General features: G+C 42.6%; 2 protein-coding genes across 2 annotated transcripts; one reads left to right on the forward strand and one right to left on the reverse strand.

Annotated features, from left to right (window-relative positions):
* Positions 1-6969: 6969 nt before the first annotated feature.
* On the reverse strand, positions 6970-47804 carry LOC133378986 (vomeronasal type-2 receptor 26-like). Its single transcript, XM_061613599.1, has 6 exons — positions 47769-47804; positions 27075-27314; positions 19995-20801; positions 18247-18474; positions 10561-10687; positions 6970-7880 (listed from the first exon to the last, which is right to left on the reverse strand). The coding sequence occupies exons 1-6, from the start codon at positions 47802-47804 to the stop codon at positions 6970-6972; spliced, it is 2349 nt and encodes a 782-aa protein (XP_061469583.1).
* Positions 47805-48710: 906 nt separating this feature from the next.
* LOC133381673 (regulator of G-protein signaling 10-like) lies at positions 48711-49412 on the forward strand. The gene is made up of 2 exons (XM_061621046.1): positions 48711-49057; positions 49096-49412. The coding sequence occupies exons 1-2, from the start codon at positions 48749-48751 to the stop codon at positions 49243-49245; spliced, it is 459 nt and encodes a 152-aa protein (XP_061477030.1). The 5' UTR covers positions 48711-48748; the 3' UTR covers positions 49246-49412.
* Positions 49413-57159: the final 7747 nt, after the last annotated feature.

Below are 57159 nucleotides of genomic sequence, written 5' to 3' on the forward strand. Positions count from 1 at the left end.
GGCTTAACAGTCAATCCCTCTTCCCAGGGAATTCTCTCCCTGTTTTGGCAATGCCCAAGCCAAATTTAAAAATCCCTAAAATGCTCATTTGTGGTATTATGGAAACACAGGATTGAGGAAATTGGTAACAGAAGCAGGCTTTGTTATCTAATTGAAAATGGAGCTTTCTTGTGTTTGTTTGCTGACTTTCAAAGCAAGCCTCTGTGGATTCAACAGAGGAACAAACTGGGGCTGACAGTTACAGAAATCCCCTAGTAGTTGTTTCCATACATTTCATCATGGCACATTACAACATTACTTCTCCAGCAACACAGTAAGAAGGATAAGTCCTATCCCACCCCACTAAGTGATCAGCAGCACAGTAGAGGCTAACAAAAGCCTGGGTAGATATAAACGTCGTATCCTGGAGCCTAGAAACTGACGATGATGGTGCCAGGTCCATCTCCCTGGGAACAGGATCCCACAAATGGGGAGGGGGCCACCAACGAAAAAGCCCATTCTCATGTAGCCACACTCTGCGCTTCCCTCAGATAAGGCACATAGTCATCAGCCTCAGGGCCAAATCAGGTTCACAATTCAAGTGGGGAGAAATCAGCCATCTCAGAATCTTTAAGATGATATTTCTTAAGGAAGACACACCTGGACACAGTCAGCTGAGAACACATTAGCATACTGCCAAGGACCACACAGATCTCAAGCTCCCATATCCTTAAAAAGGCTCAATCGAATGAGGGACCAATTATTCCCATCTTGGTTATCTTCCCCTCAGGGAATCCTTTGAACCCCCAGCTTCTCCAACACTCCTTCTCAGTTGTTCAGAAACATCATCGCCCAAGACCTCCAACATTTCTTTTATCAGGACTGAGTTCCATGACTTAGTACTATGTTACTGTAAATCACGTTCCCTGAAGAAAACAACATTTTACTGTAAAAATGAAAAACAAATTCAAAAGGACAACACAACCACCAGCATAGACAAAAATACTACAACAATGCCTATGTGGTCAGAAATCAGGTTTCCATGGAGCTCTCTCCTGTCCCACACACCATGCAGCAAAAAGGTACTTGTGGGGATGAGGGTAAAATCCCCCACATCCCACCACCCTGAAAGTACCTGCTATGGGAGACTCAGGAATGGTTGGATCCAGAAGCATCGTTTAGTGAAGCAAAGCACTTTTTTAAATGTATGCTTGGGAAGGGCAAGTACCCGTTAGAGGTGACACAAAACTGCTGCAAACAATGGCACTCTCATGTTGTATCCTCCCACCGTGGCCCTAAAATCTACACTCAACACATAACGTGTGAGCCGGCCCTGAGGCCATGCAGCATCTTCTAATCCACCTTCAAGTCATTTGTTCTTTTTTAAAAAATATATTTTTAGCAAACTGCAGATCACAACACCACATCTTGACATTCCTACCTAAGATACTGTAGATACGAATTATAAATAACACATTTTAAAAGCAATTCAGTAAATGAGTTTCCAGGTGTTTCAGAACATATACGGGGCCGCTGACAGGGGGATACAAGAGGTACAGACAGAGCTTGGAAAAGTTACTTTTTTGAACTACAACTCCCATCAGCCTCAGCCAGCATGGCCACTGGATTGGGCTGATGGGAGCTGTAGTTCAAAAAAGTAACTTTTCCAAGCGCTGGGTACAGATGTATGGGGCCCCAAGCCAGGAAGGGTCCCAGACTCTTAGATTTCATTCAAAAATAGAGTACCATCAATTGGACGTCTACAGAGAAAGTTAGAAAGCAAAAAGTGGGGGCAACTGGGGTATGGTTCCTGAGATGCATGCATGGAAGAGAAGCCTTGTTGCTGCTTGGTGAGGCTGCCTGTAGTGATCCACAGCCTGAAGCAGAGGTGGTGGCTGTCTTCATGGGAGCATCCCTGCAATGAAACAACTTAAAAGGCAGGCTGTGCCCAAATGGTGGACCAATCTTAGTGGGTCAACTCCAATGGCACAACACTAAAGGGGAGTGTTTACACTGGGTTGAGAGCCCATGATGACTGTGAGAATAACACCCCTCTAGGTGAAAGCAAAGTTGGAAATTCTGCAAATTCTGTTGAATTATGGAGTTACTTTCTTTAAAAAAAAAAAAGTTTTTGCCACACCAAAAGATGACTCGTGACACCAAACGTGGAATAATGTTATATTTATTTTTTAAAATGTAACTTTTTTTGAACTTTCAACCAATTAAACTAAATCAACCAAATTGAACCTTATTCGGGCAGGTGAGGCCAAAACCTATCTGGTAGGGAGATTTCCCTCCAGACTCCTGGGCATGTCAGTCAGCCTCTGGCTGTGCCTCCCCAGCAAAAGATGGAGATCAGCTTCTCCTTCCTTGCTTGTAGAACCAAGGGTGTACATCCAACCTGCACAAACTGGCCCCGCCGTACTGGCATTCACCCTGATGCACAAATTAGGCTCATGAGGACACGCCCCAGATCCCCACCAGGCATCAAGCACTGGCAGTTCCCTAGAGGGTGCCCTTAACCCAAGAATGCCTCAGTAACCAGCTGTTTACCTGCCAGATTCCATGCCAGCCCACACAAGCTAACCACACCCTTCCAAAAGCCAATTGAATTAACTCCATGGAGTAGACAAAATGAAAGGGAGTCTGCAATCAGAATTCTCCCCCCCAAAAAATTGGTAGTCAGCCCCACATAGTGACTAGCAATGCCCATACTGACGAGGGAGGGTGAGCACCACAAGGCCAAAGACGCAAGTTTGAGGGATGAACTGGCTTATAAACCAGCTCATCCATCCTCTCAATAGGCCACTCAGCCTACATGTGCTATCCCCCACCACCCTTCAGGAACAAGTCCCGAATCATCTTGAAAAGGGGTGGGGTGGAGGCAGGAACGATATTAAACAATTTTGGTTTTAATATGGTTTTAAGGATGTTTTATTGTAATATATTTTATGATGTTTTAGAGTGTTTTTAGTACTTTTGTTTGCCGCCCTGGGCTCCTACTGGGAGGAAGGATGGGATATAAATCTAATAAATAAATAAATAAATAAATAAAGTTTAGGGATATCTCAAGAAAAATAATGGGACCAACAGCGGAAGGATTTTTATACTTTTTATTCTTTATACATTCATTTCATACATACAAGTAATAATAATAATAATAATATTTAATTTGTGTGTCGCCTATCTGGCAGATAGCCACTCTAGGCGACGTACATTAAAATGAGATAAAATACAATCATATCAAATGCAGTCACATTAGTCTCAATAAATAAAATACTGGACAGTCATCAATGCATTTATAAAATATTTACATTTGCAGCATGTAATAGATGACAAAATCATGGAGATTAACCCATCCCAAGGATCTCAAGGGCCTGTTGAAATAGCCACGTCTTCAGGGCCTTGCGGAATACATCCAGGGACGGGGCGTGTCGAAGATCAAACGGGAGGGAGTTCCAGAGAGTGGGGGCCACCACAGAAAAAGCCCTCTCCCTAGTACCCACCAACCTAGCTGTTTTGGTTGGTGGGATTGAGAGAAGGCCTTGCGTGGCTGATCTGGTCGGGCGGCATAATTGGTGGTGGTGGAGGCGCTCTTTCAGGTAAAATGGGCCGAAACCGTACAGGGTTTTAAAGGTTAATACCAACACCTTGAATCGGGCCCGGAAAACAACCGGCAGCCAGTGTAGATCAAATAACACTGGCGTAATGTGATCACGGCGGCGGCTGTTGGTAAGTAAGCGCGCCGCTGCATTCTGTATAAGTTGCAATTTCCAGGTCATTTTCAAGGGTAACCCCACGTAGAGCGCATTACAGTAGTCCAATCGAGAGGTGACCAGGGCATGTACCACGAGTGGGAGCTGTTGAACAGGGAGGTAGGGTTGCAGCCTACGTATAAGATGTAATTGATACCTGTCCGGCTCACAGCCGAAATCTGAGCCTCCATGGACAGCTTGGAATCAAGAATGACCCCGAGGCTGCGGACCTGGTCCTGTAGGGGCAACCTCACCCTGCCAAACACCAGGTCACCATCTCCCAACCCTCCCTTATCTCCCACAAGTAGTACCTCGGTCTTATCAGGGTTCAGTTTCAGCCTGTTCCTACCCATCCATCCACTCACGGATTCCAGGCACTTGGATACGGTCTCCACAGCCCTCTCCGGTGAAGATTTAAATGAGAGATAGAGCTGAGTGTCATCCGCATATTGGTGGCACTGCAGCCCAAATCTCCTGATGATCGCTCCCAGCGGCTTTACATAGATGTTAAATAGCATGGGAGAGAGGATAGAACCCTGTGGCACACCACAATTGAGAGGCCAAGGGTCTGAAACCTCATCATCCAATGCTACCTGTTGACGCCTATCGGAGAGAAAGGAATGGGACCACCGTAAAACTGTGCCTCCCAATCCCAAACTCTCCAGGGGATCTAAAAGGATACCGTGGTCAACGGTATCAAAAGCCACTGAGAGATCCAGGAGGACAAGGAAGGTGAATTCTCCCCTATCCAATGCCCTCCTCATATCATCTACCAGAGCGACCAAGGCTGTTTCAGTTCCATGTCCAGTCCTGAAACCCGACTGGTATGGATCTAGATAATCCGTTTCATCCAAGTGTGTCTGCAACTGATTTGCCACCACTCGCTCAATGACCTTGCCCAAGAATGGTAAATTCGAAATTGGGTGAAAGTTGTTTAAAATTTGGGGATCCAAGGAGGACTTCTTTAAGATGGGTTTTATAATAGCCTCCTTGAGGGCTAGTGGCATAACACCCTCTTGCAAAGATGTATTAACCATTGCCTTGATCCCCTTGCCCAGTCTCTCTTTGCAGCTCATAAGGAGGCACGACGGGCAAGGATCAAGTAGACAAGTGGTAGGCCTTACAGATGAGAGCACCTTGTCCACATCCTCAGATGGAAGAGGCCGAAATCGCTCCCAATTGACCAGTTTGCAACTGGCCAACTCTAGCTCACTCACTGTATCCACGGCGCACGGAATCGAGCTCCTCAGGTGCTCGATTTTATCAGCAAAGTGCTTTGCCAATTTGTCACAGGAGGCCTTGGACTGTTCCAAGGGTTCCTGAGCAACTGGACCGACCAGGCTTTGGACCACCTGGAACAACCTCCTGGGACAGCACTCTGCTGATGCAATAGAGGCAGAAAAGAATTCCCTCTTTGCTGCCCTTACTGCCACCTGGTAGGCAGCTATTGCTGCTCTAACCTGTGTCCGAGCATCTTCGGAGCGCGACTTCCGCCACTGGCGCTCTAGTCGTCTCACCTCCTGTCTCAAAGTACGCAACCGTGGTGTGTACCATGGTGCTACCTGAGTTCTTTTCAGGGGGAGAGGACGTTTCGGAGCCACTCGGTCTAACGCCCCGGCGATCCTCTCATTCCACTCCGTCACCAGGGCTTCGACCGGGCGACCTTCAGCAGGTTCCAATTCCCCAAGCGCCGTCAGGAAACCATCTGGATCCATCAGGCGCCTGGGGCGGACCATTCTAATAGGACCTTTACCCCTGCGGAGGGCATGTGGCATTGAGAGATCCATCTTTACCAGATAGTGGTCTGACCATGACATGGGGGTAAAAGAAATAACCCCTAACTTCAGCACACTACCCTCCCCCCCTGGGACAAATACAAGGTCAAGAGTATGACCGGCTACATGGGTGGGCTCACTATTACTAAGGCGCAGTTCCCAGGAAGCCATGGTTTCCAGGAAATCCCGAGGGGCTCCGATGAGAGTGGTCTCGGCATGTATGTTAAAGTCACCCAGAACTAACAGCTCCGGGGACAACATTCGCACATCCGAGATCACCTCCAGCACCTCGGCCAGGGAGTCTGCTGTGCAGTGGGGTGGGCGGTACACGAGCAGGATCCCTAAACTGCCCTTCGAGCCCAACCTCCAGTACATACAGTCAACAAAGTTAGTCCCACGAAGGGGAGGTCTGGCAAAGATCAACGACTCTCGATAAATAACTGCCACTCCCCATGTATCTGGCTTCAGCCAGTAAATTAGGATCATATAGGTCAGGGTCAAACTCCTGACTGGTTACAAGAACATAATGGAGCTCCCAGTTCTCTTATTTATTACAGCTCAATATTATATATTAGGTTTATACATCACTATACATTTCAGTATACAGGTAACATATCTTATAAAAGTATAAGGTTCTATTACTTGATACTTATGCAAGTTACATTGCAAACAAGTTACATTTTCCTGTTAGTATATTTCAGCACAGTTCTATGTCTTATCTGGACAGAAATGGAATGATCTAGCCCTTGTAGAAGGCAAGCCTTGGTCCTCCAGCTAGCAGCATAGCAGTATGTTGGATCAGTCAGGAAGACTGATGCTGAATGCAGGAACTCCTCTCCCTTTTAGAATAATTTCTCAAAGCTGTGACCTTGGTCCATAGCTGTGCTCTTCCCAGAGACAGAAAACGCCTTGCCTCACTGCCTGCCAGGCACAGCAAATGGGGCGTTATCATAATTAGTTGGTTTTACTTGAAACAGCGGTTGTCCACACCATATAAGGAGCTTCCTCCTCTGGCTGCTATGTGTTCGCAGGCAGCTGCAGCTGGAAGCTATGTGCCATTATCAGTACACTGGCTGACTGGCAAGAACTAGACAAAAGAAGGGGGAGCAGAAAACCTTTCCCCTTTTTGACCTCTTTAAAGCTATAAGGAGGTCTGCATATCTGGACATATAATATTCTAAACATTAGGATTAATATATATATTGTGAAGGCTCTTAGATGGGAAATACATATCATAAACATGGGGCCTGCCCACAACAGCTTGGAACACGGCAGTTTTTTGTATGCGACTATTTCATTAGTTTAGTTTAAGCTAAACTTCTGCCTTCATTTTCATCATTGGTAATATAGGCAAAGTGAAGAGAGATTTCTATGTATGAAGTGATATTCCCAAGACAAATATGTGGATTTTCATTGCTGCTGTGATGGACATATTTACTCAAAATTGAGTATTTTAAAAATCAGAAACTGTCTTTAGTTTTTGTTGTCAGATGTTCCTTTGTATTAAGATCAGGCTTCAGTATAATAATGTAGCACTTGGGAATGAAGATGCAGCCCAGAAGGCCAGCACTGGAGGCCAAGATGGAGAAGACCTGCACGGCTACCATGTATTTCCCCTTCGTGCTCAGGTAGGTGGGCACAAAGGACACCCAAACACTGCAGAAGACCATCATGCTGAAGGTGATCAGCTTGGCTTCATTGAAGGCCCCAGGCAGCTTCCTGGCTAGGAAAGCCACTGTGAAGCAGATGGCAGCCAGGAAGCCCATGTAGCCTAGGGCAACATAAAACATGGCAACAGACCCTTCATTGCATTGAAGGATAATCTTTCCAGGTTGGGAATGCATGTCAGAATCTGGGAATGGGGGGGAAATCCCCAACCAGATAGTGCAAATAAGAACTTGGACACTGGAGCAGGAAATGACAATGGAGTTTGCCAGACTCTTTCCCAGCCATTTCCTCACCCTGTTCCCTGGCTTTGTGGCCAGGAAGGCCAGCACCACAGTGATGGTTTTTGCCAGCACAGAAGAGATGGCAACTGAGAAGATGATGCTGAAGGCTGTTTGTTGGAGAAGGCAGGCTGCTTTCCTTGGATGGCCAATGAAGAGGAAGGAGGACAAAAAGGAAAGCAGGAGGAAGACAAGGAGGATGTAGGAGAGGTCCCGGTTGTTGGCTTTGACTATGGGAGTTTCTAGGAATTTAATGAAGATTCCTAACACAATGCCTGTGGTCAATGACAAGAAGAGGGCCAAGCAAGCCAGGAGGATCCCTAAATATTCTTTATAGGACAGGAAGCTGATCATCTTGGGGACACATTGGTCTCGGTCCTTGTTTGGATGCTGATCTTCTGGACATTTGGTGCAATATTCTGCATCTGAAAAGAAGAGGAGAGGCTTCAGCTTATATGTATAATATTCTGTGTTCTATTACATTCCATAAAAGAGATGTTTGGGAGTTGAAGCTTATACTCCAGAGGAACCAGAGTGGAAGCAGGTGTATATTTTTAAACATTAATCTGTCCCAATCACATAAGTTCAAGGTTCTAGTTTTGGTGTACAAAGCCCTATATAGCTTGGGACCAGGGTATCTGAAAGACAGTCTTACCCCATATATAACCAGTCGATCACTGCACTCTGCAGGAGAAGACCTCCTGCAGATACCATCTTATCAGGAGGTCCATTCTGTACAACATAGGTAATGGGCCTTTAGTGTGGCAGCACCTACCCTGTGGAACTCCCTACCCTTAAATATTAGACAAGTGTCATCTCTGTTTTCTTTTCAATGCCTATTGAAGATCTTCCTCTTTCAAGAAGCCTTTTAAGTTGAGACATTATCCCACTCTGCCTCTGTGTTGGAATTACCTTTTAATTTATTTTTAAACCTTTAAAAAAAATAATATGTTTAACCTTTTTAAAGTCTTCAAAGCTTTTTTAAAAACTATTTTTAAATTTGTTTTGTTTTACTGTATTTTAAAGTCTGTTTTTATGATGTTTTAAAGTGTTTTTAGTGCTTTCGTTTGCCTCCCTGAGCTCCTGCTGGGACGAAGGGCAAGATATAACAATGAAGAACCAGAAATTTTAGAATGCGAGGAGAAAGCTGCTCTTAAAATACTTGGAAGAAACAAATCACCAGGAATAGATGGCATAACAATAGAGTTGCTACAAGCTACTGAGACTGAATATGTCCAAATTTTGACAAAAATCTGTCAAGATATATGGAAAACTAAACAATGGCCCACAGACTGGAAGCATTCCATATACATCCCAATTCCAAAGAAAGGGGATCACAGGGAATGAAGTAATTATCTAACTATTGCCTTAATATCCAATGCAAGTAAAGTAATGCTCAAGATTCTACCACAAAGGCTGTTACCATATATGGAGCGAGAAATGCCAGACATCCAAGCTGGATTTAGAAAGGGAAGAGGCACCAGAGATCATATTGCAAACATACATTGGATATTGGAATGGACTAAGGAATTTCAGAAGAAAATCACCCTGTGCTTTATAGATTACAGCAAATATTTTGACTGTGTAGATCATGAAAAACTATGGAATGCTTTAAAAGAGTGCCACAGCATCTGATTGTTCTGGTGTGAGACAGGGGTGTATTTTATCACCCTATTTATTTAATCTATATGCAGAACATATCATACAGAAAGTAGGATTGGACCAAGAAGAAGGAGGTGTGAAAATTGAAGGGAGAAATATCAATAATTTAAGATATGCAGATGATACCATACTACTAGCAGAAATCAGTAATGATTTGACACGAATGCTGGTGAAAGTCAAAGAGGAAAGCACAAAAGCAGGACTACAGCTGAACGTCAAAAAGACTAAAGTAATGACAACAGAAGATTTATGTAACTTTAAAGTTGACAATGAGGACACTGAACTTGGCAAGGACATACCTTGGCACAGTCATTAACCAAACTGGAGACAATAGTCAAGAAAGCAGAAGAAGGCTAGGACTGGGGAGGGCAGCTGTGAGAGAACTAGGAAAGGTCCTCAAATGCAAAGATGTATCACTGAACACTAAAGTCAGGATCATTCAGACCATGGTATTTTCTGATCTCTATTTATGGATGTGAAAGTTGGACAGTGAAAAAAGCAGATAAGAGAAAAATAAACTCATTTGAAACGTGGTGTTGGAGGAGAGCTTTGCAGATACCATGGACTGCAAAAAAGACCAATAATTGGGTGTTAGAACAAATTAAACCAGAACTATCACTAGAAGCTAAAATGATGAAACTGAGGTTATCATACTTTGGACACATCATGAGAAGACATGATTCACTAGAAAAGACAATAATGCTGGGAAAAACAGAAGGGAGTAGAAAAAGAGGAAGGCCAAACAAGAGATGGATTGATTCCATCAAGGAAGCCACAGACCTGAACTTACAAGATCTGAACAGAGTGGTTCATGACAGATGCTCTTGGAGGTCACTGATTCACAGGGTCACCATAAGCCGTAATCGACTTGAAGGCACATAAGAACAATCATATATATATTCAAAGATTGGTGAAATGCTGGGAAATTACTGCAAAGTCTACAATAGCTTCACTGGTCTTTGCTGCTTCAAAAATAAATGGATGCACAGATATCCCTGTGCTGAAACTGAGAACTCAGCCTTTACAATGGAAAGAGAATCAATGAATAAGCATCCCTGATGCTCTTGGAGGTCGCTGATTCATAGGGTCGCCATAAGTCATAGTTGACTTGGAGGGATATAACAACAGCAACAAATAAATAAAATAAATAAAATATAAAGCAGAGTATGTGGATGCTGTGATTAAAACCAAAGAAAGGGTGTATGGTATGGGCCACATACGTCAAACCCTCTCCCTGCTTTGATTCTTGCAGTTTCTGTTGCAAGCTCATCCCTGACAACTGACTGTATTCAATTCATTATGGATTTTAAGAACGAATGTATCCACATTCAAAAACGTCTTTAGAATCATCACAGAAAACGTTTCTGAGTTTCTGAGTTTCTGAAAAAGTTTTGCCGTATTTATTTTCTTCTAAGGAATTCCCTCATCCCTGGAGTTACACACCTTCCTGAGTGGAGATGGTCCCTTCTGCACACGGAGCACAAGCATAGCAGCAAACTGGCTCCCCTTCTTTAGCCTTCTTGGCATATCCAGGGCGACAGCTTTTGGTACACCTGGAGCGAGGCACAATCTAACAATAAACACAAGGTTCAACAATGTAAGCAATGTCTTTCCCAGGAGGATCCCTCCGCCTGTGTAGCTCTGAGACGGGCTCCCGTCTTAGATGAAACTTTTTCAGCTATAATTCAGTCAGAAGGGTCTTTTCTGACTGGGGATAATTTCTTCCGGATAAGGAAGAAATGTGAGATTTCCCACATAGCTTTGTCGTGACTGTGGGAGTCTGGAATTCGTCAGAATTGTCTGCGAAAGAAAGGCTTCCAGCTGCTCAGACGGAGCGAGGATTTCTATGCTAGCTCAGCTGAATAAGTGACCCGTTTTTTTTCTTTAAAGAACAACGGACCAGCAGGCAAACATCCTCCTGTCTATGCTTATCATTTTCTTATCTATACAGCTAAAGAGATTTGTCAAAGTAACAGCAATTAAGATAACCTAGGTGAGTTACGACTTTCCTTCTTTACTCACGGAACTAAGGGGGAAGAAAACAAAAATAGCCTATCTTTCTTTTATTGCAAAAAGCTGATATGGAAAATAGCATTTTAAAGATTACAACGGATGAGGGATTTCTGATTGGAAGAGATAAGAAAAATCTTTTTGATTTATAAGACTTTTGTGTAATATATGCATGGGACTATTTTTCCTGATCTACTTTTTTTTTTTACGAATCTGCTCATTCTCTCTGCTACTAGTTATTTGGACGCTGTGAACTAAAGCTGTTTTTGCACTTCTGGGCATATAAGAGATAAGGACTGTCTAGCATGTGACGTCAGTTGGTTGGAAAGATTAACTCCTTTGTAACTGGATAAAGAAATAAAATGCTCTTTGCTTGGGACATTGAACATTGAAGGAGTTTTGTTCCTTTGGCTTTAAGAATGACAATTAAGAAGATTATGGATGTACAAGAAGGGACTTTATTTTTAGACATGTTTCAGAAAATAATGAATGAGATTAAGTCAATAAAACAAGAACTGAGAAATAATAGACAAGCGTGGAAAATTGAATTTCACGAAATGAGACAGGAGCTGAAAGAAATTCAGGATTCTATGAGAAAGGAGAATAAAGATAGATCTGGAAAACCAAAAAAAGATGAAAGAGAAACTAAAGGCAAGGTTCAAACTTTGGAGATTGGATTAAATATGGACATGAAAAAAGATTTGGATTTCCTGGCTCTGACGGATCCTGGAGACAAATATTATAGTTTGGAATTCAGCGCTGTCCCTGAAGGAATTGAAGAGATTGGAGATAAAGATATTATCGGTTCAAAAAATTTCCTGGACTGGAAAGATTTGATGGAATTTGAAATGGAGAAAGTTAACAGAATTAATCCCTGTTTTGTGTCAATGGAAAAATCTTCAAGAGATGTACTAGTGTATCATGTGGAAAAGAGGAACAGGGATGCGGCTTTGCAGCAATACTTCAGTGATATGTTTGGAATTCATGGCAAGAAAATATCTGTGATGGAGGAAATTCCTATCAGACTTTTATTATATGACTATGACAGCAAGATTTTTGGATGCGTGGAGATGGAAGATGGAAGATGGACCTAATACGGATAAAGACAGAACAGCGATTTGAAATTACTGGACTTAGTAGACTTGATGAGTTGGATTAATTGACATGTTTATTTAGGAAAAAAAATTGATTGATATATATCTCAAGGATTGGAAACTTCTCTTTGACTTTTTGTGGAAGATTAAAATGATATGATGTTAATGAGATTTGAAACCAATTAAGATAACCGCTGGAGGAAGGTGATTTTATAATCTATTAAGAGATAGGTTTGTTATATATTATAGATTTATAGCTGAACTATGACAAATCGGAAGTCAATATTTTTATATTTTTTTTCTCTTCTTTTCTTTTTTTATTGTATTAGATATTGATTTGTGGTTTTTTTGTATTGTTTTGGTTTTGAAAATCTGAATAAAAATTAATTGAAAAAAATATAATTGTACATGTGTTGCTGGAGGGTGTATAGCTAGATTCTGCGAGTTTACATAAGATAGAAAACAGAACCATATGTCAATAAAGTCATCTTCATTGGAAAAAAAAAACACAATGTAAGCAATGTTTGTGTCTATGGAAATGATTCGTAGAGTTGGAAAAGGCCCAGTGGGATCTCTTGTTCCAGGGATCCCAAGTTACTCCAGGTCCATTTTTCACAGAATCACTTTTGATGCAGAAAGGCATGGCAGGGAGACCTCTTTGGCATGTGTAAATGAGTTAACATCAGGGTAGGAAGTACAGGGAAGACTGGAAACCTGATGCCACAAGCTAGGAAAGGAGAGTCTTTTTAACAAGGGGGGGGACAAAGAGGATGTATTGACATTGGATGAGTGATCAATGACTTTTTGGTTCAAATATCAGGAAACGCAGAGCTGTATGTAGCATGCATTATTTCACAGGTTTCAAGCTGATAATGAAACCCACCTGGGATGCACATTTGTGACATAACGTGGCCCAGCAAACTGGTGTTTTAAAGCAGGTGTTTTCTGCAACACGTTCTTAGTAACGTTGATTTAGTGGTGGGTATATTCTGCTTTAGCTTGTTCTGGGATTCTTCCCCAATGCTACCTATTTATTGCTCTCCGGAGGGTAAGAACGGATGGATCTGTCAAATGCGGTTCTCTCCGTTTCTCATTTTTCCGTTCTGAAATTTGGTTCTCCACATTTCTGCAGCAATTTGTGAATTTTTGTTTTATCCTCATGAAAATCTTCAGCATTTTAGTGTGAATTTCTCCTAATGAATACATCTTCGTATACAGTTTTGCCTAATGTACACATTTTTTGCAAGAAAATTCTTCTAATACAATGCATTTTTGTATGGTATTTTCACTAATATATTCTTCTTTATGCACACTTTGCCCATATGTATGCATTTTTGTAACTGCACCACAACATTTAGAAAAGTGTGGATTTCAAAGGATTACTGTGTTTCTGTTCTCAGATTGTTTCAGAAAGTGCAAATTTGATAAATGTGGCTTAAATGCAAACTGAAATAAATTTCATCCCTACCAGAGGGGCTATAGTGCAAAAATAGTCAGACAAAACTAAACCAGAATATTTGTGGTATAAGAGGTTATGGGATTTCAAAAGGAAATTAAGGGATATGCACTAATTGGAAATGAAGGAGTGTGATTACCCTAAAACCTTTGCAGGTGTAAACAGTATTGAAAAAGGGAGCTCATATGACCATCCTGATGAATGCACAATAAAAAGGATGCCTGGAGGAGCCACGGATTGATGGATTGACCATTATCATCTTTTTTCCAGTGGTGAATGGGTTTTTCTCATCTGGCCAAGAGAATGTTGCCCTGACACCATTGTCAGCCTGCTGTCACAATTTTTCAAAGCACTTTAAGGACAAAATCACTCAGATTTGGATAGAGTTGGATACCACAGTTAGAGCAAATCCAAAGGAGTTGTCCGGAGCATACTCTGATCCATCTCTACTATCTCTATCAGTTTTTATTATTTCAGCATGAGGATATGAACAAGCTACCTGAAGAAGTGCGGCTGACCACCTGCCCCCTTGACCCTTGCCCATATTAGCTTCGTAGAGCTAGCTGAAGGGAGTTGACTGGGTGGGTCCAGGCAGTGATCATTGCTTCACTGGAGAAGGGGCAAGTACCATTCATCCTGACGAAGATGGTAGTGTGGATCTATCTATCTATAGGATGGCAAAATGATAACAGATGACAAAGAAAAGGCAAAAGTGCTCAATTCCTACTTTGGCTCAGTCTTCTCCCAAAAAAGGGTCTATGACCCTCCCGGGATACATGAAGTAGAAGGGGCAGGATTGGAGCTTGAGATTGATAGACAAATGGTCAAGGAATAACTAATCACTTTGAATGAGTTCAAATCTCCAGGGCCTGATAAACTGCATCCTAGAGTATTGAAGGAACTGGCTGAAGAACTCTCAGAACTGCTGTCTATTATCTTTTTGAAATCATGGAGGACTGGTGAAGTGCCAGATGACTGGAGGAGAGCTAATGTTGTCCCTATCTTCAAATAGGGTAAGAAGGAGGAATCGGGGAACTACAGACCAGTCAGCCTAACATCAATCCCTGGAAAAATTCTGGAGCAGATTATAAAGCAGTCAATCTGTAAGCACCTTGAAAGCAATGCAGTGATTACTAGGAGCCAACATGGATTTATGAAGAACAAATCCTGCCAAACTAATCGTATCTCATTTTTTGACTGGGTAACCTCCTTTGTAGACTGTGGGGATGCTGTGGACATAATATATCTCAACTTCAGCAAAGCTTTTGACAAAGTGCCCCACAATATTCTGATTAGCAAGCTAGCTAAATGTGGGCTGGATGAAACAACTATCAGATGGATCCACAGTTGGTTCCAGAATCATACTCAAAGAGTGCTTATCAATGGTTCCTTCTCAAACTGGGCAGAAGTAACGAGTGGGGTACCACAGGGCTCGGTCCTGGGCCCAGTGCTATTCAACATTTTTATTAACAACTTGGATGAGGAGGTACAAAGCATGCTTATCAAATTTGCAGATGATACAAAGTTGGGGGGCATAGCCAATACCTTGGAAGACAGAAAGAAAATTCAAAGGGACCTTGATGGGCTGGAGCATTGGGCTGAAAACAACAGAATGAAATTCAACAGGGATAAATGCAAAGTTCTACACTCAGGAAAAAGAAACCAAATGCACAGTTATAAGATGGGGGATACTTGGCTCAGCAGTACGACATGTGAGAAGGATCTTGGAATTGTTGTTGATCACAAGCTGAATATGAGCCAACAGTGTGAAGTGGCTGAAAAAATGGCAAATGCTATATTAGGCTGCATTAACAGAAGTATAGTTTCCAGATCGTGTGAAGTACTAGTTCCCCTCTTTTCAACACTGGTTAGGCCTCATCTTGAATACTATGTCCAGTTCTGGTCTCCGCACTTCAAGAAGAATGCAGACAAACTGGAACAGGTTCAGAGGAGGGCAACAAGGATGATCAGGGGACTGGAAACAAAGCCCTATGAGGAGAGACTGAAAGAACTGGGCATATTTAGCCTGGAGAAGAGAAGACTGAGGGGAGATATGATAGCACTCTTTAAGTACATGAAAGGTTGTCACATAGAGGAGGGCTGGAATCTCTTCTTGATTGTCCCGGAGTGCAGGACACGGAATAATGGGCTCAAGTTGCAGGAAGCAACTGGACATCAGGAAAAACTTCCTAACTGTTAGAGCCATTGGACAATGGAACCAATGACCTAGAGAGGTAGTGGGCTCTCCGACACTGGAGTCATTCAAGAGGCAGCTGGACAGCCATTTGTCGGGAATGCTTTGATTTGGATTCCTGCATTGAGTAGGGGGTTGGACTCGATGGCTTTATAGGCCCCTTCCAACTCTACTATTCTATGATTCTATGATCACCCACTGGTGAATGGTCCCCTTGTTGGGCAAGGTGCTTGAAAAGGTGGTGGCACTCCAGCTTCAGGCATACTTGGAAGAAACTGATTACTTGCATCCATTCCTATCTGGCTTCAGGCCCATTCATGGCACTAAAACTGCCTTGGTCAGCTGGTTGATGCCATTTGTTGGGAGAGAGGTAGGGGGAGTACAACCTTCCTTGTTCTCCTGCATCTCTCAGTGGCTTTCAATAGTGTTGACCATGGTATCCTTCTGGAGTGTCTCAGAGAGGTGAGAGCTGGAGGAACTGAATTTCAGTGGTTCCGTTTCTACCTCTAGAATTGTTTCCAGAAAATAGTTATGGGAGGCTACTGTTCAATATCATGGGAGTTCTCCTGTGGTGTCTCTCAAGGTTGCATCTCTCCCCCAATGCTACTTACCATCTATATGAAACTACTGGAAGCTGTCACAAGCAGATATGGAGTGACCCCAATAAGCCGATGACACCCTGCTCTGTCTCTCTGTTCCATCTGAACTGGGAAAGGCAATTGAGATGTTAGAGCAGTCATTGGAGTCGGTGATGGGGTGTATGTGGGCCAATAAATTAAACCTGAATCCTGAAAAGGCAGAGATGTTATGTGTCCCAGGTTCTTGAGTCTGAGAGGTAGGGAGACAACTTCTCCTCGGTGGAGTTGCATGTCCCTGGAAGGAGTAGCTCTGTAAATTGGGGGTGCTCCTGGATCCAACATTGTGGCTAGGAGTGCCTTTTTCTTGCTGTGGCTAGTTCACTAGCTATGGCCTCTTTTGGACAGCTATGTCCTAACCACAGTATTCCACGATCTGGTAACTCCTTCCCTACAGACTACCTCTTCAGCTTCAGATGCTCTCAGAAACAGCAGACGGGGGCATCTTGGGTAGTTTATCTGCCCTAATAAGCTTGGGGAGCGGCCCAGAAGAGGGCCTTCTCTGTGGCAGCCCCTAAGTTGTGGAATTTCCTCCCCACAGAGGTGTATCTGCCACCTTCATTATACAGCTTTCACTGTATGCTGAAGACGCACCTCTTCGCTCTGGAACAACTTCAGCTAGTGCATGGGGATTAATCCCCTGTCCTCCCCCTGCACACGACCCACACCATCTCCAAATACACTCAATACAGCTGCACACTTTAAGGACCCACTATAGTTGTAATTGTGTCCCACCCTCGGACCTTGTGGTGAAGGGTTGTTGTTGTTGTTGTTGTTGGTAGTAGTAGTAGTAGTAGCTTTGAATGCAGAAGTCTCATTTGTTCAATTATTTGGGATAAGATTTTACAATCCCAGCTATGTTGAATGGTAAATTAAAATGATAGGCAACCACTTCAGATCGAAGCCAAATAAGGCTCATGTTCAAAAGCAGCAGCACCATCCAATCAACACTAAAACAGCTGTCCACGGGCCCTGGAGAACAGTAAAGGCAGCACTGCTGGGTTGGGCTGGTTAAGGGCCTTTAGAGATGTTGGTGCCCTTGGCCCATGGCCAACCATCTTGACTGTGAGCGCTGCAAAACCCTCTCCCTGTTTGCTGGCCTCTTTCCACCTGAGAGGGAGGGGCTCTTGCTGGCTTAATCTTAAACAGCTGCTACTCCCTGCAGATGCCAGAGGCCTTTTGACTGGTGGGTGTTCTTCAGGGGCTTCTGTTTGGGTCAAAATTTGATCCTGGAGGTCAGTTATTTTTTGCTGTTATTGGGATTATGTTTTGCCTTATATTGTTGGAGAGTCTTATGAATTATAATGGTATTGTTTCAATTTATTGCATATTTCTTAATTAGATGTTTTCTTTAACTTATCGGCTGTTGGAATTTTGTTTTGTAACTGAATGTATTATGTAACCTTTTTCATGTTGTGAGCTGCTTTGGGCACAAATTACTATGGAAAGGCGGCATACAACTAAACCACGATGAGTATGATGACCACCTGTACAGGACTTTTCCAGGGTTCCAAAATGGACAGGGAGCCTCAGCCACAGAGATATGAGGCTTCCCGCTTCACACAGCTTCTGTGCAAGGTGTGAAAGGTTAGCCCCCTTGCCAGTTCCCAGCCCTGAACTATGTTCATTAGGACTTACTCCCTGGTAAGTGTGCAAAGGATTGCCATCAAAATAATTTATGGATTTTTCAACCAATTATAAGAGCTTATCAGATGTCACATGGAACAAAGCATCCCCTACCTGGTGAAACCTCTTGGGCCACACAATGGCTTCTGGGTTAATGGTGAACTTTATGTTAGCGGAGGTCTCTCTCTCTATACTCCCAATTTTCAATCTAACACAAGACTCATTGGGAAACATCACCCAGTTCAGAATGTCAAAGTTGGCTGGCAGCTCCCCATTCTCATCAAAATGCAGTCCACCCATGGAAGCATTCAAAAATTGGATTTCTTTTAAGAAATGGTGAAGCTGAATTGACAGAGAAAACACCAGTATTAAGAAAAAAATGGAAACATGTTTGATATCTCAGCCCTACTCACATTGAGATCTAGTCTTCTTCAAGTTGGGACTAGTGCATGCCTCTTATGGACACATAAGCCTCATTCAGGCATTTTCTTCTCTTCTTTTTTTTATAGCCTGCCTTTCATATAAAAACAAAGTGCTTTACAGAATAAAATAAATACAAAAGACAACAGAATTCTCAAATCACTGACATTCCACTGAAATCCAAAGGATGGCAGTACTACAATGGCTGGTTCAGGAATGCAATTATGAATAGAGATGCTATAACCAGCTGGTGGGAGGCTATCTCTAGCAGAAGGTTATCCCACAGTTTCAGGGCCCCTGCAGAGAAGGCCCCAGTGCCTGATTTAGGAACAAGCCAAGCAAGCTGTGTCTTAGGGCCTCACATTATGAGGAGCCTCTAAACATGTTGGTGATAACTAAGAAGTTTGATTAAACTGAAATGGCTTTGGCTTAAATAATCTTTCCAATAAAACCACCACCAAAATTCTGAACCCTAACTTCCCCATCCCAGTCCACACCTAGTCACATCCAGGGCTGCTGGAGTACTTGCACCATCAACAGGTTGTCCAACCTCACCTCAGACCTCAACAGAAGACAATGGGAGCTAGCCTACCAACACATTCTAAAGCCCCATTCCACACCAGGCATCATTTCTGCTAATCCCCTCCTTGCCACTTTCCCACCTCCCCCCCCTCTTTCTTTTTCATGGTATGGAGGCTCTGAATCTTGACATGGCTTTGGGCCTCAGCATGTCTTAATCCAGCCCCAGAAGGCCCTCATAGTTCTACACAAAGCTAACATCAGCAAAAGAGCAGGACATGGGATGGTGTTGAGTAGACCCTCTGCCTGGTTCAAACATCTGAAAGGAGAGGGAGCCTTCTCACCTATAGGCTTCCATGCGATCTGGAACCCCTACTGCTCAGGGTTCCAGATTGTATAGAAACCTGCAAATGTAAATCATCCCCCTTCACTTCAGACTGGGTTGGCCACTTCACCCATCAAAAGAGGACACAGTTCTGCATAAAATTTGCATGTGCTAATTTATGAGTATAAACACCAATTCAGAAACAGTAAATATGATTCAAATAGAAATACAGTATATCCCATTGTGGTGAAGACTAAGACAAAGACGCCTGTATGCCTGTCCAGTTGCTAACTGTTGATGGCCGACTTCAAGACCTAGCAGAGACAGAGGGGGAGGGGAAGAGAGTCCCCCTTTTAGCTAAGAAGGCTGGATCTCTCTCAGGCCATCAGGGAGGCACCACTGGAAAACAGAATATTCTTCTGACACAGCCATAGTGGGAGGAAAAGCTGATCTCCACCAGGAACCTCACAAATTGGATTTGCCTCAGAAATAAACAAATGTTTTGCCTTACTACAATTTTTGTGTCTGGATCCAGGACAATGAAGATTCAAAAGTTGGGCCAATTGATTGCAGTTTGCAAAGAAAGGAAAGGAAATACCTGCCATGGCTGCAGTTTTTGAAGTTTCAACCTGTCTCTTCCACCCACCATCAACGCCTTCTTTGCTCTGGGGGAATAGGCAGCACTTAAGGCCTGAGCCACAGCTTGGACACCGAAGTAAGTGCTGTAGCTGTCTTGAGACAGGGCCCTCTCAAGCTCCTCTTGGGGCAAAGTCTCTAGATTTTCCTTCTCTCTGCATCTTGTCCAACCTCTCACAGACAACACGCTCTTGGAATATAAACAATGAAATGCTTTCTCCCAAAATTGGTCCTGAGCATCTGAGAATGGGTCATAGAAGTCATGTTTTGTTCTTACTTGGGGCTTCCTTACAAAGGACAGAGAACCGTGGAAGTACTGGAAGCCATAAGGACCAAAAGACAAGTTAAAGTCCATCTCCTGAAAAGCGGTTGTGATCCAGACTTTTGCCCCAATTCGTTTATCAAATGCTTGTAGTGTCATGATTGGATCCCATCCCATTTGAGCATTCTCATAGTAAACAATTACGTTGACTTCTCTCCATATGAGAAACGGTTTACTCGGGATGGGCGCTTTGTACAGGTTCTTTTCTGGTATTCTTTCTGAGAAGGCAACACAAATCCCACTGTCAATCATCAGAGGTGTCAAGGCATTCATGAACCTTTCTCCTGTGTCACTGTCTGGAGCAATGAGACCGATCCACGTCCAGCCAAAATGCAGGAGCAACTTGATAATCCCCACGGGCTGAGTTTCATCCTTTGGGACCATCCGGTAGACAAAAGGGAACTTGGTTTTATCATTAAGAGCCTGAGCATTTAAGCCATAACTGATCTAGTGAGGAAAGGAAGAGACTAGTGTTTGGTTCTGCTTTCAGGAAGCAATATGAGGTATTTAGTCACATTAAATGATTAATATCTAACAAAGGATCCTTCCAGACTGTTCCTATTTTCAGGTAAGATTCAATCACCCACCGGCAAATTTAGGTTGCACAATTATATTTGATCGGGAGGTCTTGCACAACTACTGCCGCCCTGAGCTCCTACTGGGTGGAATATAAATAAATAAATAAATAACCTGCTTCCCCAAAAGATTGAAGTTTTTGTAATAAGGAAAGTGATAGGAAAATGCACTTCAAAGTATGGGATAACAATTGCTTTGATGCAACAGAATGAATGCTTTTTAAACAGCCAATGTGGCAGCAAAGAGTGCTAATATATCTAATTGCCTCAAGATCCCTTTGCAGTGCATTGCAGTCACTGTAGGATTCACATCAGTGGTGGCCGCCCACCCAGTGTCAAACCACAGCATCCCACACTAAACCTTCCTTTCTATTTTTTTTTTACAATAATTTTTATTCAAATTTTCATAAAACATAGAAAACAAAATCATAAAACATTCAAAGACAAAAAACAAAACAAAACAAAAATGATTAAACAATAAAATAAAATAAAATAAAATGTTGACTTCCCATTTGTCACATATCAAATCAGTTATAGGTCTACAATATATAACAATCCTGTCTCTTAAATCATATTATAAAATCACTTTCCTCCAGTAGTTATCTTAATTAATCATCAAATCTCATAAACATTACTTTATTCTTTCCACAAAAAGTCAAAGAGAGGTTTCAATTCTTTAAGAAATATATCTATCAATTTTTCTCCAAATAAACATGTCAATTAATCCATCTCAATAATTATAATAATCTTATTGTCATAACCATAGTCCAAATAAACATTTCGATTAATCCATCTCATCAGAATCTGTTAGGTCCAATAATTTCAATAGCCATTATTCCATTATCCCTATTAGTTCCATCTTCCATCTTCAATAGTCCTGTTAAGTCCAGTAATTTCAGTGTCCAATCTTCCATTATCAGTATTCCATAATAATCTTGCTGTTGTAGCCATAGTCATATAATAAGAGTCTGATGGGAATTTCCTCTATCCCAAATATTTTCTTGCCATCCATTCTGAATAAGTTGCTGAAATACTGTTGTAAAGTCATATCTGTGTTCTTCTTTTTTACAAAATGCACTGGCTCATCTCTTAAGAGTTTTTCCATTGTCACATGGCTGCAGTTTATTCCATAGATTTTCTCTATATCAAGCTCCATCACATCATTCCAGTCCAGAAGATTATCCAAGCCATTGATAACTTTATCTCTAATATCTTCATTAATTTCTTCAGAGATAACGTTAAATTCCAAACAGTAGATTTTATTTCTAAAATCCATAAACTCCAGATCTTTTTCCAGTTCCACATTTGTTCCAATCTCCAGGGCTTGTATCTTCCCTTTATTTTTTCTTTTCTCATCTCTGATCTCATTCTCCTCTCTCACAGGGTCCCCTATTTCTTTAAGCTCCTGCGTCATTTTGCTCAGTTCAATTTTCAGCTCCTTACTACCCTGTCGCAGGGTTTGTTTCGTTATCTCAATCTCATCCATTATTTTCTGAAACATAATTACTTCCAGATTCTCAGCCACTTTCTTGATTGCCATTTTTAAAACCACGAAAACAAAGCAAAACAAAAATAAAGAAGAACCACTTCTTATTTCAGCAACAATTGGGTTAATATTCCAGGCTTGATGACATCACAGTATAAACAGAGCAACCTGCCTTATCTCTCTTGTGCAAGAATGCAAAACAAATTTAGTTCCCAGCATCAAAACAGTTAGTGGCGTCGTGAAGAAGCAGATTCGTCAAAATAAAATAGACCAAAAAAAGAATAGTCCCAGACAATATAATATTCCTCGGAATAGAAATCAGGAATAGAAATCCCTCTTCTGTTTATTATCTTTAGAATGCACTTCCAGGACAGCTTTTTGCGACAGAAACAGAGATAAGCTGTTAATTTCGTGAATAACAGAGAAGAGCTATATCTCACCCAGAAGTTGTCCAAAGCCGATCAATCTGACAAATCTCCTTTTGCTGCAACAATTTAAACCAAGTAAAAAAAATAATAGAAAGAAGGGTGCTTGCCTGTTAGTCCGTTCTCTCTTTGAAGAAAAGATAAACGTATCGCTTAAGCAGATAGAGCTTGTTAGGAAGTCCGTCCGGCATTGTTGGCTGGACCTTATCTCATAAATTAATGAAATCCAGTCCTCCCAACAAAAACAGGCTTTGAGGTTGATCTCTACGTTTCTCCCTGCCCGGGAGAAATTTCATCAGTCAAAAAAAAAAATGTTCTGACTGATTTATATCTGAATAAGCTTCTTTTGAGGCAGGAGCCCATCCCAAAAGCAGGCACAAGCGAAGTCACCCTTCCCGGAAGTCCCTAAACCTTCCTTTCTAGAAGTGAATGGTATCTTTTCACTTAATCAAAAGAGAGTAGAGGGCTACTCTTTACAGATAGCTAGTCAAGTACCTGTGTACACATATATATCCACATGCACATTGACACGCCTGTGAACAGTCATTGAAGGTATCTAGAACTTTTCTCTCTTTGTCGTGCTCAACACATGAATATACTCGGTCTACGCATGAGGGTAACTGGAGTCATCCATTGCTACAGTATGGCTTTAAATATCAGCTGCTGCTTGCCAGAGAATGCAAGTGACAAGTGTTTATGGGTTCCTAGAGGCATCTGATTGTCCATTGTGTGAACAAAAAGTTAGACTGATATCCACAATGGATATATTCTACCTCCACTGCCGGAGATGGTGTGCCTCTGCATGCTCTCAGGTCCTGCCTGTGGGCTTCCCATAGGCATCTGGTCAACCACTATGAGAACAGGATGGCAGACTAGATGAATCTTTGGTCTGATCCAGCAGAGTTCTTGCAACACTTTCTCCTTTGGATGCCTCCCTGATTTCATTCTCCATCACAGGATCACCCTGGCCAATTTGGTCAGGAAGGGGGTAACATGTCTCTGGTTCTAAAGGACTTGTTGGGCCTTTTTATTTATTTATGTTATTTATATTTGTATACTGCTATTTTGTTAAAAACGTCAAAGCAGTTTACACGTTAAAAGAAAAAAACAAATGAACCATAAAAAAAACATTAACAATGCAATAAAAACAAAAGTCAGCTGTTGCAAAAAGGCATCTTCTTAATAGCCACCTGTAGTGATTCTTTGTTGGAGCCTGTCCCTTTTGAGACTTCTAGTTGTTTGGCTTGATGTCATCTTTGATGTAAAGAGTGACATCCTCAATGTAACCTTCCTTGCCCTTCCTATAGACTTCATATCCAGAGAGAACTGTACCCCACTGTTTCTCTCCATTCAACCTGGTTTCTCTTATGCACACTATTACATCTAAGTCCTGCAGTGCTCCTGTCTTGGCTCAGAGCGTTCTAGCATTAGCAGATGGTTGTGAGCAGAGGGTGTGTCTAGGTGACTTTTAAGATCTCTTCCAACTCTATGATTGTAATATTGGAGCTTCGATAAGACAGAACATGCTAAAGTGGTCAAACCGCTTGGACAGGTCTGGTCAGGCACATTCCTTTGTCAGGTAAATTCAGATGATATGTCACCATGGAAACTAATATGATCCAAGAGAGCATAGGTGATGGGATGCCATCTTGCATTGGCTGCCTGTATGTTTCCCAGCTCGATTCAAAGTGCTGGTTTTAACCTATAAAGCCTTACACGGCTTGGGACCACAATACCTGATGGAACACCTCTCCCGACACTAACCCACCTGTACACTACGCCCAGCATCCAAGGCCCTCCTCCGGGTGCCTACTCCAAGGGAAGCTGGGAGGATGGCAACAAGGGAGAGGGCCTTCTCAGTGGTGGCCCCCAAATTATGGAATAATCTTTCTGACGAGGTGCACCTGGTGCCAACACTATTATCTTTTCAGCGTCAGGTCAAGACTTTCCTCTTCTCCCAGGCATTTTAGCATGTGTTTTTAAATTGTTTTTTTAAAAAATGTATTTTTAAATTTGTGTATTTGTATATTTGTTTTTAATGTTTTTAATCGTTGTAAACCCCCCAGAGAGCATCGGCTATGGAGAAGTATACAAATGTAATGACTAATAATAATAATATCCATCCTTTTCCCCTCTGCCCCCAGGGACATGTTAAGTCTGTGTGAAAGAAGGAAGACTGCAATTCCCTCTGAATCTGAATTGAGAAAATGAATGACCTAGCTGTGCTTTAAGTCGCTAATGTGTACACAGCCATAGATAATGTTAAACCTCATCAGTGTTCTACCTTTAAAATAATATATGCATAGGATTTTTTTCGTGTATTTTAAAATATAGGTACAGGCTTAGAATTAACAAACTGAATTTACAAACGTCAGTAGGAGACATTCAGTGTGGGAGAACATCATTCCCTAACTTTGGAGGTGCCCAGTTCTTCATAAATTTATCCCGGTTTTTTGACATTTTTCTTAATTCTTAAAAATTTATGTTATTTGGCCGTTGCTGCTGCTAAGCCTCACATCTTTTATTCCCACTTTATCATACTAGTAATTTCCAATGTTTGGCATAAACTAGCTGAGTGTCAGCCAGGTCTCTACATTCATCTCTTACATCATTTGTATAGGTTGGAACAGCTTTCACTCACCTGGTATCCTCCAGCTGTTTTGGACCAGAATTCCCAGCATCCTCAACCAGCTCAGCCAATGGCCAGGGATGATAGGAACTGTAGTCCAAAACATCTGGAGGGTGCCAGGTTGGCAAAAGCTGGTGATATTGGCAAGACTAGCCTCCTTGCCAGTGAATACATAGTGTCAAGGATTCTCGCTTTCTCCCTTCCTCCGTGTCTACGTACAATCCTTGTATGTTGAATGTTAGTTCACATAAGCTCACCAGTTATTGACAGCAGTCATCAAACACAGGCAGAGGACAGAGGAGACCCCACTCAAGATTTCTTGAATCTTGGGAGGTACCAGGAATTTTCTGTTTTAGAGTCAGACTTCAGACAGCAAAACAGTCTTTATAAATGGGAATGGACTGTCTTCAAGTCAATCCCGACTTATGGTGACCCTATGAGTAGGGTTTTCATGGTAAGCGGTATTCAGAGGTGGTTTACCCTTGCCTTTATAAATATATACTATTTATTCATATCTTGCATAGTACAACTAATAAAATGCATTCTAGGTGGCCTAAGCCATTATTATAGAAACAGAAAAACAGAATATCCATTTAACATCAAAGTAAAAGACTCTGAAGGCAAATTTAGCTACAGCAAGTTACAATAGATGAAGTACTGAGTTAAACTCTATCACAGAGCCAAAAGTACAAACTACGTGGAAATGCATGTCATGACACATCACCCATCAGATGCTATGGATGCTTCTCCTACTTTCTTTGACCCCCAAATCCAGCACAGCTGAGGGTTAATGGGTGCTATAAAACCTGGCCTTTTATACACTTTCTTCTGAAAGGGAAGACTTGTTCCCATGACTTTATCAATTATGCTGTCCACTAGGGGTGGCATTTGCTGCCTCCCGAAAGCACTCCATATCTTCCTCTCACTTCATACTGACAGTTAACATAACACATTGGCTTTCTGCCCAGACATTTTATCTTGTCCCGTACTCTGCTTTACAAGAAAACAATGCTTTATCTAGAAGTGAGAGCTGAAGAAACCCTTTTAAAAAGAGAGGGAGAGAACATATTCCTTCTATGCACTACCAAGCAATACTATGGCAACAAGGGAGAGGGCCTTCTCAGTGGTGGCCCCCAAATTATGGAATGATCTTTCTGATGAGGTGTGCCTGGCGCCAACACTGTTACCTTTTCGGCGCCAGGTCAACACTTTCCTCTTCTCCCAGACATTTTAGCATGTGTTCTATATTGTTTTAAATTTTTAAATTGTGTTTTAAATTGTTTTTAAAAGATGTATTTTAAATTGTATTTGTTTTTAGTTATTGTAAACCGCCCAGAGAGCTTCGGCTATGGGGCAGTATACAAGTTTAATAAATAAATAAATAAATAAATAAATAAAGCTACAAACTAAGCCATTATAAGTTATGTAAATGATTTCAGCATGTTATATGCATTAATTAAGCCATTATCTGGACTGGCCCATTACACTGGATCCAGTCTTACTCTAAAGCTCAATATTTCTTATGCCCCTTCTTGACTCCTCCAGAGAGAAAGTGGAATTTTATGCAGCTGAACTTCTCTTCTGTCCCCACCCCCCAATTCATACCTGCGGCATTTTGTAGATGCTCGATATGGTTGCAATCTGTTTCGAGATTGCAGAATCTGCCCCTTCAAGAACAGCCAGCCAGTGATTCCATCTTCCACAGGTATAGTTTGGAATATTAGTTTTCCCGCCTGCAAGCATGTCTAGCAAGGCATCGGAAGTCATCCTCGCATCAAAATAGTTCTCATAGAGGTTGTAGCCCAGGGTGATGTTGGGCAAGAGCCTGGGGTCCTGGTTGATCTCCTGGATGGTGAACAGGAAGGACAAGATGTACCACAGCTTCCTGCGTGGAAAACTACACACACACACACACATATTGTGTCAAACTGCTATTCACCATTCAATGGAAACAGAATATCACATTCATTCTTTTATAAATCTAGGGGCCTTTCCACATAACAAACTGAGTCTGAATCCTAGCAAGAGAGAGGCACTGTGGGTTGGTGGTTCCCAACTTCAGATAATTGGTCAGTTGTCTGCTTTGGATGGGGTCATACTCTCTCTGAAAGAGCAGGTTAGTAGTCTGAGGGTGCTCCTGGATCCATCTTTGTTGCTAGAGGCCTCAGTGGCTGGTGAGACAGCTGCAGCAGTTTCTGGACCAGGATAGCCTGACTACTGTTGTCCACGCACTGGTAACCTCCAGGCTGGATTACTGTAATGTGCTCTATGTGGGGCTGCCCTTGAGGCTGGTCTGGAAGCTGCAGCTGGGGCAAAAAACAGTGATGCAATTGCTCACTGGGGCAGGGTATTGTCAACATGTTACCCCACTGCTCAAAGAATTGCACTGACTGCCCATTAGCTATCGGGGTAAGTTCAAGGTTCTAGTACAAAGCCCTACGCAGCTTGGGACCAGGATACCTGAAAGACCGTCTCACCCCTTATATACCCAGCCAGTTGATCACTGTGCTCTGCAGGTGAGGGCCTCCTGCAGATACCATCTTATCAGGAGGTCCATTCTGCACAACATAGGAAATGGATCTTTAGTGTGTCGGCACCTACCCTGTGGAATTCCTCCCTTTAAGTATTTGACAGGCACCATCTCTGTTATCTTTTCAGCGCCTATTGAAGACCTTCCTCTTTCAGCAAGCCTTTTAAATAGAGACCTTATCCCAGTCTGCGTCAGTGTTGCAACTGCTTTCCAAGATGTTTTTAAAGATGTTTTCTTTAAAAATATGTTTTTAAAGATGCTTTGTTTTAATAGTTTTGAAGAAGTTTTGCTTTAATACGTTTTAAAGTCTTTTGTTTTTAAGATGATTTAAAGTGTTTTTAGTGTTTTTGTTTGCCACCCTGGACTCCTTCCGGGAGGAAGGGAGGGATATAACAAATAAATAAATAAATCTCACAAGCGGTAATCCACAAATAACAGTCTGTCTATATTGTGCTGTAGCGATCAAAATTCACCATAATCTGACTCTAACCGCCTTGTAACGCCTGTCTTTTGTTGGGATTTTATAACTATGTCTTTGACAACTCTATTTTACAGTACTGTGTTTTAACAATTTTATCTGATTACCTCATGCTGGTCATTGACCGTAACAATAAAGATAAATAAAAGTCTGTTTGTATGTGTGCATGTGGAGAGAGGAAACATCCTTGTTGGAAGGTAAATATAAAAACAAAAATTGGGAGATGTGAGCTCCGTTGCTGGAGAAACAGAAATCCAACAAAGAACAACATCAAATGATAATATTTCTTTTCACAGGCTTGCGGAATTCTGGGAAATTCTTGTGAAGGCTGCAGTTGGTTCAGTGGTTGTGGCTGTGGATGCATAAACATGTCCCTGTCCTGAAGGACAGAGAATAAAGCAGCAATCCTAACCCCACTTACCTTAGACGTGGTTAGGATTGGGCTACAAGTCAATAAATGACTAGGGTTGGGTGAGAAATTTGATTCAGTTTACATTTCAAGCTGAATCTATCAATTTGCACTTTCTGAAACAATATGAGAACAGAAACACAGACATTCTTCAAAATTCACACTTATTTGAATTTTGAGATTCAGTTCGCCAACCAATGTTTGCAAACATGCGTATGTTAGGGGAAAGTGTGCATAAGAATGAATATGTGAGTGGAAATCACATACCAAAATGTATTATATGAAGAGAAATGGCTTGCAAATGCATACATTATTTATTTATTACATTTATATCTAATTTACTAAATTTATATCCCACCTCCTTCAGAAGGAGCCCAGGGTGGCAAACAAAACACTAAAAACACTCTACAAGCTGCCTACAAAATGTGTTTATTAGGAGAAATTCACAATAAAATGCTGGAGAATTTTCATTAAGATTTTTTGTTTTTTTAAAGAATTGCAAATTGCTGCAGAAACGTGGAGAGCTGACTTTAAGACTGGAAAAATGACTGACAGCACAGAAACTGACAGATTTTTCCATTCCTATAAATAACACTTTCTGCCTGGCTAGTTATGGGCAGTGCAGCCCTGGAGTGAAACAAACCATCAGGAGGACAGAGGTTTGTCTTGTTGTGCCTTTTCCTTGCATCTCCCTTCTGCAAGTGAAATCAGCTGAAGGTCACAATTTGTTGTTGTTATGTGCCTTTAATTCAATTATGACTTATGGTGACCCTATGAATCAGTGACCTCCAATACCATCTGTTATAAACGACCCTGTTCAGATCTTGTAAGTACAGGTCTGTGACTTCCTTTATGGAATCAATCCATCTCTTGTTTGGCCTTCCTCTTTTTCTACTCCCTTCTGTTTTTCCCAGCATTATGGTCTTTTCTAGTGAATCATGTCTTCTCATGATGTGTCCAAAGCATGATAACCTCAGTTTCATCATTTTAGCTTCTAGTGATAGTTCTGGCTTAATTTGTTCTAACCCAATTATTTGTCTTTTTTGCAGTCCATGGTATGCACAAAGCTCTCCTCCAACACCACATTTCAAATGAGTTAATTTTTGAGAGACCTAATCCCCAGATCCAAATTGAGGCAGTAGGCAGGCTGCATTGCTTTTGCCTAAGCTCGCAATTGCACACATTATTCTTGGCCTGGGGAAAAACTAGTTGTGTAGTTGCACTTGGACAAATGCATCCAGCCATTGTTGTGTCCAGCTATGAAGGAGAGACCTGTAGAAGACGCACTGGCTTGTCATTCATTTTTCTCTCTGAAGGAACAAATTCATTCTGCCAGTCTCTTCAGAGAGGGATTGGAGAATATTAAAAATTAAAAAAAATCAAGTGCCTCCCAAAATAGTCATCAGCATCCCAATTCTCACGCCAAGGATGTCTCAGCACTCACCCTCCCCTCGCCTCTCTGCAAATGTTCCATTGCACAAAGGATTTGGTTCTGCTTACTACAGAACAGATGTAGTTCTTTATATTAGGCAGTTGTTACATCGGAGGCAGGGCACTTGCTTTTGAGTTTAGACCACCAAGAAAGAGGCATCTTATCTACAGTCTGTGCTTAAGCAAAGAGGCTATTCTTTTGGTGGAAATAATGCTAGAATTCCCTCATTATCCAATCGTATCTGATCCTGCCTGAATTAGATGCTTCCTCAGTGTTCATGAAATCCCCTATTCTTCTACAAAAGGCAACACAAGGGTGTGTTTGGTCAGGGGTGACCACCAGGAGCCCCAGTAAATATGGTTTGTCCCCTGTAATTAGGAGCAATCTGGAGGTTTGTTGTTGCTGTTATGTGCCTTCAAGTCGATTACGACTTATGGTGACCCTATGAACCAGTTACCTCCAAGGACTGTGGCTTCCTTTATGGAATGTCAAACATATCAACACATGTTCACTGGTAAAAAAAAAAAAAGTCTGGTGGGTTGAACAAGTAGAACAGTTCTTGATCCTATTTTGGGGATATGACTCCACCGAGGTTCGTGGCAGAGGATCTACTTTGCATACAGAAGGTCCCAGGTTCGGTCCCTAGCATCTCCAAGCAGGGCAAGGAATTTTCCACTGCCTGAAATCCTGGAGAGCCCCTGCGGTCAGTATACAGGCAAACCTGAACTAAGTGAATCAATAGTCTGACTGCATATATAGTATACACAGTATATAAGGCAGGTTCTTATGTCCCTGTGTCCTAATGTAGAAGTTCCATGGCCTGTATTATTTTTATTCATTCTACCTAAAGCATTTGGATCCCACTCTTCGGCCATAAGGAATGTCCAAGAGCAGCTTACAGGTGCGATTGTTAAGACAATCCCGGTCTTCAGGCTTTAATTGCTTTTTTTAACACAAAAGAAGAAAGATTGGGAGGAGGAAAGCTTTAATTTAGCTTTCTAAAGTTAAAGACCCCCTCTAGGATGCACAGATTTTGAATATGTCTGCGTCCATGTTGGAATTCTATTTAGATCTTTTAAAGATGTTTCCCCCCCTCTAGCTTTTGGATTCACACCTTAACACGGTGAGGGGGTCTGAGAGTGTTGAAGAAACTGAGAGTAATGCCGTCAGAAGTCTAGACCAAGAGGCTAGACTCCTAGCAGAGGCACCCAAGGTGGAATGGTCAAAGCTGAGACACCAGACTAAGAAAAGACTAGAAAAGGTGCTCAAATGCAAGTATGTATCATTGAACACTAAAGTCAGGATGATTCAGACCATGGTATTCCTGATCTCTATGTATGGATGTGAAAGGTGGGCAGTGAAAAAAGCGGATAAGAGAAAAATCAGCTCATTTGAAATGTGGTGTTGGAGGAGAGCTTTGCGCAAACCATGGACTGCGAAAAGTCACTGATTCATAGGTTGGCCATAAGTCGTAATTGACTTGAAGGCACATAACAACAACAAAGTTAAAGGACCAGAGCTAAGAGGGATTTTTGCAAGAGTTGCCCGGTTAGGAAGGAAGCCAGAGAAGAGGACAGGAGTAGGTAACTCTCATTGGCCCCAACCAGCATGGCCAAAGGTCAGGGACTAAGGGGGCTCTAGTCCAGTAACATCTGGAGGTCTGCAGGCTCCTTATCCCTGAGAGAGGGCCTGACTATGGCAGGGACGGAAGGAGCTGTCAGTTTCAGTTTTCTCAGTTCCTCATTTTCCCAACCTTTAATTCAGTTCTCTACATTTCTGCAGCAGCTTGCAACGCCTTTTGGTTGTTTGCTTTTGTTTTTATCTTCATGGAAATTCTTCAGCATTTTAGTGTGAATTTCTCCTAACACACACATTGTTGTATGCAGTTTTGACTGGTTTACACATTTCTGAAAGCAATTTCTCCTAATACAATGCATGCCTGTATGCTCTTTTCACTAATCTGTTGTTGTTTTCATGCACACCTTTCCCCTTATATGTGCATTTTTACAACCATTCTTTGGTTGGAGAACTGCATTGTGAAATTCGGATACGTGAAAATTCTGAAGGCTGGCTGTGTTTCAGTGCTCTTATTGTTTGGGAAAGTGTGCATTTGGTAGATTCAGCTTTAAATATGAGCTGAACCAAATTTCTTCCCCATTCCTAGTCTGTGGTAACTAGGAACAATGGGAGGGGAGGCAGAGAAGCATAACAGGCTATAAGATAACACTGAACAGACACTGAACATCCTTGTACTCTCCAAGATGTAAGAAGGATTGCATTAATTGAAATGCTTAGCTCATAGCAAAAATGTACTTGTATGTGAAGTGCTGAACATTAGCAAAGTGGCTAAGAACATAATGTAGACAGTGTAATGCTCATGCAATGCCTATGTAATGCTGATGTGTAACCTGGTTCATTAATGCTAAATTCTTTGTCCTGGAATGTATAAAAACCCAGTCAAGCAGTGCCGTGTGGCAGCTCTCCACCAACGTCATGGGAGACTGACTGTGCACATGTAACAAATAAAGGCCTAACTTTGCTGCAACCCTGTGTCTTCAATTTCACCAAGGACCTCTGGTCCAACAAATCCCAGCATCCCCCGTCACCTGCACATGATTACTTACTCCTCAATCCTGGTTAAGGGGGCCTGGGAAAAGATGTATGGAAGTTGTTCAATAAAATATTTTGGAGAGATGATCCCGCTAACAAGGAAGTCTCCATGCCGGTAATAATTCTGTGTATCATGTTGATCCCTGATTAGATTCAAGGGGCATTTTGCCTTCAGCTTCCCACAGACGCCATGGGGCACAAGCAGCAGAAACAGCAGAAGCAGCAGGGAGATCATTCTGGTTCTTCCTGCTAGTACTAAACCTCTCTTGTGCCACAAGAAGCCAGAAAGACTTAACCAGTAGAAGCCAAAAAGACTTGCAAGACAGAAGCTGCAGTGGCTTAACAGATGGTGTCTAGTGATGGCTTCCGACCCAAAGAGGAATCCCCTTAAACTTCAAGCCAGCAAATCCCACTGACCTCCCTACATTCTACTCTAATGTTTGGCAGAAGCTATCTCTGGCAAAATAGATATTCTGTGCACCAATCTTTTCAGGCACAGTGTGCACTACATTCTCTCATGCTGCCCTTGACGCTGTTTAGGTTAAACGTCTCAAAGTCAATCTCCAGAAATATCCCTTGTGCTTTGACAAAGATAAATCACTATGATTTTGGATAATTGTAAGGAGAAGAAAGTTCATCTCTGCCACAGAGTCTCAGAGTCTTGGAGTCTCCGTGTGGCTCAAAGGGCAGGTGCAAGCTAGAGAAAAACATGTTTGCAAGATATAACACATGCGGCTCCAAAGTGTGACATGTTTCAATTGCTGGGGGTGGGGGGAAGATGACTTTGGTCTGAACTTTAGTGACAAGAACGCAAGAACCCTGCAGCTAGATCAGGCCAAAGTCCCATCTAAGTCCAGTAGGGTTGCCAGGTTCAGGGCCTGAGACTGATCCTGTATTTTTAGAAGAAGAGAAAGTCAACCAAGTGCAGGTGTTCTTGAAACTCTGTAATGGGAAAAACCACAAGGTGGAATTCTCCCTTCCCCCTGCACTACTTTTAAAGATACAGAAGACCTCTTGGAGGCCAGGCCTGGCAACCCTTTCTCTTCTCCTAAAGATACAGGATCAGGATCAGGCTCTGAACCTGGCAACCCTGAAGTCTAGCATCCTGTTTTCCCCTGTGGCTAAACAGACACCTCTGGAAAGCTCAGAAACCAGGCATGAGGGCAATAGCTCTCTCCTGCTGTTGTTCCCTGCAAGTAGTATTCAGGGATGTGCTACCTCTGGCCTTGGGATTCTCTTTTAAAACAATCTAAGTTGGTGGCAATACCCACATCTTGTGGGAACGAGTTCCACAGTTTGATGATGCACTCTGTGAAGAAATGTTTCCTTTTCTCCATCCAGAATCTCCCAACATTCAGGTTCACTAGATGACCTCTTTGGGATCTACTATTATGGCAAAAAGTCTCTCTGTCCACTTTCTCCACATAACCTTATTGCCTCTTTGTCATGTCTCACATACTGGCAATTTTTCTAAACTGAACACTGTCAAACAGTTTGGTTGCCATTTTCTGCACTTGTCTGGGATGGGATGTGTCCCTTGATGCTACCACAAGAATTAGAAATGATGCATAAGTTGTTTTACAGTTTCATCCCTTGATGTCCAAAACTCATTTGACTCTTTCCTTGTATTCACATGAAAATTGGCTTTTCATTGGTAGCAACTTGGGCTCTTATTGTTTGATTTTGGAAGGACTTGAAAGCTGTTGTGCAATGAAGTATGGCAGTTAGCTTTAATAGGAAAAGTTATGCAGAAGTTAAAACTTGTAAAAGGGCAAAAATATAAGGATACATTCGCCCCAGTACTGGAGTTTTATTTCACATACAAATGAACCTAATATTATTAATAAGGTTCCCAAGGCTTTTCAGTCCTTATGGATCTAATAAAGGTGACTAATTTCTCTCTGTTTGGTAATTGTTTTGTAATAAAGATGCAGCTTTTGTTGTTATATGCCTTCAAGTCATTTTCGACTTTTGGCAACCCTATGAATCAGTGACCTCCAATAGCATCTGTCATGAACCACCCTGTTCAGATCTTGTAAGTTCAGGTCTGTGGCTTCCTTTATGGAATCAATCCATCTCTTGTTTGGTCTTCCTCTTTTCTACTCCCTGCTGTTTTTCCCAGCACTATAGTCTTTTCTAGTGAATCATGTCTTCTCATTATGTGTCCAAAGTATGATAACCTGTTTCATCATTTTAGCTTCTAGTGATAGTTCTGGTTTAATTTGTTCTAACACCCAATTATTTGTCTTTTTCGCAGTCCATGGTATGCACAAAGCTCTCCTCCAACGCCACACAGCACAGAATTAAACTATGGAATTCACTCCAAAACAGAAGTAGTAACGGGCAACAACTTAGATACCTTTACAAGAGGATTGGCCAAATTCAGGGAGAATAAGGCTATCGATGGCTATTAACTATGGTGGCTTTCTGCTCCCTCCGGTGTCGGAGTTAGTATATTCCTTTGAATACCAGCTGAATACCATTGTGGCATCTGGTTGGCCAGTGGGAGCACAGAACACTGAACAAAAGCCCACAGAACCATAGTATCATAGAATAGTAGAGTTGGAAGGGGCCTATAAGGCCATCAAGTCCAATCCCCTGCTCAATGCAGGAATCCAAATCAAAGCATTCCCGACAGATGGCTGTCCAGCTGCCTCTTGAAGGCCTCCAGTGTCGGAGAGCCCACTGCCTCCCTAGGTAATTGATTCCATTGTCATCTGGGTCTAACAAGTTAGGAAGTTTCTCCTGATGTCCAGTTGAAATCTGGCTTCCTGCAACTTGAGCCCATTATTCTGAGTCCTGCACTCTGGGACGACCGAGATGAGATCCCGGCCCTCATAAAATAGTAAAATGCATAAGTGCATAGTTAAAGTATGGAATTCACCCCAGAGAAGAAGTAATAATGTCTACCAACTTAGATGGCTTTTAAAAGGGATTTGGCAAATTCATGGAGGATAAGGCTATCAAAGGCTATTAGCCATGATGACTATGCTGTACTTCCGTGGTTGTAGACAGTCTGCCTCTGTATGCCAGGTGCTGGGAATCACAAATGGAAAGAGTGCTGTTGCATTCAGATCCTGCTTCTGCGCTTCCCGTGGGCATCTGGTTGGCTACTGTGAGAGCAAAACATTGGACTAGATGGACTGATCCAGCAAGGACACTCTTATGTCCAGAGCTTGGAAAAGTTACTTTTTTCAACTACAGCTCCCATCAGCCCAATCCAGTGGCCATGCTGGCTGGGGCTGATGGGAGTTGTAGTTTTAAAAAGTAACTTTTCCAACCTCTGCTTATGTCCTTATGAAAACCAGTCGCTGGGAACTGCACGTGGGGAGAGTGCTGTTCTGCTTAGGTCCTGCTTGTGAGCTTCCCTTATAGGTATCTATATTGGGAGATGCTCCTTCTGCAGAAGGAAATCTGGGCTCCTGCTGGGAGGAAGGGCGGGATATACATCAAATAACAAACAAACAAACAAACAAACAAACAAACAAACAAACAAACAAACAAACAAACAAACATATTACTTATTATTTGATTTATACCCCACCCTTCCTCCCAGCAAGAGCCCAGGGCGGCAAACAGAAATGGTAAAAACACTTTAAAACATCACAAAAAGACCTTAAAATACATTAAAACAAAACAAAAACATTTTTTAAAAAGCTTTAAAAACATCTTTTTTTAAAAAAAAAGTTAAAACATATTAAAGAAAACATATTAAAAGCAATTCTAACACAGACGCAGACTGTGTTATTTATAAATAAATAAATGAAACCACCAACGTAGACACCAGGCATTGCAAGGACAGGTGTTCCTGCTGAACAAGAAGTAGCAGGTCACTAAGGTGAGGTTACCATTAATATGAAATCTTTCCTTCAGGATTCATGGCCTGCTTCTTCCATCTGAGTAATCTGGCAACAGATATACAAACTCCTGGCCTAAAAATAATAAGGTCTGTGAATTAGGGTTGCCAGGTTCCTGGCCTGAGACTGATCCTGTATCTTTAGGAGAAGAGAAAATCAGCCAAGTGCAGGTGTTCTTGCAACCTGTAATGAGAAAAACCACAAGGTGGAATTCTCCATTTCCCCTGCACAACTTTGAAAGATACAGAAGACCTCTTGGAGGCCGGGCCTGGCAACTAAATAAAAATAAGTTTCTTTTTATTGAAAAAAATATCTCAAATTTAACAATGAAAGAAAAAGAAAGAAAAAATGAAATAAAATGAAATACAGTAAATAAAATATCAAAGGTATAAAAAGGAAAAAAGAAATAATATATGAATATTAATAGAACCATTGTGGTGTAGTGGTTAAGGTGTTGGACTACGACCTGAGAGACCAGGGTTCAAATCCCCACACAACCATGAAGCTGACTGGGTGACCAAGGGCCAGTCACTGCCTCTCAGCCTCAGAGGGAGGCAATGGTAAACCCCCTGTGAATACCGCTTACCATGAAAACATTATTCATAGGGTCTCCATAAGTTGAAATCGACTTGAAGGCAGTCCATTTCATTTTTCATTAATAGTCAGTGTGCTTTAAAAAAAAGGTACCAGTATTCATACACTGATAAGTATACCTTGGGTGTCAAAACAAAATAGATGCCATTGGTAACAAAAAAAGAGGTGCCGGTACTCAGTACCAGTGAGCACCATTAAAAAAAAGTCCTGCTATTAGTAGTAACAGTGAACCACCATTAGTTCATATTACAGATTCAGTACCCTTCAGTACATATGGCTTGAGTGAAGCATAAACATTAAGTGAAGCCCTCCAGATGTCCAAATAGGTATCCACTCAGAATTGGTGTCTATATGTAATATGTCCAAATGTAGCCAGGGCAGTGAGGTTTTTGTGATGGTCCATGTGTTATGTATTGGTATATCTTGTAAACAAGTTACTGTACCTGCTCAAGGCAAAATGATAGCAGGGGGAGCAACAGTACTCAGTCCATTGTGTAACAGATGGTGGGTATCTATTCTTCCAGGCTTGAAGTCTGTTAGCAACTATCAGAGCTCGCAAAGTCCACTGTTGTTGTCCTGTTAACCCCCATACTACAGGAATATAATTTAAAAGTGCATGAATATCTTCAGATATCAAAGAATTTACCAATAAAAAATTAATATGGATAACAACTTCATATCAGAAAGAATATATCACTGGACAAGCCTACATCATATGTCTCCTTGGATCACTTCTTGGATTAGTAACCGTAATCCATGAATTTAGTGAACTTTTCACAAGTTTGGGTGGAGGTTTTAGGAGGATGCAATTTATGGTTAAGTAAACGACATGCTTTATCGGTGTCTGATCAACTGTTTTCCTTTGCCATACTAGTATTGTTTCCCATTTATAAAAGGGGCTCTTACATTTCATTCACGCACTCTTTATATTATTTTATTTCAGTTATTCCTGAGTTTATTTCATCATTTCTCTGCTTTGGTTTGACTAAAGCTTTCCCATTTATTTTATGTTTGGTTTGACTCTGGTCCCTTTCTGATTACCATCACCACTAGCCCACTGGAGCAAAAATTAAGATCCTATTTTTAGGCAATGGCGTTCCTTTTGAGGGGCGGATTTGCCATCACCCTAATTATAGGAAGGCTCGGGAATGTTCATGAAGTTCTGTGGTCGAGCCACGTGGGATTTTTAGACCAATCAGGCAGGGGTTTGAGCAGCAGATATAAGGCTGCTCCTTCCCCACAGCGTTTGCCTTTTTTGCCTTGCGGCACCCACCCTCCCTCCCTTGACAGTATGGGCTTCGCTGGTCGCTATAATGGGGCTGAGTAGGAATTTTTTGGGGGGGATCCTGATTTCAGTATCCCTTTGGTTTTGCCTACTCCATACTGCTTGGGTTTAATTCAATTGGCTTATTGGGTTGGGTTGTGGCGTGTCTGCTCTGGCTGGCATGGGATTTGGGCAGGTGAGGTATATTGGGGTTAAACCGAGGCGGTTAAGGCATTCTGGAAAAGGGCACTCCCTAGGGAACCATCAGGGCTTCATGTCTGGTGGGGATCTGGGGAGTGTCCTCGTGGGACCGGCTTGCGCATCATGGTGAACGCCTATATGGCGGGGCCATGGTGTGGAGGTTGGAACCACACAACTGACTCCAGTAGCAAGGAGGGAGGATTTCACCCACGCCCTTGACTCTGGAGTTATAGTCTGATGAGAATTCTTTGCCTTTATAAGTTGAGGGAGTATTCCCTTTCAGTTAGGTTTGGCCTCACCTGCCCGAAGCAAGTTAGATTTGAATAATTGGCTGAATTGCATTTGATTTAGTATGTTATATTTAATAAATATAACATTATTCCACTCTTGCGTCACGAGTCTTCCTTGGTGTGGTGGCAAAGGGGTTATTATAAGGCTAACCAATAATTGTGATTGGACTGCATTGCAGTGTGTGTGTGCTTGTGAGGGGAGAGAGAACCCTTTGACAGAGAATGTGGTCAGTTCTGGCATTTCCCACAAAAATGGGCAGAACATCTTCTGCCGAATGTTTTCACAAATCAATCCAGTTCAGATAGTCATGATCTGAAGCCCCCCTCCCCGTCTTTCAGGACTGTCCCTCCAAAATGTCTCCTCAGAGCACGGAGGGCGGGCCTGAGGGGCTCTGCTTCCTGATTGGCTCTTTCTCCTTTCAACTGCTCTCCCATACGCTGTCCCCGATGCTTGCCATTTCAAATATTTCTCAACTTCCTTTGCCAATAGCCAAGCCAATGTGTACGAGTGAGACAAGAGGGAGAAGGCCCTGATCCCTGTAGCTGCAGCTTTAATTAGATGAATTGAGGGGACATGGAAGTGGAGTCCTCAAAGACACAAACAGACCCCTGGAGGGAAGATTTCCCCACACAACAACCAGCCAAGTCAGAAGGCAGAAGGGCCAGGTGCGGGTGAGGGGGCAATATTCAGCTTGTAGTGAAAACATCATCTGGCCTCTCTGATGGTCTATCTACAGCAGCCTTTCCCAACCAGTGTGCCTCCAGATGTTGTTGGACCACAACTCCCATCTTTTCTGACCATTGGCAATGCTGGCTGAGGCTGCCGGGAGTTGTGGTCCAACAACATCTGGAGACACACTGGTAAGGCTGATCTACAGAGAAGAAGAGAATTTGTGAAGACACTAATAAATGGCAACCATGTTGTTGAAAAGGGAATATTATTTTCCTATTGAAGTCAAAGAAGACATCTTTTTTTTCTGTCTCTGGTGTTGCCCCCCACATCACTGGATGCTTCCTTCCCCCCACCGCAGAGATTGCATCATGGTAGTGGTTAGAGGGTTGGACTACGACCTGGGAGACCAGGGTTTGAATCCCCACACAGCCATGAAGCTCACTGGGTGATCTTGGGCCAGTCACTGCCTCTCAGCCTCAGAGGACGGCAATGGTAAACTCCCCCTGAATACCGCTTACCATGAAAACCCTATTCGTAGGGTTGCCATAAGTCGGGATCGACTTGAAGGCAGTCCATTTCCATTTTTAATACCACAGGTTTGCTTATGTGTTGAAAAGAGGTAATGCACAAACTGTAGGGCAAAGTATTACTATTACCACCATCATCAGCCTCCTTTCCTACCTTCCTCCCCCAAATAAAGGACCCTCCATTTACCCTGATAGCTGATATAGCACAGTGGGAAGGAAAACCTGGCTGGGAGTCCAGAGTCTGTGAGCTCAAATCCCTGCTCATGTGTCAAGGGCCAGCTAAACATCACCCCCACAGCGACTGGCTCAGGGGTTACATGCCCTGCCACCTGTGCAGCTGTGGGCAAGCTGCATAGTCCCAAGAAGCCCAGTTGCCCCCCAGATGGCAGTTGTGGACAAGGAAGGGGCTGGCTTGTGCAGCTGTGGCAAGCTGAGCAGGCCCAAGCCAGCTGGGGAGGACTAGCCTCAGAGGGAAATCCCCCTGAATACTGCTTACCATGAAAACCCTATTCATAGGGTAGCTGTAAGTCGGGATCGACTTGAAGGCAGTCCATTTCCATTTTTTAGTCTGTCCCAAATCTTCCAACATACAGCTTCATTGGATAGGCCCAATTTCTAACATATTATAGAGAGGGATAAACCTTTGCCATGGTCTGAATGATCCTGACTTTAGTGTTCAGTAGCTGGATACAAAGAGACCCAGTGTGGCATAGTGGTTAGAGTTTTGGACTATGACCTGGGATACCAGGGCTCGAATCCCCACACAGCCATGAAGCTCACTGGGTGACCTTGGGCCAGTCACTGCCTCTCAGCCTCAGTGGGAGGCAATGGTAAACCACCTCTGAATACCACTCACCATGAAATCTCTGTTCATAGGGTCGCCATAAGTCAGGATCGACTTGAAGGCAGTCCATTTCCATTTTTCTTTTTTTAAGATGACTCAGAAGTGCCAATATTGAGCGAGCACGGATGGAAAATTCTTTCCAATATCATGAATTCTGGATCAAAGTAAATGATTGTAATCTATGCCTTTTCTGGAAAAAGTAATTAATATACGATTCCATTATATCTTTGCTCAGCTTAGGCTGTACAGAGGAGTTGAACTTGCAAGTTTCCATGTGGACCATGGGAAGCTGCCCTATATGCTGGGGCAGACTATAGGCATATCTAGCCCAGTATTGTCTCCTCTGACTGGCAGCTGCTCTCCAGGGTCCCAGGCAGGGAGAGGCTTTTCCTAGTCCTGATTCCTCCTGAGCCTCTGCTACGGTCCCCTCTCCGCTTTGGGGTGCAAAGTTGACAAGTTTCAAAGCTGCCCAAATGAAGGCCACATTGAAGTTCATTCAACCTGTAGAATTACCCACCCTGGCCTGGAAAGAGTCACCCAGGAAGAACAGCTGAAGCTGACACCAAACCACAAACCAACACATCTAAATGGAGGAGGTTACAGCAGCATTATCTCCAAAGTGAGCAGAGCAGGGGGGAGAGATTGCTTGCTCCAGCAGTGGCTGTTGCCCAAAGGGACTAGTAGGGAACAAGACACAGGGAGCCAGAGCTAGAGTGAATGACAGCAGGGCTGTGGAGTCAGAGTCGGAGTCATGGATTCGGAGTCGGAAGCAATTTTGGGTGGAGTCTCAGTCTGAGTCGGTAGAAATGTACCGACTCCGACTCCAGCTTCATAATAAAAACTTTCATAGGAATTTAGGAAAGTTTTCTTGTTCAGAAATTTTAATCAAATAAATATATTTTATGTTCTATCAATCTAGCCTGATGATTCACGTGGTGGTGATGAAATGCCTTGTGCTACCATTTTACGACAGCAAATTTGTTATTACTAGTTAATATACATTTTCCATTTATGAAGGAGTCGGAGTCGGACAGTAGAAAAATAGAGGAGACAGAGTTGAAGGTTTGGCGTACAGACTCCACAGCCCTGAATGACAGGGCAGGGCCACCCCCTGAGTGGTTGAATGTAAGGAGACAGGTGGGTGGGGACTGGCTGAGATTGGTGGGGTATTGTCCCCTTCGCCCTCAGGGACCAGCCTCTGCTTCTCACTCATTTGCTTTCTAAGGCTGAGATGGGCCAGATGCATCCCTCAAAAGCGGGGAAGGAGAGCGTTTCAATAAAAGGAAAAGCTCAAATGAGTCTGGAACTATGGGAAACACTGCTTGAGAACCGTTTCTACTTTTTTGTGGTAGCAGCATGGGGGAAACTTTATTCCAAATCGGACCTTCCTCAGCTGTGATCAGCCTTCCCCCCTCCATCAGTTTAAAAGCTGCTCTGCCCCCCTTTTGATTTTTTGTGCAATCTCGTTCCATCCTGGTTCAAGAGGTGCCTGCCCATTTTGCATAGGCCCGACTTGTTCCAAAATGTTCCTCAATGCTTAACAAATCCAAACTCCAGGAGGGACACCATCATCTCATCTGTGCATTGAGACTACAAAGCTGAGCTATCTAGCTAGCCCTGTGCATGCAACTGGTAGTATTTTAGAGACAGCTACTTCTGAGGTCCTGACTTTCAACATCCTACCAATCTTGCAAACATGTCTTTTTCTCCAGCTCTGAACCTGCCCCTCAAGCCACACAGGGACTCCAGCATGTTGAAGAGGTGAACCTTCTTCTCCCTATAATTATCAAAATCATCGTGATTTATTCTTGCCAAAGCTCAAAAGATATTTCTGGAGATTGCCTTTGAGACATATAACCTGAAGATTAGAATGAAAGACATCAGAAGGCTGTTTATCACACTGTGAATGAAAAGGATGGTGTTAGGAATATCTCCTGTGCCAGAGATAGCTTGGGCCAATATTTAGGGCAGGTGAAAATTGAGGGGGAGGGATTTGTTTGATTGAATTTAATGGGTTTCCTGTTTAGCTCTGAAGCCATCGCTGGACACCATCTGTGTTAGTAAAACCACTGCAATTTCAGTCCTGCAAGGCTTCTGATTAGCTGGCTGTGGAGGTGAGGCGATTACTCACAAGAGAGGTCTAAAACTAGCAAGAAGAACCAGAATGATCTCCCTGCTGCTTCTGATGCTAGTTCTGCTCCTGAGGCCCCATGGAGTCTGTGGGAGGATGAAGGCAAAATGCCCCTTGAATCTGATCAGAGATCAACATGAAGCACAGAATTACTACCGGCCTGGAGGCTTCCTCATTAGTGGGGTCATCTCTCCAAAACGTTTTCATGATCAACGTTCATATCTCTTTTCCAAGCCTCCCTTCATGAGGGTTCAGGGGTAAGTCATTAGGTGCAGATGGATGTTTTGCTTCTCCTTTCTAATATTATTTATTTATTTTCTTAGTTGCTTCCCATGAAACATCCCGTAGCAATTAAAAATGAAAACATCATGAAAAAAAATCAACAATAAAAATGTATCTGAAAACAATTTCAAATCCGATTCAAAGTGGGATAAGAATATCTACTTTAAAAGCTTGGTCCTAGGTACCAGGGACAGCTCCTGTTTTAGGGGTGGTGAGCCTGTGGATGTCTCCTTCCCCCCTCTCCTTCTCCACTGTCCCCAAACTTATTCAGGGGTGGCTCTGAGCCAGTGTGGGTGGTCCCTGGGTCGACACAGGGCAGGTCGATCTGATGAGCCCCTCCAGACTAAAACCAAGGACAATGGGTGTGTGTGCACAGCACTAATAAACAACATTTCTGCCCTACAGACAGGCATTCTGGCCTGTTTCCATCATTATGACTCAGAGTTTCTTGACCAAGTTTTCTTCCATCTAACAGGTCCTTGAAGGCCACGTTAACCAAGCTTTGCCAAGAGACTGGACAAAATTGGGTAAACGCCCTACCTATGGCATTGACAATTTTTCGTTGCACTCCCAGAGGACAGACTAAGTTGACCCCATTTGAAGTTTTATTTGGGAGACCGCCAGTACTGGCAGCTCTCAAGACCCAGCCTCTTGAAATAAATCAAATAGTGGGAGATGCTGTGATCAAAGAATATGTTATTGCCCTGCAGTCTGTTCTTTCCAAACTCTATAGATACTCTCAAGAGTTCCAGAGATTGCCACTGGACGCCGCCATTCACCCTTTTAGACCAGGAGATTGGGTCCGGATCAAGACGTGGAAGAAGGAAACACTCCAGCCCGAGTGAAGCCAACCAGTCCAGGTGCTGTTAACCACGGATGCAGCGCTAAAGATTGACGGCAAGGCCAAGTGGATCCACCACACCAGAGTCAAGAAAGCATCCGCACCTATCGAGGTGCAGGAGCCAGAGACGGGAATAGCCAAGGATTCCCCAACAGGTGAGGGACGGAGGAAGACCCCTGAAGAAAAGTGGCTTTCGCAGACAGTCCCCGGTCTGAGCCTGAAGTTACGTCTCCGCAGAGCGCCCCAGACTTAGTTATTAATCCCGCAGCTCAGAATATAGTTAATCCATATTACATATGCATTGCCATAATTATAGCATGTATGGTTTTTATTATGTTGCTTTATCTTGTATTCTACTTCCGGCATGGACATGCCCCTTGACCAGAAATGGGTCTTTGTCACAAACTAACACCTTCCTCAAACTGGTACAGGAGGTAGTTACCCAGTTCCAACTCACCAGCTGTTGGGTGTGTTCCCCCTTGCAGGTACAACATGGCCAAATTCCATTATATCCTCTTCCGCTTACCATACTGGAATTGGCTGTGGACCGTTCCTAAATTTCTTTTAAAAAATGTGGCCAGAGGAAAAGACTTTTCTTTAACAAGCCCCCCCCCAGTAGCCTGTTTATTAATCATTCATCCTTATTCACTTGCACAACATTTACATGGTGGTTACACCATGTCAGCTTTTTATTGAGCATTCCTCTTGGCTTCATCCTGATTTGCGTGTGGAGTATATATACATCTTCCCATTAGTCATTTGTTCAAATCACACTTTTCAATGCATTTCCCTGTCACCTTCCTAATTACAAAAATTTCATTTTTTTAAAAAAAAAGTTGATTTGTTGTGCTGGGGCGACAGAGCTCTTGAATGTCTTGTAACTCACTGTTACACTGGTTCCAATGTGTCTCCACCTCTGTTCTCTGAAAATGGTGGCACACAAGGTTAGTCAAGCCTCACCCCTTTTTAGTCTAGAACCTGGTGGGATCAGCTTGAGTGCATTTTTAAAATTTGCTTCAAAGAGAATTTGCAACTGATCTGCAGATCAACCTGTTACCCCTCCAGGTGTGGCCAATGGAAACACTTTGCTGTAGTTGACTAGTGTGCTCACAGCATTTGCTTCCTCTGATATACAACTGTAAATTGTATTGCTTTTGACACACTCTCTCAAAGTCTCAAGCAAAAACAGTACAAAAGACTCTGTGGAGCAGAATGAAGGTGCTTCCAGCTGACCTGACTGCATTCATCCTGACTTCTTTGTAGGAAGGTTAGATAAAATTGCATCTTATTGAAAAAAATTCTACTGGGGTGGGTTGGCAGGTTTATTGTGTAAGAGCTCCAAATCATTTTTAATTGCACAACCTAAATTGCTGCACATGGTTAAATCCCACCCAACATTAGCAACAGTCTGGCAGTGGCCTTTGTTAGATATGGATCATTTTAGGTTAATAAATATCCAATCCTTATCTTGAAAGCAAAACAAAACACTAGTCTCTATCTTTCCTCACTAGATGAGTTATGGCTTTACTGCTCAGTTCTTGATGATAAGACCCAGTTCCCTTTCGTCTACCGGATGGTCCCCAAAGAAGAAACTCAGTACCCAGGGATTGTCAAACTGCTTCTACATTTTGGATGGACGTGGATCGGTCTCGTTGCTCCAGACAATGACAATGGAGAAAGGTTCATGAGTGCCCTGCCACCTCTGATGATCAGCAGTGGAATTTGCATTGCCTTAACAAAAAGACTAGCAGAAAAGAATCTATATGAAACACTTATCCCGAGTAAGCCATATCTCCTATGGAGACAAGTCAATGTGTTTGTTTATTATGAGAGTGCTCAGATGGGATGGGGCCCAATCATCACACTGCAACATAGACTTGAGAAACAAATCGGGGCCAAAGTCTGGATCACAACAGCTTTTCAGGAGTTCAAGCTGAACTTGTCTTATGATCCCGATGTCTTCCAGTACATTCATGGTTCTCTGTCCTTCGTAATGAAGTCCCAAATAAGAACAAAATATAACTATAATAGTTCCTCCTCACGTGCTCTTGACCAGTTTTGGAAGAAAGCATTTCATTGTTCATATTCAAGGCATTTGTTGGCAGTGAAAGGTTGGAGAAGATGCACAGAAAAGGAGAAACTGGAGGTGCTGCCCCCCGAGGAGCTGGAGAGAGCCCTGTCTCAAGACAGCTACAGCACTTACTTCAGTGTCCAAGCCGTGGCACACGCCTTAAATGCTGCCCATTCATCTAGATCAAAACAGATGTTGATGGTGGGGGGAGAAGATGGATTGGAACTCCAAAGACTGCAGCCATGGCAGGTATTTCCCTGCCCTATTTGCGAACTGCAATCCATTGTCCAACTCAGGAATCATTATCCTGCATCCAGGTTCAAATATTGTAGTGAGGCAGTTTTTTTGCTAATTTGTGAGGCAAATCTAGTTTTGTGAGGCCCTTGCTGGGAGTCAAACTTTTTGCCTGCTATGGTTATGTCAGAATACTCTCATTTTCCAGTGGTTCCTCCCTGGTGCCTGAGAGACACCCAGTCTTCTTAGCAGAAGTTGGACTCTCCTCATCTCCCCCTGTGTCTCTGTTGGGCCTTGAAGATGCCCACCAGCAGCACCTGGAATACAGACTTGAGCAGGCACACAGGTTTCCAAGTCACAGTCCCCCTCCTCCAACAAGGTGAAATGTACTGTGTTTCTGTTTTAATCATACCGACTGTCCTGGCCAAGCCTGTTGGAATCAGACTCAGACCCGCTGGTGTACTTTTCTCCAGTATGTTTAATGAAAAAATTCCATTCAGAGAGCTTCATGGATCAGCTTACAGGTCACAGAAGATTCTGCATCTCTACACAACATAACTAGGCATGACTACTCAAAGCTAAGACATTGTTGCAGCAATTACACACACACCCTTTCAGCCTTAAGTAGGTTCAGGCGGGCTCTCTCTACTTGTGTGAGGAAGGTGTCACAGAATGGGAATGGATGGACACATGAGCATTCCCGCGAGATAGAAAAGTGGGGCCAGCTGAGCCTGCCAGCAGTTGTTTGCATGTCTGGGGTGATGGTGGCAGTTGCACTTCATCAAGATCCTCCTCCTCTAGAGGAGGTGAGTGCAGGTGCTGTGGCTGGGGTGAAGAGGGAGGATGGAGGGGAGGAGAAGCGGCTGCCTCCTGGTCAGCCAGCATTCCCTCTGTTGTATCTGTTACATCATCGTTGTAACTCTGTTGTAATTGTTGTAGCTAAGGGGAAGCAGTTGTCACTGTCAAAAGTGCTGAAGCCTTCTGCTTCAACACTTTCTTGTTGCAAGTTACTAGGACCCTCCCTTAGTTACCAGGACCTTCTTCTTCTTCTTCTTCTTCATCATCATCATTCCAGGAATGTTCCACAGGGCTCATGTCACTGACTGTTGCTAAATTTGCATAATGCCCATAAATCAGCACATGCAAAGTTAATACAAAACAGTACCTTGTGTGTGTGTGTGGTGAAGTGTAAATGTCCACACCAGTCTTCACATTTCCAGATGTCCACATGATCTGGAATACCGAGCAACCAGGGCTCCAGATTGTGTAGAAGACTGTACATGAGAAAGCTCCCTCTCCTTTCAGACATTTAAACCAAGCAGAGGGTCTGCTCAGCACAGCCCCATCTCTTGTCTCTTTGCTAATGTTAAATTTGCGTAGGACTGTGAGGATCATCTCTGGAGGAGCCCCAAGACTGTGGGATGACGGTGATGTTGTTGCTGTTGTTGGTGCTAATTAGATTTATATCCTGCCCTTCATCCCAGTAGGAGCCCAGGGCAGCAAACAAGACTAAAAACACTCTAAAAGATCATAAAAACAGACTTTAAAATATAACAAAACATCCTTAAAAACATCTTTTTTAAAAAGAGCTTATTTTTTAAAAAAAAGCTTTAAAAGCATATTAAAGAGCAATTCCAACACAAACGCAGAATAACCTTCTGCTAGAGGTAACACGGACACCTGCTGTAATGGTCTTACGCTAGCTAGTTATAACTATTCACAAAGGCATTCCGAAACACTGCTTTTTAGTACTGGCACCATTAAAACTTTTGGATTTCTGTGGTATTTGTGCTTGTGTTTTTAGGATTTTATTTGTCTTTTGTATTGATTTTATTCTGCAAATCACCTTGTTATTTTACATGAAAGGCAGCCTATAAATATAAATATAAATATATATAAATATAAAGCGGTGCACGAGGCACCTCCCAGGGAGGCTGGGCGGGAGCTGGCCAAGAGAGCGCCCAGCTCGAGGACCTCCTCCACGCCGCGGGTCTGCAATTGCCACCGAGAGATGTTCACCCGTGCGGCGAGCAGGCTTAGTAGGAAGCGACCTCCGTCAGAAATAAATGACAACGACAGCAAGCCAAGCAGCAGCCACCAAAGTTTAAATGGTACCACAAGATGGGCTACATCGCTAGAAAATTTACTGGAGGATCCAGAAGGCGTCAAGAGATTTAGGATGCAGACAAAGGCAAATGAAATTTACACGACTTTCCTGTCAAGTAAAGCTTCTTTCCAAGTCAACGTTGAAGGGCAATCCCGTTTGGATGAGTCAATATTGGAAGAACCTCACCCTCTAATGTTTCAGAAACTTCAAAACCAGATGCTGCCCTGTAACTAGACTGTGCTGCAATCCCACAGATCTTCAACCTCATGAAGTATGATAGCTACAGCCGCTTCTTAAAGTCAGATGCATTTCTTAAACTGAAGCAGACCGAAGAACAGGAAGAGAATTCACCAGATGCTCAAACTGTAGCAAAAAGAGCTTCTAGAATTTACAACACATGATCCAAACAACAACAAACAATAGATCCCACTGAGACTAATGAAAAGCAAATGAGTTCTCAGGAATAGTCTGTGAGGTTAACACAATTGCATTTCGAGCTTGAAAAATATAAGAACCCTGTTTTGCAATGCTTAACCTTTGCTTGAATGACCTGATTGTTTTTGCATAGTGGCTATCGAATCCCTTGGACAAAACAGTTCTACTAAACTAAAAGGCTGAAGGACCCACGAGTCATCTGCAAAGAGAAGATTAGATCACCTTTATCTTCTGTTTTTTATACCTTTCCTTGTGAATCATTGGGGGGAAATGTAGCATAAAATTGTGACAAGTTTAAAAACAGAGGTAGTATAAGGTAAAGGCAGTATATTTTTGAAATCCTCTTAGAGCCTGGTCTGAATAGACTTTCCACAAATACACATTTTTCAAGCTTTAACTGCTATTTAACAGGTTTGAATTTTGCATTCTTGATGTTCACCGCCCAGAGAGCTATTGCTAGTCGGGCGGTATATAAATTTAATAAATAATAATAATAAATAATTTAAAAAAACACAACAGAAAGCCTCATTAAAAGCTGATGTTTCCCCTGTCATACTAGCTTCACCCTTTCTTAAGAGAAATCCAGCATTCAAATACTTCCATGGGGAGACTGCATTTTGATGAGAATGGGGAGCTGCCAGCCAACTTTGCTATTGAGAACTGGGTGATGTTTCCCAATAAGTCTCGGCTTGGAGTGAAAATTGGGAGTATAGGAAGAGAGGCGTCCGTTGACGTAAAGTTCACCATTAACCCGGAAGCCATTGTGTGGCCCAAGAGATTTAACAAGGTAGGGGACACTTTGTTCCACATGACATCTGCTAAACTGCCCTAGGCTCCTACTGGGAAAAAGGGCAGGATATAAATTCAATCAATCGGGGGGCATGGCCAGCAGGTCTACAAGATGGCTGCCTAGTTTTCCTGCTCTGCCTTCCTCCGGATAATGTTCCCAGATTAAACAACGTAACCTTTAAAATCTCACTTCTTATTACATGTCAGACCCATTGGGGTATGCTACAGACCATTTCTAAAGCGAAAGAAGGCAGTTTAACAGGCTATTTTTGGCCATTAGATACAGACTGCCTGACAGCAGCAAAATGGCCAGCGGCCAAGAATATGGCGCCTGGTCAATCAAAAAACACCTATGCTATGACTCAAGAACCCAGGACTGCATTTCCTAACCTTTGTGAAGAATTAGCCACACAATTCAAATCCTTCAAGGAAGTAATGGAATGCAGTTGGGAAGCAAAATTAAAACCTTTAGAAGACAAAATGGAGACTTTTAGCAACAGGCTGAAGCCTTGGATCTGGGGCTGGGATCTTCGTTGGACAAAGGTCACCAACTCAGGACCACAATAGGTGGATGAAAGTTTTTCCTTTCTTCTTTGTTTGCTTGTTTAACGTCTTTCAGATCAAAAATGAAAAAAATGAAATGGGAACTGGAAAGAACAGTGCATATATTTTTTTCTTTATGCATTGATTTAATTAGACTTAATATAGTTTATCTGGAGGAGGGAGGGTTTTTTGGGGGATGGTTATACAGTATATTTTAGTTTTCTTTCTCTCAAGGAGTCTTCCCCTTATAACTTGCACACAAAGATGTGTGCAAGGTTTAGTTTTACAGCATGTGCCATGAGGCATGTGGCACAGACCTACAGTCAGCTTTCTCAGGTTGGATGTTTTGGGTTTGGATGGTTCTTAATATTTTTGTTTTTGGTCACTATGGGGTTTGTTGAGAGAGGTTAGGAATTGTTGGGAGGGTTAGAGAGGGGGCAGCCCAAAGGCACATACTTCTGTTATCGCAACATTTAAGTTTATTTTCTTCAATTAGGAAGAAAGATGATGTAATCTCTTATTTACAATATATTTATGGGTGAATTAGATGGTAAAAATTGTTACACTTAATGTTAAGGGTTTAGGCCATGACTTCAAAAGGAAAAGTATTATGAGCTATGTAAAACAAATGCTCCTCTCAGTAATTTTTCCACAAGAAATTCATAATCCAAAACCAAAGGAAGCGTTGTTAAAGCATAGATATTTTGGCGAACAATTTTTGGCTGCTGGAACATCAAAAACACGGGGAGTTGCTATAATTTTTAAGCGCAATTCCCCTTTCATGGTTCAAAAGATTTGGAGAGATCCAGAGGGACGTTCTCTTTTTGTAGCAGGATTGTTTGAGGGCAAGGAACAGTTAAACAAAGGGCAGATTTTTTAAAAGGGTGTTTAGAAAACGTTCCGAATTTCAACGTGGTCAATTAGTTACGGGAGTTAGTTAGTTATGGGAGGTGATTTTTGTTGTGGTGTAAATTTGTATACTTGTTAAGCAGAGAACAACAGCGGTCTGAAATGCGTGTGTGCCAGTGTGCATGTGTGTGTTTACCTAAGTGAGCAGGCTTTCACCCTGCATTGAGATCCCTGAGACTTACGACTTAGTAAAATGCTACTTTATTTATAGAAATACATAGTAGATAGAAAGGCATGCCTAGTTCTAACTAACTAACTAAGTTGGAGGCGCAACGCCCAGGCTTGGGAATGGCCCTCATGGCTAGGAGAGAGACAGCAGAAACAAAGGTGTCTCCTCTCTCTTGGACAGTCAGAGAAGAGAGGAAAGGGCGGAAGGAGGAGGGGCAGACAAGCTTCCCTTAAGACGTATCAGTCTAACAACGGAAGGAAGTCAGTCAGAGCATCACAGGTAAAGGTAGGCAAGCCTGTCCATCTGGAGGACCCTAACTCTATCTCCCTTCTGGAACATAAACAAAAGAACAAAACAGGAGTTGCTCTTGCCCCACTTCCAACAATTTTAATATTAATATGAAGGAAATGGGTGCAGCCAATGTGAACCAGAATTCTAAAACTCAATCAAGGCTCCGGGGGAATAGGAAACATTTCACATCCAATGCGGTCAAGAAGCAATTTTTTTGATTTATTGTGTCATCACTATTTAAAAGAGGTGTGGTCAGCAGTACACCCTAAAGTTGACAGCTTCACCTTTTTTCTCTTCAGTATACCACACGCATTGACGGCTAGATAGGATCCTCTTATCAGATACGCTTTTCCACTCCCTTATAGACACTTCAGTAAGGTCAATTAGAATAGCAAATCATGCTCCTGTAACAGCAGTCATTAAGGCAAACTGGCGCTTGCATCCATGACTGCTTACCTCATCACCCTGTAAAGACACATTAAAGGAAGCATTGGTTAATTATTTTCAGGAGAATGCTAATAGGTGCTCAATGGGAGGCAAGGAAAGCAGTAATTAGAGGAGTTTGTATATCATTTTGGCAGCTTGAAACAGGAGCAAGGGAATAACTTCCCAAATATGTGGAGTTTTACTATCATTGGGTGGGAATGGCATGAATGGGCTAAAAAAGACATGGGAAGGAGATTGGGGTGGCGAGATTGATGAAGAGGAGCGGAAGGTATTATGGAATAAATCACTTGTAAAGCACATTTTCTCCTCAGATACAGGAAGCTATGTTAAAGTGGCACATAGGTGGTACCTGACACCTGTTCACTTGTCCAGAATCAACATGGCACATGCTCCCACGTGTTGGAGGGGGTGTACCACACTGGGGACTTATCATCACATGTGGTGGGGATGTGCTCGAGTGAGGCCTTTCTGGACCTGAGTCTTCGAGGAAATACAACACATCACTGCCTCAGTTCCAGAGAGGACTCCGCAACTCGCAGTTCTGAATCTTTTTTGTAGGAGTCAATAAAGATCTCAAAAATAAATCTCTGACAGGCTACTTACTAATGGCCACTAGGATTACACTTGCGACTTATTGGAAGGATCTAAGTGGAGCCACCTTGGAGCAAAGGTATCAAATGTTCTGGCATATGGCTTTCATGGAAAAATTAACAACTAAACTTCAGTGAGCGCAAGGTACAACCAAAAACAGACAAATTTTTAGATACATACTACCCATTTGTAGCATACATTAACCAAAATGAACACAGGAAAAAGCCACCCTCATATTACGATCATATTTGGAACACCTAAAAGTTACGATAACTTGGAGTTGTTTAAAAATGTTATTAATTCACCATTGACATCTGGTTGTTGTCTTCCTCAGAATGTTCTGTAAAGGTTTTGGCTGAGAACCTTTAACATCCACAAATAATAGATATGGAGACAGAATGTTTGTAAAATTTATAATCTAGAAAGTGCAAGGATGGGCAAGGGTGGGGTGGGGTATGTTGGGGGGAAAGGGTTAGTTATTTGTTATATTTTATTTATGCCTCTCTATTTCCAACAGTTGTATTGGTAATGGAAGATGTTTAATTTGAAAATCAATAAAATTATTTATAAAAATAAATAAATAAATTCAGTCAATCAACCAACTCTAATTTGTTAAATAATTCATATTGCACTAAGACTCCAATCCTCTGCACGCTTCCCAGCGAGTTCTGTTGACTGTAGTGCAGGGCTGGAAACTCACAGCCCAGATGGTTTTCCCTACTACATCTTGCCCAGCGGCTGTGTTGCCCAGGAGCTCAGTTTGGCTTTGTTCCAAAGGGGCTGCCTGCCATTTTAATCTACCCAAAATGCAATCCCCTGGTCCGTGAAGCTATGACTTTAAGCCATTTCTATGATTGGGCAAAAAAAGCATGAAAACAATCCATTAGTCCCCCAGACATTTTTTTAAAAAATTGCGCATTCATTCACGATGCTTTGTGCTCATCATACTATTGGGTTAGTCACACACGCTCCCTCTTTCAATATTGTCAGTGTCTGCATATGTTTTGGGGTGGTCACATTACTTCATTTCAAATCAGTGCATATCCCATAGCTTCTCCTGAAATCCCACAATTTTTTCCATCACAAATTTTCTTGTTTATTTTTGTCCCACTTTTGTTGCACTATAGTCCCTCGGAACAGCAATAATGTGGTGGCACTGGGGAAGCATCGCAGAACAAATTAAAGCAGAATAATTCCATCACTAAAGATCTCTTCTCGGTCGTCCCAGAGTGCAGGACACGGAATAATGGGCTCAAGTTGCAGGAAGCCAGATTTTGACTGGACGTCAAGAAAAACTTCCTGTTAGAGCCATACGACAATGGAACCAGTTACCTAGAGAGGTAGTGGGCTCTCCGACACTGGAGGCATTCAAGAGGCAGCTGGACAGCCATCTGTCTGGAATGCTTTGATTTGGATTCCTGCATTGTGCAGGGGGTTGGACTAGATGGCCTTATAGGCCCCTTCCAACTCTACTATTCTATATTTGTATAAAGCACCATTATTAAGAACATGTTGCAGAAAACACCCACAATAAGGCACCAGACTGGAGGGGCCCTTTTTTCACAAATGTGCATCCCAGTTGAGTTTATCTTGAGCTTGAAACCTGTGAAATAACGTATGCTATATATAATGCTTTGGACTTTCTGACATCAGATCCCAGAAGTCATCAATCACTCTTCCAATGCCAATACATCCTAAAAGTACCCCAACACTTGTTAACAAGCCTTTCCTTTCCTAGCTGTGGCATCAGGCTTCCAGCCATTCCTGTGTCCCTTGCCCTCATGATGGTAACTCCTTGATGCTCACCCGGGGTCAGTGGGACTAGGGATCTTGTTGGGTCCTTTCCAAGGTTTACAAACAAATCCCATAGAAATGCAAATACTCCTAACAGTTTCCTGTTGATGCCCCTTCTTCTCTTTATGGTTAGATGTCAGTCTCAATGAGGAGAGACTGAAAGAACTGGGCATGTTTGGCCCTAAGAAGAAAAGACTGAGAGGAGATATGATAGCACTCTTCAAGTACCTGAAAGGTTGTCACACAGAGGAGGGCCGGGATCTCTTCTCGATATCCCAGAATGCAGGACACAGAATAATGGACTCATTACAGGAAGCCAGATTTTGACTTAACATCAGGGAAAACTTCCTGTTAAGAGTGGTACAACAATGGAACCAATTGTGTAAGGAGGTGGTGGGCTCTCCAACACTGGAGGCATTCATGAGGCTCTTGACAGCCACCTGTCAGAGATGCTTTGATTTGGATTCCTGAATTGAGCAGAGGGTTGGATGTGACACCCTTCCCTGGTTCTTCCTGTCATGTTCCCACCTGCTTGTGGCTACTGCCTTTCACTAGGCACCACCAGGGACACCACCAGTCCGGACCGTCCTTTATATGGTTTCTCACTCCGCTCTAGCACAGATCTCACTAGATCCCACTGCTAGGCAGCACCACCAGTCACGTTCTATAACCAATACTCCCAGAGACTTTGCCTGAGTCTCTCTCTAGCTGGTTACTTTGTGACTGTGTGCCTATGCTATTCCCAACCCCCTTGTATCTTTATAGATAACGCATACAACTCTGGGTTGCTCTGGATACTTGACTTGTTACAATTCCTCCCTTCACCACTGCCACCATTAGATACTGTTTCCGTTCAGCCTTGGTAATTACCTTGCCCTCCCTTCTGGTCTGTATATTCCCCAGCCAAGGATCAGGCCTTTGGTAAACCAAATAAGTATTTATTAAGAATTAGAAATAACAAGATTAGTTTTAGAATGTTTCACAAGCGTATGGTTTCATCTATTCCTGTTTTGTACTTGACTTATTATTAATCAGAACTCCAACTCCCTCTTTCTCCACACTCCTGACCTCCACCCTCAAACACCTCTTTCTCCACACTCCCAACATCCACCCCGATTCAACTGTCCTTCTTCCATTTATACTCCCAGCCATTCAAACGCTCAGCCAATCATCCAGCATTCTACTGCTCATGTACTCCCCCCTCCTCTTTCACTCCACTTACCATATGTCTTCTATATAACCAGCACTTACCATATTTACACTATAAGCAGGAACATCACCTTGGACTCTATGGTCTTAAAGGTGCCTTCCAACTCTACTATTCTATTATTCTAGATGGTGCCTCGCTCCAGGTGTACCGAAAGCTGTTGCCCTGGATTTATGAAAGTGGCTCAAGAAGGAGAGCCGGTTTGCTGCTATGCGTGTGCTCCATGTGTGGAAGGGGCAATATCCACAAAGGGAGGTAGGTGACTGCAAGGGAGAGGGCATTTCTTAGGAGAATATAAGCAGGGCAAAAATTCATTCAGAAACATTTCTCTGTTAAGATTCCAATGGTATTTTTAAATGTGGATCCTTTCTTGGCTTCTGGATGTTTGATCTCCATTATTAATTGCAGTCCGTTGAGAGACATGAACTTGAGATACAAACTGTAAGAGACAAAGCAGGGAGAAGGTTTCAGACCATGTTGTACACCACTTTTATGGTTTTGATCACAGTGTCCACATGCTGCGCTTTACATTTGACTGGGACAGACTGATCTTTAAAAATATACATCTGTTCCCACTCTGGTTATTCTGAACTGTAAGCTTTAACTCCCAAACATTTATTTTATGGAAAGTAATAGATCAAAGAATATTAATATAACATTCATATTCAGGTTACTGAAGCCTTTCCTATTCCTTGCAGATGCAGAATATTGCACCAAATGTCTGGAAGATCAGTATCCAAACAAGGACCGAGATCAGTGTGTCCCCAAGATTATAATCTTCCTGACTTATGAAGAATATTTGGGGATTCTCCTGGCTTCCTTTGCCCTGTTTTTGTCTGTAACCACAGGCTTTGTGTTAGGAATCTTCATTAAATTCCTAGAAACTCCAATAGTCAAAGGCAACAACCGTGATCTCTCCTACATCCTCCTCGTCTCACTTCTGCTTTCCTTTTTGTCCTCCTTCTTCTTCATTGGCAAGGCAAGGCAAGCCACCTGCCTTCTCCGACAAACGGCCTTCAGCATCATCTTCTCTGTTGCCATTTCTTCTCTTTTGGCAAAAACCATCACTGTGGTGCTGGCCTTCCTGGCCACAAAGCCAGGGAACAAAGTGAGGAAATGGCTGGGGAAGAGTTTGGCCAA

The sequence above is a fragment of the Rhineura floridana genome, chromosome 3, assembly GCF_030035675.1.
Source record: "Rhineura floridana isolate rRhiFlo1 chromosome 3, rRhiFlo1.hap2, whole genome shotgun sequence".
NCBI classification, from domain to species: Eukaryota; Metazoa; Chordata; class Lepidosauria; order Squamata; family Rhineuridae; genus Rhineura; species Rhineura floridana.

Excerpts from the sequence above, each read along its gene's own strand:
- LOC133378986 (XM_061613599.1), bottom strand. The coding sequence starts at position 47,804 with ATGATGATGAAGAAGAAGAAGAAGAAGAAGGTCCTG. Across the intron at positions 20,802-27,074 it reads GCATCTACAAAATGCCGCAG|ATCAGTTATGGCTTAAATGC; the intron begins GTATGAATTGGG and ends TTTCCTCACTAG. Across the intron at positions 10,688-18,246 it reads GGCCCAAGAGGTTTCACCAG|ATTGTGCCTCGCTCCAGGTG; the intron begins GTAGGGGATGCT and ends GTTTATTGTTAG.
- LOC133381673 (XM_061621046.1), top strand. The coding sequence starts at position 48,749 with ATGTTCACCCGTGCGGCGAGCAGGCTTAGTAGGAAGCGACCTCCGTCA. Across the intron at positions 49,058-49,095 it reads TGTTTCAGAAACTTCAAAAC|CAGATCTTCAACCTCATGAA; the intron begins CAGATGCTGCCC and ends GCTGCAATCCCA.